Source organism: Panthera onca, chromosome B1 (genome assembly GCF_046562875.1).
Source record: "Panthera onca isolate mPanOnc1 chromosome B1, mPanOnc1 haplotype 2, whole genome shotgun sequence".
In the NCBI taxonomy this organism is placed as follows: domain Eukaryota; kingdom Metazoa; phylum Chordata; class Mammalia; order Carnivora; family Felidae; genus Panthera; species Panthera onca.
Genome location: NC_138342.1, coordinates 102,585,032 through 102,653,463, shown reverse-complemented (window position 1 = coordinate 102,653,463; position 68,432 = coordinate 102,585,032). Strand labels below are relative to the sequence as shown.

General features: G+C 40.8%; 1 protein-coding gene across 1 annotated transcript; it reads left to right on the top strand.

The window, feature by feature from the left end:
* Window positions 1-10,425: 10,425 nt before the first annotated feature.
* Window positions 10,426-40,364, top strand: ANXA5 (annexin A5). The gene is made up of 13 exons (XM_060654264.3): window positions 10,426-10,575; window positions 10,681-10,724; window positions 22,720-22,801; window positions 24,092-24,186; window positions 25,320-25,433; window positions 27,306-27,396; window positions 29,246-29,325; window positions 29,720-29,776; window positions 35,737-35,830; window positions 36,950-37,045; window positions 38,570-38,628; window positions 38,841-38,963; window positions 40,157-40,364. Exons 2-13 carry the CDS (start codon window positions 10,716-10,718, stop codon window positions 40,217-40,219), a joined length of 963 nt encoding a protein of 320 aa, XP_060510247.1. The 5' UTR covers window positions 10,426-10,575; window positions 10,681-10,715; the 3' UTR covers window positions 40,220-40,364.
* The last annotated feature ends 28,068 nt before the right edge of the window (window positions 40,365-68,432 follow it).

The window sequence follows — 68,432 nt, the reverse complement described above, 5'->3', positions numbered from 1 at the left end:
TTTTTTTTTGAGAGAGAGAGAGAGAGAGAGAATCCCAGGAGGGGTGGGGGTAGGGGAGAGGTGGGGAGAGACAGGGCTTGAGCTCACCCATTATGGGACTTGAACTCATGAACCCTGAGATCATGACCTGAGCCACCCAAATGCCCAATTTACAATGGGTTTTGAAGGAGGACTAGCAGTTCATCACCTGAACTAAGAGAATGTGGCATAAGGTAGAGGCAGGCAGGGGAGATAACAAATGCAAAACCAGGACCTTTTCAGTAGTTTGTTAGCAAGAAAGCAGAGGGAGTAAAATTGGAGGAAAAGTTCAGGAAGGTCACTGTTCACATTGCTAAAGAATTCTGACTATTCCACAGCAATTTGGATCTGCTGAAATATTGATTTTAAGCATGGAGTAACACCCTCAGATTTGCATTTAGAAGGTAAATTAGAGGAGAGACTAAGAGGCTAGTAGAAAACTATTGTAAAAGCAAGTGGGGAGAGGGAGCTGATATAAGACAAGGAGAGGTGTTATTAGAATCCTTCTCCTCACATGTGGTGGTGGATGGGAGAGTGAAGGATCTAGAAATACTCCTAGGATTCTGCATGAGTGACTGATTAACACTGATGTCTTTAACCAGGCCAGGGGATGTGAAAGAAAGAGTTGATCTCAGAGGGAAAATGGTGAGTTAGAGTTAGCTAAAGGATGTCCTGGTTGAGATATTATGATAGGGAAAGATAGGATTCAGTAGGCAGAAAAGGAGAGGCTAAGGCTTGAAGGTCCCTGGGTGGGGAAAAATACTTATTTCAACACATTTCTTCTAGGAATGTCTGACCTCAAGCAAACTCCCTCAGGCATAAAGTTCCCTTTAAGAATGCAACAGACACCACCTCCTGCCCCTCAGGTTTCCCTGGGAAATGTGACAAGCAAAAGACCTGACTGAAAATAAGTAGAGCATAAAATATATGACCCACAAGGAACAGTATGGCCATAGACCACCCCTCATACAATGAAAATTAGCCAGTCAAAAAGGAATGACTAGGCATTTCGAGTTACCTAGCCAATAAGGGTAGAACCTGAGAAGGAACAGGGCAAGGAGACGGGCCCACCGAAATCCTATAAAACAAGGACCCTTGCCTATAGTGGCGGGTATTCACTTTCAAAGGTCCCCTCTCTGTAAAGAGAGCTTTCATACTATTCTTACTTTCTGACCTTGTACTCTAATAAAACTTTTTATTCTGTGTCCCCCTCTTCATTCCTCGAAGCAGTGTGACAACGGCACCCCGGGCGTTGAGGTAAAAAAAATCCTGCAATGGTGTGAGTTAGCAGACAGGTAGATAAATGTGTCTAGTATCATTTGATGATTTAGAAGTATAGTTTGCCATGGGCAGGCCTGCTGCAGGCTGGGTGACTTGGTAACAAGTGGAATCCAGAGCTGTGGCTCAGCAAGGAATCCCTTATATAGATCAGTGGTTCTCAAGTAGGGACAATTTTGCCCCGCAGGGGACACTTGCCAATGTTGGGAGATATTTTTGTTTGTCACAATGTGTGTGTGGGAGGTGCTACTGACAAATAGTGGGTAGAGGCTGGAAATGCTGCTAAACATTCTGTATTGCATAGTACAGCTTTCCTTGTCCCCCCAAACAAAAAATGATCCGGCCCCAAATGTCAATAGTGGCATGGTTGAGGGTCACCGGCCTGACTCAATTGGAGGAGCATGAGACTCTTGATATCTGAGTTATGAGTTCAAGCCCCATGTTGGTTGTAGAGATTACTAAAAAAAAAAAAAAAAAAAAAAAAATTAATAAACTTAAAAAAAAAGAAAGAAAGAAAAAAATAGTGCCCTGGTTGAGAAACCATGATTACAAAAATAATCTCTTCTAGGATATTCTCCCACAGATCATGTGATTATAGTGGGGGTTGTGACTAGGATCTGTGACCTTGCTGGTTCAATCAGATTTTTCCAAGTTGAACTCGGGAAAGAAAGCTTTCTTGGAGGTGGAAAAATGTGATCCTGAGATAATTGTAGCCATGTTCCCGCCACAAGGAGAAAGCTGGTCTATGGAGAGAGAAAAAATGAGACAGAGAGCTATGCACATGTCATCCGGCATACTTTCCCTTTATTGGCATTTTTTTTTCCTCCTATGAGCTTAATGGGGGAATGCAGTTTCCTGCTTCCATAAAGTTGAGGGCCTGTGATTAGGTTCTACCACTCAGAACCAACCATGGGAGATTGATTCAGGAGAGGGTAACTTTATCAGGGCTGGGCCAGGCCCGCCATCCTCAGTCCCCCTTGGCTACTAAACACTGTGTATGGTTGCAAGGCAACTGTGTATCTTATAGGAAAATCATGGACCAAGTAGCAGGCTAATGATAGTGGCAGAAAAAAGAAATCATTCAGAGCTTAAAGATTAGAGCCATGTGGTTTGGGAAAGGGAAAGGTAATGTGCTGTGGTGTCACAGTGGTATTGTTGGATCGATCTGGCAGGGTCTCACCCTAAATAGAAAAAATACCATTACCACTAATCCAGGCATGTCTCCCATGAAACCTGGGGAGATTTGAGAAGTCACCCCTGCCCAGACATCCCTCAAATTGATGTCTGCTGGTATGTTTTGCTGATGACATGTCCTTTACATTATTTTACTGTAACTGCCAAACTTATGCAGCAGCATGCCTATTTTTGCTAAGGCTCCAACTCACTGTATCAGTCTGGGTTCAGTTAAGAAAATAAAAACCACTCTGTTTAGTACAGTTGTGAAAATTTTAATATAGGGTATTAGTGGCTTCACCAACTGCTAGAAAAACAGCAGCACAGATCAGGGAAACTACCACTGAATAGCTGAGTCTGAAGTGCCAAAGACAGTAGGGATTCTCAAGAGATGGCCAGGAAGTGACAGCAATCCTCAGAAAGTCCACTAACTGTCCTGTTCTGCAGCTTTCTACTGGGAGCCACTGGTTCACCAGACCTTTTCAGGAACTTGTTGGGAATTTCCTGTCTGGCCCATGCCTCTGAGTGCAACTCTCACCTCTACTGCCTTCCAAATATTGGCAAATGCTTCTCATTGACAAATGATAGCAAGGGATTCTGGGAAATGTAGTTCCAGGTTTCTCATCCACAGTGGATAAGGGGACCTTGTAAAAAGGTGTGGATGGTGCCCCACACTCCAGTAGTGTGTGTGGTGTGACCACTTTAGCAAGGTAAGCATAGAAAACATTCCACAAAATCCACCTTTTAGAGTTCTTGGTAGAATAGGGTGGAGAGATCTAAGCTTTCAGAGGCAATAGATCTGAGCTTCTCACAGGTTTGTCTCATGCATGGAGAGTTTACCAGCGGTAGCTTCTCCACTGGAGAAGTTGGCAGTGTGATTTGGGCATTGTCCAGCCTGCATACCCACCAAGGATCATTTCCTAATCCTGCCAGACATTGTGCCAAGGTACCTAAAATCCTTTAATAATTTTTTTTTTTTTTTTTTTTTTTTTTTGCTGGGGTGCCTGGGTGGCTTAGTTGGTTAAGCATCCAACTCTTGGTTTTGGCAGGTCATGACCTCATGGTTTATGAGATGGAGCCCCATGATGGGCTCTGTGCTGACAGGATGGAGCCTGCTTGGGATTCTCTGTCTCCCTCTCTCTCTCTCATAATAAATAAATAAACTGTAAAAAAAATTATTTTTTCTTGCTCATGATAGTTAGAATGGGTTCTATTGTTTACAGTTAAAAATCCTGCCAGACACCTTAAAAAAAAATTCTCTCTTTTTTACCTAAGCTAGCTTGAGTTGGGTTCTGTCACTTGAAACTAAGAGAGTCCTGATGTAAACAGCTTTGTTAATTTGGGCTGAGAGTAAGAAGCTAGTGGAGGGGAAAAAATTTAAATATAGGTAAGAGTAAGATCCTAATTCTGGAGAATGAACCTTAAGCCTCAGATTGGAAAAAGATCCTCTCACTCTCGGAGCGAGAAAGGAAGTAAGAAAGAGTGTGGACACATGAGTTTGTAGGAGAAGGTTGAGAATTCAGGACAAGTAGGCTTGTTAAGTAGGAATTAAGGCCATCTACTGGGAGAAAGGGGAAGGTTAGGATCTTAAAGAGAACAGTGAAAGACTAAAATCAATATCAGGAGAAAACTGAGCAGGAGCATATTTAAAGAGTTGCTAAGAAATGCTGAGGGTCCTACTGAGACTGATGACCCCAAATTTGCTGCAGGGCCAATCTGTGGTATGATTGGTTGTGTCCAGTGACACTCAGCAGCCCACACATCGGGGCAGGTGATGGTGGGATCAGGTCAGCGCGACACGTGAGGATGGTAGGCTGGACTGAGGAGGGTGGGAATAATGACAAGATGGTGGCTGTTATGATTCCTGATAGGCCAGGGGTTGGGCAGAGAAGACAGTGGAAGCAGGAGGAAGATTGGGAGGCTGGGCGAAAAGAGAGGAACTAGAAGTTTGCATGATGTCAGAGAGTAATAGGAGATGTGGTTGGGGTGGTGAGAGAATGTGGAGGGCAGGAGGAAGCTACCAGCAAGGGGGAATCAGATTGGAAGATTTTAGAGGAGAATGGCAGTGTCCAGAGTGTGAGGGTGACAATTACAGCATCCTTCAGATGGTGAATTCTCTTTATCCTTCAGACGGTGAATTCTCTTTATCCCCTTTCTCAGGCAAAATGCCTCCTCAGTTGTTCTTCCCTGAATATCCTTTCTTATCTTATCCAAGTAGTAAGATTGCATAAAGGGGAAAAAAGGAATACTGTAGTTCCACCCATCACATGTCTCAATCCCCGTTAGGCTGACTTCCGGGATGGACACATACCCACCCCACAAAGGCTTTCCTTGTAAGAGCCTGTTTCTTATTCTCTGACCTCTGCCCGAATGTTAATGGGATTCTGCTCTGTCATCTCATTTATTCTGTTGGATTGAGTGCTCTAACTGGATAGATCCTGTGTATCTGTTTTGTTTTTTTGTTTTTTTTTTTTAAATCACTGTATCCTCACTATGCCAGGGTCTGACACAATAAATCTGTTGAATAAAGAAAAGCCCCAGATAAACCATAAACTGACCCCAGGTGTGGGGAGCACTCTGGGGTGGGGGTGGGGGTCAGTGCTGAGAAATTAGCTTTTGATAGGAAAGGCCTGTAGCAGTGGGACAACGGATTCATAGGGACTTAATTTTGGTTTTTGAGTGGGATGGGTGGGGACTGAATCATCAGCATGGAAGATGAGGGTGGGTTTAGTGGTGAGAGTTTTTGGCAGAATGAGGGATGAGAAATTGAAACCAGTCTTCCTGTTATTTTTAGGCATTAAATAAATGATCTCATCTCATCCTATCCACCACCCCAAATTAGGAAAAATCAAATCGTTTTCCAAGGTCACAAACTAATAAGATCACATAACAAAACCTTACCCGCCCAAGGATGAGTCCTCTCCGGAATTCAGAATCCTTGTCTGAGAATATTATCTATTCTTTTGACAAAATTCTCTTACAAGGTTTCCTTTTAATTTTTTTTCAATCTTCCTCATCATTCTGAATATCAATGGTTTGCAGTTAATAGTAACCATTGTTAAACATAAAAACCCCACACCACAATGGATTGATTCATCCATTTACTCACCCTTTCACAATATTCAATGTTCAGCTACTAAGTGCTGGGCGCTCTGCTAGGCGCTGGGGGTTCAGCAATGAAAGAGAAAAAGAGAGACAGGATACTTGTACTTTTATAAGTAGGCTGAGTATTTTTACTGCTTGTTATTGCTAACAGCTCTGAAGATTTCAATCAAGCTTAAAACATTCTGTCTGAAAGATTCCTACGAGAATCTTTTTTACCTATTTATCCAAGACCTACATTCCCATCTCGTGCTAAGGAAGTTGATTTGCATTTTACTGGGTAAATACAAATATTGTTTTGAATAAATAGAGTGGAAGGACATCTAAAGCTAAGCATCTCCTGAGGAATCTCTGCTTGTATTCTCTGGTGAGCACATGAATCTCAATAAGGGGAGATTAGAGTCCTCTAATAATATAGCACAGTTGGCTCAGGAAAAGGTTCTGAAAGTAAATCTGGACTTATTTTCCCTAAGGATACTACACACACTTTAAATATAAAGGGCAAGGATAAGTGAGGAGCCACTGGAATGCTCTCTGCATTCCAGGATCACAGCTGGAATGCCAAAGTGATGAGGCAAACAGGGCAAAATCTCCAGAGGAGTGTGGCCTCACCTCCACTTCTCACCCAAAGATGCTCATGGATGGATGAGCTGAGGCCAGGTAGGTGGCTTGAACTAAATTCCAAGTGGTGCTTCTGGAGTCCTTGGCACCATCAGATGGGGACTGTGGGGGCTTGCATGTCAAGAGACTAGGTTAGCTGTATGTCAGTGGGGGCCACTGACAGAAGACTCTGGATGAGGAAGAATGGGGGACAGAAGGGAAATGGCACCAGGAATCATCAGGTTGGCCCCCAAAAGTTGGGGCCTGCCAGACCTGATAAGACAGGCCTTGCTGCAGTAGAGCAGTGGCACCAAAGGAGGTTAATTTTGCTTTCATTGGGAGGATGGAGGCTGAATCGTCAGAATAGGAGCTGAGAATTATAAAGTTTTGGGAAGGAGGAAGGAACATGAGGAATGAAACCAATCTTTCAAACCAGTTGTTAGACACCTTCACAAAGTAGTTCATTTAATGCTAACTACCACTTTATTTTTTTTTAAGAGTATTTATTTATTTATTTTGAGAGAGAGAGAGAGAGAGATGGCATGAGTGGGGGAGGGACAGAGAGAGAAAGAGAGAGAGAGAATCCCAAGTAGGCTCCCCACTGCCAGCGTGGAGCTGGAGCTGGGAGCCCAACGTGGGGCTCAAACCCACAAACCATGATATCATGACCTGAGCCAAAATCAAGAGTCAGACACCCAACTGACTGAGTCACCCAGGTGCTCCCCCTAACCAGCACTTTAGATAAGGAAACCTAAGATCACACACCTGCTGCACAGCACAGTGGGGATTTGAACCCAGGTCTCTCTGACCTCAGGGGGTATGTTCTTTCCAGCTCTTGTCTGAGAGGCAGGACATTCCTGCTTTCCCTTTGTATCTATCCCCTACTTTACCCCTCAGGCATTCTCTTGTTTCTTTCTGCCTATTGCAAATTCACATTCCTTTCTTTCTTTCTTCTTTAAATAATTACAGTTTGCAACAGCTATATTTATTAAACAAAATTGATTTTAAAAGTAGAGTAGTTGAAAGTTTTATAGTCTTTAAAACACAAGACTCCCACTCTTCTAAAATTAGGGAAAACTTGTACTTACTTGTGCAAAGCCAATTACCCATTTGTTCTCTCTTTATCAATCCTATATTTAAGAGTAACAGTAGGTCAATGGATATATGATCAAAACACTAGAGTTGAGAGATGCAGAAACTGCAACACACAGAAGCTCAGTGACTTGTTTACAATAAATTGCCTGGTTCCTGAGTGATCCAAATAATTGAGGACAAGAGTGAAAGCGGGAAAATCCCGAGTTTACAAATAAATTGAGTTTCAAACGTTCGTTTGTAAATCAGTTATTTGACATTTGGTATATTTCCCCAATGAAAAGAAAGTTTTAGGTAGGAATGCAACATGATTATCTCATCAGAAAATAGCTGGCATCTATTATTTGTATCCAAGAACAGTACAGCAAACAACCCCAAATTATTATGCAATACTTAAATTTAACACAACATAAAGACAATACACTGAGTGAGAAGGATTTTGATTCTAAATGCATGAAAGAGAAAACTTAGGAAGATGAGAGAGTTAACTGGACCATCTGGTAGAGATTCTGAGGTTGACTTTTGGACACTGACCAGGGACTTTTGGAAATGAATGATAGAGACTTGTTTTTAAGAGATAGTAAAAGAAATTTCCTGAGTGCCCATTATTTATAATACCCAGGAGTTAAAAAAAAAAAATCGGTCATTCAAAATTTGTCAGTTAAATATACCATTCAAAGCAGCATCTAAGTGGCAGTTTCTCTTTATGTACTTTTCACCCCATGCACAAAAAGGTACTTTCCTTCTTTTGGTTTGCTGTACACCTAACCAGATCATCCTTTCTTTCTCAATTCTTCATTGCCTGGTAAAATATACTCCCTCAAAGCCTAATTCAAATGTCACATCCGTTTTTAAAATCCCTTGGGAAAATATTAGCTGTCCCTCCATTGAAACCAGTTGCATTTTGATTGCATTTCTTTCATAATATACAGTGTGTCTCCTGTTTTCGTTTTTGGGTGCTCAGTAAATAGTTGTCAAATACAATTAAATTGTAATAATTCAGATTTCTTCTCAAGAAGTGCCTTCAGACTGCCTTTGCAAAATAGTGTTCCCCACACCCCCGGTCCCTAGCCCTGCTCTATTTTCTTTATAGCATGTATCATACTTGACATAATAGATATTTGTTTATTTTCTGTCTCTTCCACCCAGAGTATGACCTACTTTGTTTCATTTACTACATCATCCTTTGCTCAGCATCAAGACCTGTGCCTGGTCCAGAGCAGGAGTTGAATAAATTGATGTGACTGGAAGTAAAAGGAATATCAACTGGCATATATCAAGACTCTGGATCTAATAATTGATTATTTCTATCACTATTTAGCTGTAGGACACTGGGCAAGTCATTAACCCACGCTGGGCATTTCCCTATAAAATCAATAAGATCTGATGGAATTTCATTACTTTGAGAGTAGGAAGTGAGACAGGGAATGTGGAAGTTGAGTTCAAGGGTCTCCTGGGTGGCTTAGTTGGTTCAGCATCTGACTCTTGGTTTTGGCTCATGTCAGGATCTTGCAGTTTGTGAGTTCGAGCCCTGCATGGGGCTCTGGGCTGATGGTGCTGAGCCTGTTTGGGATTCCCTCTCTCCCTCTCTCTTTGCCCCTCCCCCACTCATGTTCTCTCTCCCTCTTTCTAAATAAATAAATAAATAATTTTATATTAAAAAAAAGAAATGGAGTTCAAGTAGATGTGAATGGGAAAAAGAATGCTGGAGGCAAAAGGCAGAGAGAAAGCAAAGAGTGTGTGAGGAGGGAGAGATGCAGAGAAAGGGCTGCCTTCAGGTGCATGGGCCTGTCAAGAATGCTGTGGGGGAAAAAAAAAAGAATGCTGTGGGGACTGGAGGCCACATAGAGATGTTGGGCTGGTTGAAAAGAGGCTCCCAGAGAAGAGGGAAGGCAAGCTGAAAGGGGACGGACGGTATGTGTATGTTGCAAGCTCCGCACACTTTTCAGTTTTGCCTTTCTATCCAGTAAACAACCAGTCTGCTGGGACTTTGTCAGGGCCTATTAAACATGTGGCTTAACAGGTGAAAGCAAATGAGATGCTCGTTTTGTTTTTTATTAATAATTTTTTTGAAGCTTATTTTTATTTTGAGAGAGAGAGAGAGCACGCGCGCAAGTGAGGGAGGGGCAGAGAGACAGGGAGACATAATCCCAAACAGGCTCTGGTCTATCAGCACAGAGCCCACCCGATGCAGGGCTCGAACTCACAAACCATGAGATCTTGACCTGAGCAGAAATGAGAGTCGGATGCTTAAGTGACCAGGCCACCCAGGGGTGCCAGCTAATGAGATGTTCTATACAAGAATCATATTTGTTCTCCATTTAATTTGACAAGACCTCTTCTTTATTCCCCAAAGCGGACTAGATTCTAATCTCTTATCCTGAATCTCCACAGCACTGCTCTTCTCATCTGAGAATATCTCATGCAGTCTAGTGTTGCAAGGTTGTCCTCTTGCCTCTCCTCCCCCACACCAGGAAGTCTATGAAGGGCACTATCTTTGCTTTTCCTGTACCAGCCTAGTACAATATCTTGGAGTCAGTCTTTGTGTGTCTCTCTCATGTACTTACATATTTTATGTTGAACGAATACAGAGTATAGTTGAAATTTAAGTTTTGGTAAAGTTCTAGGCTGGTTTGTAAAATAGGAACTGATCCAAGCAGAGGTTTTGAAATTTCCTACATAAGCTACCAAAGAGGTATCTACATTCAAGCTATATACATTATCTAGGAAGCAACCACTGACACTTTTTTGTTTGCTTGTTTGTTTACTTAAAAACAAATTTGGGAAAGGGCTCTCAAAACTTTACTCTTATTCTATACCATGGTCAAAGACCCACTGTCCTTGGCCGCAGTGACTTTCTCGCCTTTCAAAAAGTCGACTGGGCCACGCTGTCTGAGCAGCTCTGTGAGGCCACGGAGAGAAGAAAGATCCCAGCGACCCCCAAACCAGAGCCTGGGTCAGAGACCCCAAGCCCTTCCCGCGCGCGAGCACAGGGCGGTCCAGCGGCCCTTGGGGAGCCCGCCTCCTGCCGCTTCCAACGCAGCTGCAGCCCGGCCCCACCCGGCGTGCGAGGACTGGGACCAGTGGCGCCCCACGCAGGCGCAGTGAGGCCGGGGAAGGGGCGGGCCCGGTCCCCGTGGCAGGAGGCGGGCGGGGCAGGGCGGGTGGTGTTTCCGTTGCTTGGAGTTGGGCTGCGAGCAGCTGCTTGGAGCCTACTGCGCTTGCATCCCTGCCCTGCCCTGCGCGCCGCCGCCCCGCGCTCCGCGGCTTTCCCGGAGGTTCGGAGCACTTGGGTCCCTCTGTCACGCTTGGGTGAGTGCTCGCCCAGCCGGAGTGGGGGCTCCGTCCAGAGAGGGGCGCTGCGGGGAGGGCCGGTCTGCGGCTCGCTGAACCCTCCGTGCCTCTCTTCTCTTGCAGGTTTGCATCACCTTTTCCTGACCTGAGCAGTCGCCATGGCACAGGTAGGGCCTTGCGCCCCCGCGCAGCGCTCGCATTTGCCAACTTCGTAAGCTGTGTCAAGGGAGTTGTAGAATTCGTCTGGAAGCCAAAAAAGTTTAGGAGAAAGCGAAATCTGCCTGGGAGAAATCTGGGACACCTTTCCTGTTTCCTCTCTCGTTGCTTCCCCCCGACCCCTTCGCTGTGCCCCGGCTTATTCCGCGGAGTGCCCGCCGGAACCTGCCCGGTAGCCGCCGGTGGGGCGCTGCCGCGGGTGACGTGGCCGGATTTGTGTGCACTCCCTTTTCGTGAGTGAGTGTGTAAAAGTGCGCCCTCCCAAATCCAAAGAACCGCTAAAATTAGAACCAGAGCAGGAACCAGCGCGTAGCGGTCATGTGAGCCCAAGGCCTTTCTTTCCTTGTCTTTCTTTCTTTGCCTGCCTCCCTCCCTTCCCTTCATTTTTTTTCCTTCCTTTCCTTCTTTCCTTTCGTCCCCTTTCCGTTCCCTGCCGTTTCCTGTATTATTTTAATACAGTGAGTGGGCCTTGGTGTTTTTCCAGTAGAACTCTAGTGAGCTTTTTCCAGTTGCTCAACTCAATTTTATTGTTAGTTGTAGGTAGGATTTTTTTTTTTTTTTCATGCAAAAGATTAAACAGAAGAGGTGCTTTTCTTAAGTAAGGAACTCGTGGAACGAGTTCTAAATTGAATTTGCCTTGGGATTGTTTCAGAACTCGATTGCCTAGTATTATTAGCCTTTTTTTTTTTTTTTTTCCTGTTCTTAACATTTATCAAAATTGCAGGGAAGGGGTGGCTAAGACGTTGAGCATCCGACTCCTGCTCAGCTCGGGGTCATGATCTCAGGGGATGGTGACTTGCAGACTCATGTGGGGCTCTCTGCTGTCACTGGGAGCAGGCTTCCTATCCTGTCTCCTCCTCTCTGCCCTTCCCCTGTTCTTGCTCTCTCTCTCTCAAAAATAAATACACATTAAAAAAGTGTAGGAAAGAAAAAAAATAGTTTAATTTATACAGCAGACTTTAAAAGACTGACAATCTTTTGTGAATAAAAATTGACAATTTTTTGTGAATAAAATATCAGTGCTAACAACTCCACCCCAAAACTAATTTTACAGATCTCAACAATCTAACTGGCTTGTCAGAGTCCAGATCCCTTTTTTTTTCCCAAACATTTTTTTAAACAAGTGTTTGCTCAGACAAAGCCCTCTCTTTATACTCTTCATTTATTAAAAAACAAAAACTCTTATCAAAATTGAATAAGGTTTCACGGTTCTTTCCAAGAGAAAAATGGGAGGATTATGATGACTTGGTAACTTTATTAATTTATACAGTGCTTCCATTCTTACTTCCTCTATTACACTTAAGGAATATTACAATAAACTGAGTCTCCTGTTACTTCAAGTGGAAACTTTGGTTTAGGTTCTTCCCCATATAAAGGATACTTTTATGTGGAACTAACTTTCCTTCATTGAGAATTATTTTTCTTATCTTGATATTGTTGGTGTGGTGATGTAAATGGCGATGAAACAAGCATCAAAGAATAATTCCCTTTATACTTGCTCATTCGGCTGTTTGTTGAATCTCTTTTGTAAGTTTACCCCGTGATGTCTGAAGTTTTTCAGTCAATTCCTTTAAAAATTTTTTTTTTTAATGTTTATTTATTTTTGAGAAAGGGACAGTGTGAGCAGGGGAGGGGCAGAGAGAGGGAGATACAGAATCAGAAGCAGGCTCCAGGCTCTGAGCTGTCAGTAGAGCCTGACGTGGAGCTCGAACCCACGGACCAGACCAGGAGATCATGACCCGAGCTGAAGTCGGACTCTCAACTGACTGAGCCATCCAGGCACCCCTCAATCAATTCCTTTTAATTATGTAGATTCCAGGTAGCATAAAGGAACACATTTTTCCAACTGTGGACATTAATAATTTAAAATAATGAAAAGTATAAAAGCTGCTATACATATATAATCTGGGAGAATGGTGGTTTATATTACAAAGTTATGTGCATAATCTCTATCACAGTATAACACCAGGACTGTTTTCTGTCAAAACCACAGTTTTTGGTCATGGTAAAAGTTATAAGTAGTGTTAAGAAAGCTACAGTGTTGAATTTTGCACTTACTTTGTTATTAGTTATCCTTGGAAACCATGGAAGTAAAGCATTTTGTTAAAATGTTTACTACTAGGATAACGTTTTGTTGTCTTTATACTTATATTTGATGGTGTGCAGAATGCCCACAATAAGGAATTGCACTTTTACTGTCAAAAAAAATTCCCTTGGACCCCAGTGTAATTGTAGGAAGGCTGAAGTAGCTTCAGTGTTAGGTTTCAAACGGTTTCTATGGTAGTAGTTTCGTTGCCTTGTGGTTATGGGAGCCAGAGACCTCCACTCCGTGGCCATCTGTAGAGTAGTGAAATGAGATGCCTGAGACATAGAGGTGTACATTTCAGTAATTTAAAATGTATGCTTAAATATTGTTTCTTATTTATTGAGGAATTAAAATGTCGCCTCCAACAGCAGTTATTCTTCATGTTTATAAGCTGTACCTTCCATACTGGTGTTTTTGTCTTTTTATTTGACCTTGGGACCACCTCCTTGCCAATCAGAGTTTACAGAGATCCAGGAAATCAATTATATAGGTAACTTCTGGGTATGACTGTCCTGCTAAGAATTTAATGAGAAAGCATTGATTAATCTTTGATAGATAATTGGAGTTTCTTTTTTTTCTATAAATAAATATTAGGAATACTTTATACTCTTGTGTATATTTATATTAATATTTTTATATCAATGAAAAATTTTAGTTAAATTTTACCCTGATGATGTCAGTCTAGGGGGACAAAGCCATGACAACTATTGTGAACTACATAAAAAGTGATTTAGGGGCACCTGGGTGGCTCAGTGGGTTGGGCGTCTGACTTCGGCTCAGGTCATGATCTCACCGCTCGTGAGTTCGAATCTTGGGTCGGGCTCTGTGCTGATAGCTCAGAGCCTGGAGCCTGCTTCCAATTCTGTGTCTCCCTCTCTCTCTGCTCCTCTCCCACTCACACTCTTGTCTCTTTCTCTCAAAAATAAATAAACATTAAAAAAATTTAAAAAAAGTGATTTATATTGTCTTGTTGGGTGAATACATTCAGAGCTGGTGGTGTTTGTGGGATAACCACCACTTGAGCTCTGCCCTTCTCTCTCTGGTCCTAGTCCTCATCCGCTAGCATTGAAACATGTGGGAGTCTACCAACTGATTGTTACTATGGAGAGAAGGAGTCTAACATGAGGCTTCCCAGGCTTTCTCAAAGGTAACACAATGATTAACTGTATCTTTTCCATGACATACAAGAAAAATCTGAATTACAAATGTACCTGCATGTAAACAGTTCCTGGACTATATATATATATATATATATATATATATATATATATATATATATATATATAATCTTTTAAATCATTCATTTGAATGGCTTTGGATTTATATGGCTTAAAACCACAACTTCCATGTTTAGAATAAACCTTGCTAAATAGTAAATTTTTATGATTATTGGACCACTAACATTTTTCTATGCTAAATTTGGGTATAAGCTAGCTCAAGATATTTACTAAGGAATGGCCAAAGAGCTGTTAATTGCCTGAGTTATTTATATATAGTAAAATATTTTTTGAATCCTTTCATCTTTGCAACGGTCAGCTTGTGATTATATAAATGTGAATTTTTAATTAGATTTTAGGGTTATTTCCTCAATCTGACTTAACCATATCTTGGGGTGGGTTTCTTAAACTGGACGCTGACCTATTTCTTATTGCTTAACTTGCTCATGCAGGTTTTTAAAATATCACTATTTAGCTACAGCCAAATTATTTCACAGATATTCTAATTTATTTTAGGTACTTAAAAGTACATTCTGTACTTCTATATTCTTTGGTTTCAAAAAATCAAGAGTTGGATGTATTTCAAAGATGAATGATCCATTTAATACATTTTAATTCAATTTAAGTCTTTTATATCTCTAATTTTCTTTATGAGAATGCAACTTTAAAAATACAGATTTTGACCAATCTGAACTTAGCTTTATTTATAATGTTAATAAAGAATTAATTTAGAGCAGCAGGCATGTCATGAAGCAAAATCAGGCTACATAATTTTTCACTAGAGACTTCATGAACATCAGAGTTCTCTCTCCTATACATATTTAAATTGTGCAAGGTTTGATTATAATTTTTTTTTTTTTTTTTTTGGTTTGAAATCATTGTACTGTGACAATTTATAAAGAACAGCAGGATCAATGTAAATAAATAGATTTGAGATGAGTTTCATGCTAGAGGGGTCGATCAGATATTGATTGCATCTTTTTCACCATTCATCTTAAAATCAAATCTGTCTGTAGTGATCCCTCTTGGGATCCTAGGTCAGGATTACCTGTTTACTTATGACCTGTACTGCTCTGGGTTAGTGTCTCAGTTCCTGATTCCTTTGTCTGAGAGTGCAATCTTGTTTACATTTTGCATGCTGAGAAAGAACTAGATCCAAAACTGCGTGGCTGCTTTGCAAGCCACTGAGCAATTCATTGGGATTCAGCAAACCTTAATTCCCTTATCTCGATCTGGTACCCCTTGGCTATAGGTGGCAAGCTAGTGACAGGCAATCTGTGGTAGAAATATAAATATAAATATAAATATATATTTATATAAATTTATATAAATTTATATAAATATATATTTATATAAATTTATATAAATATATATTTATATAAATTTATTTATATAAATTTAAATATAAAATGGTAGAAATATAACAATATTGTTACATTATAGATCGATTTCTGAAATAAATTTTATTCAAATAACCTGAATACTATTCTAAAACTTCACAAACACATTAGTTGATCTTTTACAAAAACTTGTGCTCCTAAGGCCTTTGTTTTAAGTGTTTTTTTTTTTTTTTTGGACCCAGCCTTTCAATTCAGTAGTTTATATAATATGTAAACCTATATATAATTGATTTATTGGAAATTAATACATATTGCAGTTGGTATCATTTCTTTGAACACCTGTTCCTAACTGTTCTCTTTACTTCCTATTCATGCATGCATTCATGAACGTATGAAAGTTTTGAGTTCCCACTATGTGCCAGGTATCATTAGACACGGGAATTAAAGAGGAAATGGAATGCAAGTTTAGTGAAATAACAGATGCATTGCCAAGTCCATTGTTTGCATCATTTAGTGCTCATAATACTATTTCAGATACAAGTATTACTATTTCACAGAAGAGAAAAATGAGGTTACCTAGCTAGCATTAGTCAGATGGGACAAGGAGGAAAGACATTATATGTAGAAGCAACAGCAGCAAAAGTAAATGCTCAGGGGTGTAAAGGAGTTTGGCATGGCCAGGAGCAGCAGGCAGTATGGTATTGTTTGAGTGAAGCTGCAGTCAGGTGGGGACATGGAGCCCTGTCTTGGAAACAGATGCCAGAAAGAGCTAAAGAGTAGGAACCATTTGTAGATAAGGAGAGCTGTCAAAAAGTTGTAAGTGGGGGCATGCCATGATTAGATTTACACTTCACAAAAATCACCCTGGTGCCAGTGTGATGTTACATTTGAGGGCTGCAGAGACTGCATGGTGTTTCAGGGGGTGAGGGAGGGAAAGAGAGAGAAGCTGGATGTTGGAAGATCACTTAGGAATCTGTTGCTATGGTCCCAGTGAAATCTTAAAGACTTAAACTAGGCAGTGGCTGGGGCTTTAGATAGGGGACTGATGGAGAGAGTTGGCAGATTGGGTGCATGAGTGGGGTGGTAGTAGGTGGTGAAGGGTTTGGTCAGGTCAAGATGAGTGGCTTGCTTCACTGAGTGGTTTGTCTTTTTCTTTGAGGAAGGAATGCAGGTTTGAGGTGCGGGAAAAGATGGAGTTAGTAGTGAATTTGTTGAATTCGAGTTCTTTATAAAACATTTAGGAGATGCTGTCTAGTAAACAGGATATATATGATCTTTAAATCCTCTTTCATTTCTGTAGGTCTTTTATTTATGTACTATTTCTCTCCTATGACTAAAAATGGTTTGAGTCTAACATTTCCTACCTTTGTGTAGGACCAGCCATGTTTATTAGGTTTCTGCCCCTTGTTTAGATACAAAAGGAAATAAAGTTGTGAATCCATGCATACTCTTCTCTAATATGAAAAATCTATAAGCTTATTTTCTGAAGCATTGGTGAATGAATGGGTTAGTGATACAGCTTTTCAAGTACTGTTCACAGAATTCCCAGTTGAACAGTTAGGTAAAATGGAACCCTACATACCCCAAATCAAACGTATACTCATTGGGAGCTAATGCGTTTGCCCACTTCAGCTACCTCAAGGCATCACCATTATTGACAGACAGTTTAGCTTTCCATTTGTTGGTATTTGCCAAGGGAAGGCATTCTTATCTAGGTGGGAAATAGTCATAGTCATGGGAGCATTAAAGAAACAACAAAAACCTAAATCATACTGAAAACCTTTATTTTGTTATGAAAATTTCTTTTCTACCTCTGTGTGTATAACTTAAACTATTTATAGTGATACTTTTTTCCCTTACACTTGATTTTAAGAAAGGGGTCAAAGGTAATGGTCAAAGGCCAATTTGAATTTAAGTCTTTGAATTTAACTTTAACTTTTTTTTATTGTTAAATGTGTATTTATTTATTGAGAGAGAGAGTGCTTGCACATGTGTACATAGGGGAGGGGAAGAGAGAGGGAGAAAGAGAATCCTAAGCAGGCTCTGTGCCGTCAGTTGGACACTTAACAACTGAGCCACCCAGGCACCCTGAACTTTCACCTTTTTTGATGGAATTGGAGCAAGGCTTAGAATTAGAGCTTGAGATTTTGTTTCTGACCCCTGATTGTGTTTGTACCTCTTGGAGGTTCTAGTTTGTTTTTTGTTTTTTTTTTTTTCTTCTGATATTTACTTTACTTTGCACTTTAGATCCGAATCATGTCTGTCATACTGGTTTTTCCCTTTTTTCTTGCTCATCTCATTTCTTTCTTGGTACGGTGATTTTTAATTTTTTTCTTTGCTCATCAGTGGGACCCATTATCATAGGAAATATTAATGGACCTGTACAGTGTCCATCAGATAAGGCCTGAACTGCTCTGACCGGGGAGTGAAGGCAGAGTTCTGCCATTTGACTTTCCTTTTCCCCAACATTCTTGGCGGCCTTCAGGGGCTTTTCGTGAAACCTGAGCCTCAGAAGAAATATACTTAAAAATTACTATACAGCTGCTTAGCAGTTGCTCGGTTATAGTGGTGTGCTTCATGGTTTCTTGCTTCCTAATTAGTATTAATGTGGAATGTTGGGTAAGGTGTTTGATTAAGTATTGATAACCCTGAACTGGAAGACAGATTTAAAGAGGGCTTTTAAGTTTTCTTCTGTGCCTTCAGAAAAGCTTCAGTTTAAAATGTTCCAGACAGGTGAATGTTTTCTCATCCTTAAGTTTGAAGTTCTTTCTTTCTTTCTTTTTTTTTTTAAACGCTTATTTATTTTGACAGACAGAAAGAGTGTGAGTGGAGGAGGGGCAGAGACAGAAGGAGACACAGAATCTGAAGCAGGCTCCTGGCTCTGAGCTGTCAGCACAGAGCCTAGTGTGGGGCTCGAATCCATGAACCGTGAGATTATGACCTGAGCTGAAATTGGATGCCCAACCGACTAAGTGCCCAGGCGCCCCTAAATTTGAAGTTATTTCTGTGTTGTTTTCCTGTTTCTTTAAATTCTATCTAGAAAAGCAACCCTTCACTTGTGTTTAGGTTTAATTGTATTCATTTTATTTTGGCATGCCTAGTCTTTGAAGGTAAAGAACTTATTCATTTAGAATAAATGCACAAAAAAGCCAACAAAATTATAGAGCTAGAAGAGTGGATAATTTTGAAGGTGAGAGTTAAAAGAGGGAATTATATGTGTTGGCCACGTATCATCTGAGGATATATAATTTCCTTGATCAGGCACTGGTGGCTGGGAGTGAAGGTAATTGAGCACAAGCTGGGGAATGGGTGAAGGGAACAGTACTTACTTATAGTTGGAGTTAACCTGGGTAAGGTATAAATGTTTAACTGGAGGCCAGTGGGTACTAATGGGAAGAAGGAGAAGCCCTCTGATATGAGTCATGGAAAGTCACATTTGCTCAGGATAGACATTTTTGTGTGGGCAGGGATAAAGTTTGGACAGGATGTCCAAGCAGCGTTTCTGCCCTTGTGACTCATGTCTGACTCACATCTGGTCCGTTACTACCACTACGTGGCTTTGGCTAGCTTTGACAATGAGTCGGATCATGTGGAATGTAGCACGTGTTTCCCAATTTCTAGAAAGCTCTCAAAAATACAACCAGCAGTTATTTCTTCATAGTTAGTAGCTGAGATTCTGAGGGTACTCCTCTTCCTTCCATCTTTCACCTCATTTCCTTCAGTCTCAGGGGTCAGATGTATTTTTAAGGCAAATCTCTTTTGTCTCCCCTGTTCTTAACCTATCTACTAGTAACTTCATAGCCTATAAATTGGATAAAATATTATTTAGATGTTTATTTATTTTGAGAGAGAGACAGAGAGACAGAGAGAGAATGAGAATGTGAATGAGGGAGGGGCAGAGAGAAAGGGAGACCAAGAATCCCAAGCAGGCTCCACACCGTCAGCACAGAGCCAGATGTGGGGCTCGAACTCAAACTGTGAGATCATGACCGGAGCTGAAATCAGGAGTCAGATGCTTAAGCAACTGAGCCACCCAGGTGATCAGTATTTTTTTTAAAGTGAGTATTTAAAAGCTTGTTTAACAGTATGGAGATTTCTCCAAAAATTAAAAATAGAAATACCCTATGACCTAGCAATTGCACTACTAGGTATTTATCCAAGGGATACAGGTGTGCTGTTTCGAAGGGGCACATGCACCTCAATGTTTATAACAGCACTATCAACAATAGCCAAAGTATGGAAAGAGCCCAAATGTCCATCGATGGATGAATGGATAAGGAAGATGTGGTATGTATATACAATGGAGTATTACTCAGCAATCAAAAAGAATGAAATCTTGCCATTTGCAACTACATGGATGGAACTAGAGGGTATTATGCTAAGTGAAATTAGTCAGAGAAAGACAAATATCATATGACTTCACTCATATGAGGACTTTAAGATACAAAACAGGTGAACATAAGGGAAGGGAAGCAAAAATAATATAAAAACAGGGATGGGGGAAAAACATAAGAGACTTCTAAATATGGAGAACAAACAGTTACTGGAGAGGTTGTGGGAGGGGGGATGGGCTAAATGAGTAAGGGGCATTAAGGAATCTACTTCTGAAATCATTGTTGCACTATATGCTAACTTGGTTGTAAAATAAAAAAAATAAATAAAACATGAAAAAAATATAAAAGCATGTTTAAAAAAACCCCATCATTTGTAAAATTGGAGTTCATGGAGATGCTTTGCCTTACAATTCACTTTTCAGTGTTCTCCAATCAGGCTCTTACTGCCACCAAAGACCTCCTCATTACTAAGTCCAGGGAACCCTTTTCAGTCGCACCACCCGTTTGACTTCCCTGTGGTATTGGACACTGCCTTTTCTTCCTTTCCTCCTAGTACATTTTTCTCATTTGTCTTCTCCATGCCATCACCCTCTTTGGAGATTTTCTTTTTGTCTTTGGGAGGCTAGGCAGCTTCATGATTAGTAGCCCCCAGTCCCATGGCCTGTATTCAAGTACCAGCTCTGGTACTTGCTTCCTGGTCCCTTGGTTGATTCTTTAAGCCTTTCTAAGGTAAAATGAAGTTTCAGTGAGATGATCCGTGTGAAGCTCTGAGCACTGTGCTTGACCCGTTGCTACACTCAGCAGATACTAGCTGCCATTGTGATTGTAGGTGACCTTCCCTTCTCTGCCAGCCCTCCTTTCCACCCCACTAATATTGCTTCTGTGATAGCCTTCTCACACAGCTCCAGTTACCACCAGTGTGCCCTGGTAACTGACAAAGCCTGTTTCTCTTCCAGTATGCCTACTGGGGAGAAATGTAAAACCAGTGATCCTATTCCCCATCCAAGAAAGGAATCATTGCAATTGGTTCCCTTCAGCCTTGATCCTGTTCTGTGTCCACTGCTCCTTCTCATGTCTTTTTCCTTTACATTTCCACTGCTCCTTACTTCGATCAGGTCTTATCTTCTTCCTGTGTTAGTTGTTTTTAAAATAGTGTCCCTATCTCCACTCTCGCACAGTCCATTCTGTTGTTTCCACTGCGGTCCCAGTAATATTACTGTGCAGAATTGATGTTGTTCTTCCCCATGTAGATGTCCTCTGTGATCCTCTATGACTTCCCCTTGCCTACAGGATGAAGTCTGCACTTATTACAGTGGCTTTCCAGCTCCTCCTCACCCCCCACCAAGACCTTCCCCTCATTTGTTTATCTATGTAAACACTTCTTGTTGCAGTCTGTTCAAACTCAACCCTGTGTCCAAAGCACCAGATTTTTTCATTCTTTCATGTTTTCATGCATGCTGGACTACACCTCCCTGTACTTCTCTACTTTCCTGAACCTGCCTTGGAAAATCACAGGCAACTTTCAAGACATTTTTTGGGAAGTTTTTCTGATTTCTTTGCATCCTTCCCAGCTCAGTCCCTCCTTTATGTGTATATGTACCCTGATGAAACCTGTGTGTGTGTGTGTGTGTGTGTGTGTGTGTGTACTCAACTGCACTTGTTAATTATGTACCTTTCATTTCCTTTTGATTTTAGAGATCATCACTTTTTCCTAGTGATTAGTACAATACTTGGCATGTGGAAAGCATTCAAAGAATGGTTATCGAGTGAATGAATAAACAGACTGGTGAACTAAGTCATCTGTATATCCTAAGTTCTCACCATTGAGAGAACCTGTGGTATTTATTAATTTTTTATGATGATATATTGATGGTGTTTTCATAATCAATTTGAAGTGGTCCCACTAAACAGAGGGAGACTGCAGTTTGACCTGAGAGATATGGCTTTCCCAATCCATGCCAGTTTTGAAGGACCATTTTCTCAAATCTTGATTAATTTCTCTCTCAACCTATTGCTCCTTCTAATTATGTTGAACCATGTGAAATTGTCAGAAATTTTTTTCCTTGTAGGTGATTGTGCTTCCATGCATTCATAATAAAACACGCATGATTATAAACCAGACAAGTATTCTCAACCCCTTCCCCCTTATAACTGATTTTTCCTCAGTTTTAGATAGAACCTTAATAGGAGTTTTGAAGGACTTAAAAAACATTTATTAGTAAAAGTAAATGGTGGCATCCTCCTTTCATCAGAACATAAAAATCTATGACTGAGTATTCATAAAGCCTTCTGATTGTAAAGAACTAGTGCTATTACAAATTTTGAGGGGAAAATACTAAAACATTTTGATGATTAAAAGCACTACACATATGACAAAGTAAGTATAATGGGAAACCTTTTGAAGAATGTCTTCCAGTATACTTTATATATAAAGCTATAAATTTAAAGATTTGGCATATGAATTACCAAACATCTTTTCAGGCTTTACCAGGTTGTCTTAAAATCCCTAAGTAAATATAAAGAAACAGGACTAGGTTTAAAATTATGCAGTAAGAACATTGCTTGGAGTTGAGTGTCTAGGTTAGGACATCAAGTTTTAATGCAGGTTTAGCATGCTTCTCAAACAAAGTGGCAAGAGACTTAACGGAAGGAATCCTGCAAGGAAGTGCCCTCTGAGAATCAAGCGGTATCACTGGGGCTTGATCACTGGGGGCGATGCCCCTGGGAGGAGAGCCTTGGGAGCCAGACTTCCCATTAATGGTATTGCAGGTGGGCTGGGATAGCTCATGTACTGAATTGGTCCTGCTAATCCAAACTGGAAGTGGTCCTCTTCCCATTTCAAATGGGGTTATCAAACGGAAATTTATTTAAAGACTGAGCATGATATAGAGCAATGGCTTGCTCTGTGTGTCATTTGCTTTGTCATATTAGTCATGCCATGAATAATATCACTGTGTTTCCTGTCTCAGGTTAAGGGCACTGTGACTCCCTTCCCTGGATTTGATGAGCGGGCTGATGCAGAAACTCTTCGGAAGGCCATGAAAGGCCTGGGTAAATTCAACCTTTCTTTTGTTCTTAAAAAAAAACATGACATTTGTTTTTCCAAACAAAAAGTCGCTGATTTACAATAAGATTAATTTTAGAATATTTTTATCTGAAATGTGTAGAAAGAGAAAAGATAGGTGAAAGTAACAAAATAGTATGACTGATATACAATATAATCCATCTCTAGAACTGAACAGAAAGTTAAGTCCAGCCCCTTTGTTTTTCAACTTTTCAGGTTTACCTGGAAGGCAGCTGATTGAGTAGATAAACAGATATTCCTGAGAGTGGTCAGCTCCGCAGGTCTTTGTTTGCTTTGCCCAATCAGCTGTCTGGTTCTGCAGGCTTCTTGCATTCAATTGTCTTCTCTTTCCCTGGACCCTTCTCTAGCTACGTGTAATAAACCTCTCATCTCGAGGATTTCTAGACAGAATTCATCCACCGTCCTCAGCCTCCTTCTGCGCTAGTGTCTGTGTGTGGGGATCTGCCTTCTCCACACTTGGCTTTGACCCCATCACTTCCCATGCTGAACATCTTGTGAGATTTCCGGTCGTAGCAGGATTAGCGTTAGTTTTCTGGCTGTGCAAGGCCTTCCTTAGTATCCCAGAGCACTTTGTCGGACTCAGCTCACATTAGCACTCCTTGTATTATCTGCTATTTGTGAAAGCCCTATGTTCCTACTGCTGAGCTTTTCCGTCATCCTAAAAGCCTATCCTCCTTCCTTACATCACTGCCTGACAAAACCCTTCCATCCTTCAAGACTCTTTAGGGGGTCACCTTCTCCATGAAGCTTTTCCCAAACCTTCCACCTGTCGACTATGAGAACCTCCTTTGAAACCCCATTTAACACCTAGACCTCTCCTGAGGCATTTGTTACATTCTGCCTTAGCTCAAGGTTGTCTCTGCGTTTTCTTTTTTCTTTTTACCCTAAATTAGAACTTGAAACCAGGATCTATTTTCCTCCCCTCTTAATCTCCTGTAACACCCAACAATTGTGCCTTGTGAATAGCCATTATTTGAGTAACTATCTGTTGCAAGAAAACTCAATGCACTAAGTTTTTAACAACTCAGGAGTATTTCCTACTTCACAAAAATGCGTCAAGAATAGGGGGTAGTTTATATTGAAAATATAACATGTTATAAATTATACATTTTATAGTTTAATAAATTATTTAATAAAATCTGTTTTTTGAGGTAAGGAAGTGACCGGGGCGGGGGGGGGGGGGGGAGCGGTCACAAAGGTTATTGAGACAGTGGGTGTGTGGGAGCCAAGATATAATTTTTGAACATAAATTGCAGGCACCGATGAGGAGAGCATCTTGACTCTGTTGACATCCCGAAGCAATGCTCAACGTCAGGAAATCGCCACAGCTTTTAAAACTCTGTTTGGCAGGGTAAGACTGCACTTCATCCTAAGTTAGAATGTAGAGCCCCTCTATGATTTTAAGACTAGTTTGAACTCTATTAGTATTCTTTTGTTAACATCATTTTGTTATTCTGACTTTACTATTCCTTTTTTTTTTTTTTTAGTTTCTTAATATCAGCTGTTGGTTTACAGTGCTCACCCAACTTATCCTCATAATTGTTTTTCCTTGCTTGATGCAAGGCAAGTGCCCCACGATCCCAAGGTGATAGCTGCCTCTATCCTTCTCTGCTTCCCCGCTGAGGACTGTCTTATTATCTAGTTTCTAGGTGTGAACCTGTATTACAGTATGTTTTGTTGTGACACGGTCACAGTCTCAGTTCCCTTTTGGAGTGGTATCTTAATAAACGAGCTTCTAATTCATTGATTTAAATGCTCTTATTTGATTAACAATTTAACATAAAAATCACATTTGTTATTTAAATGAATTATTGCCTATTTAAACACAGTTCTGTTATTCTGCAAATTTGTGTTCATCATTTCATTGCAAAATAAATGCAAAGCACACACACAAAAAGTATTCTAAATATAATTTCTAGTTGCTTGTGTGCTGACACTGAAATGGGTAGGGACTACTGCTTTTGTTTTCATCATTATATACACAGTTTCTCCATAGTAGCAGCTGTCTCTCAGTGGTCAGCATAATTGTAAACATAATTCCTTATGTATTAAAATATTATTTGATACTGAGAGAAAAAATTGTTTTGTATAGTTATGATAAGCCAGATTTTGTCATTTGTAAAAATGCATTTATGATTTTATTTTGGGGAAATGGTTTTTAAAGATACACATTTCTCAGAACATTTTAAAAATATCTCTAACCTACTTTTTAAGAGTTTTCATTTTTTAACTATTGATGTTAAGAAAAACATCTCATAAGAACAAATGCCTTGATACAGAAGTGGCTTTGCTTTAGCATAAGCTTTAGGTCAGAGGTCAAAGGTGCATATTCAAAACTATGGGGATTTGTTTAACTCATGCCTTTTTCTACTTGGAGATGGAAATATAAACAATTCATTACAGCAAAGGGCTACGTTTTATATTTAAGAAGAATCTCCTTAAAATTTCTGCCTGTTTAGCACATTTGTATTTTCTGTGACTTAGGATCTTCTGGATGACCTGAAATCAGAACTGACTGGAAAATTTGAAAAATTAATCGTGGCTCTGATGAAACCCTCTCGGCTTTATGATGCCTATGAACTAAAGCATGCTCTTAAGGTAAAACGTTTACTGAGAGGGACATTCCTGTCATGAATAATATTATTTTGTGTTGGTAATTACATTTATAATTTTTTGAGTTATTTCTGTGAGGGTTTCTTGGGGGACAAAATTGTGTAGGAGGCAATAAGAAGAAAAGGAGGGAGAAAATTACAAGTGCATCATTTAATCTTTTTGTATAGTTAACTCAGTAGTAGTGGTTATTTAAAATTTTAATATTTTTGTAGCTTTTTATATTTTCATGCCTGTTTTCTGATTTTGAGATGTGTTTTAAAAATTCCTGATTATGAAATAACAATGTTGTTAATGATTTTAGGTTAAAAAAAATAAAGCTACAGAGCAAATTTTCATATAGGAAAGATTTTCTAATACCCTTTCCTTCTTTCCTGTAGTACTTCTAAATACTAAAATAGGATAATACTAAAATAGTGGCTGGTAAACTTGTTATAATTTCATTGTAGCAAATAACTAAATGTGTATTCCCTTGACTGATGTTTGGAATATTGTATAAATATGATTACATTAAAACCTTTGTTTAGATCTTTGGGGCAGGAAATAGTACAATTGGTAGTAGGTTTTGAATGGGCAAAGTGAGATTTAACAACAAGGAGATAATGTAGCACAGGGATTCTTACTTATGGAGTGGAAGAAAGAGGGGGCTTATGAAGTTAGGAGGCTTTCTGTGCTTTTTCTCTTTGTTTTTCTATAGTACTTCTTTTGGAATAAACAAAATCTCAAGTTATTGAAAAAGGGACTTTTTGCAGAGTACTTCTGAAATCTCAGCAGTAATTGAAATTCTGCCAGAGCATAAACGTAGATTTTTCAGTGCTTGGTTTTTGGGAAAGAAACAGATATAAAGAGAGTAAGACTTAAATATGTTATCTTTTAAAATTAAGTTCAGCTCTATTGTTGCCTGTATCTTCTAATTTAGATATGACTTTTATAATCAGAAAAAGGAAAACCAACTAAAATTAGAGTTGACTTTTGAACAACACAGGTTTGAACTGTGTATACATTGATTTGTTATAGTACAGTATGGCTAATGCATTTTCTCTGCCTTATGCTTTTTCTTAATAACATTTCTTTTCTCTAGCTTACTTTGTTGTAATAATATAATATATAATACATATAGCATACCGAATATGTGCTAATTGACTCTATGTTATCAGCAAGGTTTCCAGTGAACAGTAGGCTACTAAGTTACGTTTTTGGAGAGTCAAAAGTTATACACAGATTTTTGACTTGGGGGTGGGGTCATTGCCCCTAGCCCCCACATTGTTCAAAGGTCAACTGTATTTTCCTAAAATCCAGAAAGCACATTTTAATTCTTTTGTACTGATCTAGTTCCTAATAACTAAGCAATGCTACATTTATTATTTCCTTTGGTACAGAATTTCCCTTTGGAAATTCCACTGAGAATTTAATTTGAGGTAGAGGGTTTATGTTTTGAGGTACAGATTGTTTAAGTATCACTGCTCCTCCTTGTAAATTTACGTAGAGTTTTCATTTTTACTATTTTAGTCTTTTTAATTTCATGTTCATCCGCATGTGCTTTTAAACTATTTGGAGTGAAACTGATACGATTATGAGTTTGTAGAATCTGTTACGTGTCATATATCACACACACACATGCAATAACCATTGTTTTTCATTAGACCAAAAAGGAAAAACATGTCTTTGGAGAAAAAATTAATTTGAAATTTTTTCTTTCTATAACTAATAGAACTTGTATACAGAGAAGTGAATATGATATTGGATAGTTTATATGTTATATTTATGTAATTATGCAATTTGGGTAACATCTATTCTAGAAAATAAATTTCTTTCATCTTATTAACATATTTTCTCTATTAAAAATAAATTTCCAAACAGGGAGCTGGGACAAATGAAAAGGTACTGACAGAAATTATTGCTTCGAGGACACCTGAAGAACTGAGAGCCATAAAACAAGTCTATGAAGAAGGTAAGTGTTTTGAATGTTATTTCCTCTTCATCTCCACTGTCATTGTTTCCCTTTTCTAAAGTGAGCACAGTTCTTCACAATTACAGGAGGCAGGCCATACATGATTGCTAGAGGAATGGGTGCGTGAATGAATGACTGAGCAACAATTCAAGATAGTTTTCTTCTTCAGTGAAGAAAAGACTGCTTTTTACTATACCTGTATTTGTTTTGGTACTTAGGAGAATCTTCTGACGAAGATGGAAGTTTACTTTTACTTTGAACTTGCAACTAGCATAGAGACCTACAGTTTGCTTTTCTTTTACATTAACTTCAGGATGGATGTGGGTTTGCTTCCTGGAGAAAATTAGTTTTAAGTTACTAGAAGTTAAGAGTTCTCTAAAAGGCCCTTTTTGGAATTTTGGAAAAGAAACTGTGTCCAAATTGGAATTGATGAAAATGTTTGAGTAAACGTGTCATTTTAGCTAATGGTAATGCTTGAATACTCTGCATTTTAATTTTTTGCCTTGGTGTACCTTACTTTTTGTGTGTGAAAAAATAATCTGTATTTCAATCTGAATGTGAATGGAACCAAGAAAATGAAATAAAAAGTGAAGGTAGAGTGTTCTTTTCTCATCTCCTCAAAGTTTCTGTATCAGACTCTTTGTCCTGACTGAGCAGGAGCAGACTATCCAGATGGTCAGCCTAGTCAACAGACCAACAAGATGAATGCCTTCAGCTACGAAAATGGGTCCCTATCTTGGAATTAGTTTATTAATCTTGGAAATTATGTTGTAACTCAGCAAGTCAGAACAGTGTGAAATTTATAGCAACTGAGTAGTTACCTATTCAGTGCTGGATATTTCTTTCCTGCTTCTCTTTTTACAGTTGGATAGGTCCCAACCACTAAGGCAGAGGGGATACATGTATCTTAACAGCAGAAAATCACATTTGAGGGTTTTTTTTTTTAATGTTTTATTATTTATTTTTGAGAGAGACAGAGTGAGCAGAGGAGGGGCAGAGAGAGAGGGAGACACAGAATCTGAAGCAGGCTCCAGGCTCTGAGCTGTTGGCACAGAGCTTGTCGCAGGGCTTGAACTCACAGCTGTGAGATCATGACCTGAGCTGAAGTCAGATGCTTAACTGACTGAGCCACCCAAGCACCCCTAGAGCTTTTAGACCTTTAGAAATAGTGCCAAGCTTTTAACGTTTGTCTGCTTTCAGATAATGATTAAGTATTTAAGTGTCTTTGAGCTGCCTTCAATAGCAGCTGTTTGAAAGTTAGTGAAAAGGGCTTGTAGACTTTTGTAGATACCAGTTCTCCTCTTTACTATGGCATTATGTTAAATAACTGGAAATAGAGGCAGGAAGGGGCATGTTTTAAAATATCACTGCTATTAACTTTATTTGTTATAGAGGAAAAATATCTTATTAGGGGAAAGAATGGCCATGCCAGAAGAAAAAAAAAAAAAAACTCAGAATTTTAGATTATAGAAGAGCTTCTTTGGAAACTAATTATGTAAAACATTTGAAAGAAAGCAATACAAAGTTTAAAATTATGATCAGTTGTGTTTTGGAGGCTTTCCTGTACCATCGCTTGTCTACATAACTGCATTGGTTGAGAGCATTTCTAAATGGCTGAGTCATGGATTTCAGCTTGAATCGAGAACTTTTGGGAGACTTTAATTTGTTTTCTACCAGCCACTCCTGAAGCATTTGCCTTTAGTCTTTAGAGCACTCACAGGTGGAGTAGAGAACATTTATACTAATCAAGTATTTCTTTCTTTATGTCTCTTCTATTTGATTAATGGGGCAGGATATCTTTTTTTAGTTGAAAGAAGCTATAAATAAGTATGAAATAATTCTGTTGCAGAATATGGCTCAAGCCTGGAAGATGACGTGGTTGGGGATACATCAGGGTACTACCAGAGGATGTTGGTGGTTCTCCTTCAGGTATTGGGTGGAGAATATTTTACAGTTTGATTAAAAAATCTGAAGCTGGACTGGTCTGAATCTAGTTAAATAGATTTCTAGTACTTGCTTGCCTGTGTTTGTGTTTCAGAATATCTGACCTAAACTTTTAATAGCTAGCTTACAGGTTTGTTTGTTTGTTTGTTTGTTTTTTTAAGTTATCACTATTCTCTTTCATTCATAGGATTTAAAATCAAGAGGGTCAAATTGGTTTTAGACACTGCTGTGTGATGAGTGAAATATTGTAAATTGCTATCTTAAAATCATATTATTCCTAAGAGAAGGAGCTTTGTGTGCACAACCATCAGGTGGAATCAATTTGCCTTTTGAATAAAAATGCTCATGTAATTCAATAATGTGGTATTATCTCTTAAAGGCTAATAGAGACCCTGATGCTAGAATTGATGAAGCACAAGTTGAACAAGATGCTCAGGTGAGATGTGATATGTGGTGACTTTATAATGGCATATAAATGAAAAAAGAATCCATGCTAATGGAAAATCATAATATATATTGTGATAGCATCTAAAATAATCTTATTTATGGGCCCTATATAAATCATAAGACCCATGTAAGTATATTTCTCTGATTTTGATCTGGCCAGTAAAATATTTTGTCTCCAAACTGAAATGAAATAAAATGAATTACATATAGTGAATTTCACCTAGATATGGTATTTTTTGTGTGATTATGGAAATTCACAAAATAGATAATTTTACCAAAAAGCACAGGTATTATTGATTCCACTGCCAGTGAGGCAGTAGGTGTCTTGACAGGAGAGGATAAAAAAGAGAAAATAAGGTGTTTTAGTGATAAATGGTTTCTGAATACATAGATTACAAGTTATTGTAGTACTTGGGAATTCACCCACCTTTCTTTTGATAGAATTCTGAATAGGATTGTTGTCTTGTCAGCTGCTTTTTAGTGACTCCCAAATGAAATTCTATACTCAAATGGCTTTTAAACCCCAGTATAGTCTTACTGTGGTTAATAAGTAATCAAACAAACTGATGGTAACCTGAGGGGAGGTGAATGGGAGGGTGGGAGGATGGGTGAAATAGGTGAAGGGGATTAAAGAGTATACTTATCATGATGAGCACTGAGTAATATATAGGATTATTGAATCACTATATTGTACACCTGAAACTGATATAACACTGCATGATAACTATACTGGAATTAAAATAAAAAACTTTAAAAAAACATAAGTAATTAAATGTAGGAAATAGTGTTAGGAAATTTTTGAAACATGAGACTAGAAAACTGGAAATTGGTAATGAAAGAATTATTTGCATTCCTAGAATCATATACCATAGTCCTGTCTCTCTGGTCACATGTTTCAATATACAATTCTGATTGTTGGTCCTACACCATTGAAAAAGGAAGGGTCATATTCACTCCTCCAGTTGACTTCTCTATGAAACAACCATTGGATGTGTAATCTGACTTTGGTAATGGGAAAGAGAAGGCGTTAGTATTCTTTTGGGTGGGTTGATTTTGTAATGGCTATGGAATGTTAGCATCTTTTTGTCTAGCTGGAAACAGAAGGAAAGCAAATGATCATTTACTGAGGACTGTCTATGCAGTATTTGATGCTTCTCTTACTGTCTGTCCGCCATAAAATGCAAACCTATTGTGTCACAGCCCTATATAAAACATTAAAACTTCAGTGTATCCATTATCTTCAGAGTAAAGTTCAAGCCCTAAATATGGTTTATAAGCCTCTTTGTTATCCCTTGCTTTCTTATGCCTCCAGCCTCTCTTGCTTTCTTTCTCCACCTCCCCCTTCCTCCACCCATTCACCTGACTGTTTCCTCTTCAGGAGTCAGTCTTCAGGTTAGCTACTTTTCAGATCTCCCTGCCTGACCCCTCCAAGTATATATCAGGTGCCCTTAGGAAAGACTGTAGAATCTCCAGCTTCCTGTCACAGTCCACCCAACTTATATTGAAGCTGCCCATTCACTTGTCTGCTTACCCAGGGCACTCTGAGCTGTCAGTTTGGTTTGTATCCTCTGGATCTAGCATTTAGTAGGCATTCAGTATATAACTGGTGAATGGATTAGTACATAATTGTGAAGTAGAGGGGATGATTTTCCTCTTATCCATAAGGAAACCGAGGCTCAGGGATTTGAGAATCAATCCCATGGTTCCCACTGACTAGTGGAGCTGGATTCATACCTTTGCCAGTCTAACCCTCAAGCTCTTTCTCTTTCAACTAGACAACAGTCTGTGTTTTTACCTGTTAGTTCCTCTCCCTTGATTCCTGTACCATGTAAAAGGTTTATTAAATATAGATTTGAAGCACAGGTCTAGCTTAACTCTGCATTCTTGAAGGAAGAAATTTGGCTCCTTGAGGAGAAAGCTCTAGTCATCCCTTCAAACCTGTACTCCTGACTGTTAGGAATGACCTTATTGCTTTCCAAGCATTAATTATTTGTGGGTTTTGTAGGAAACAATGTGATTCTCATACTCCTACTCTCAAGAGTAGGAGTGCTAGATGCTTTTTAGTGGTCACTGTGGAAGAAGCCAACTCTAGTAGTCTCAGATGAATGCAGTGAGTCTTACATTAGCAGTAGGCTGATTTCTCAGCATAGCTGGTGATGTAATGAGAGCATTGCTGCAGTGTGAGGCTAGGGAGTGGAAACAGTGCATTTTTACCTCAATTTCATTGATTTCTCTCCTCAGAGTACTCAGTGTATAGCATTGCTTCTTGAACTTTTAAGTGCATGTGAGTCACCTGGGGATGTCCTTAAAACAGCAGATTCTGATTCAGTAGGTCTGGGTGGAGCCTGGGATTCTGTATTCCTAACAAGCTCTCAGGTGATACCTCTGTGGTTCTGGGACCACATTTTGAGTACCGGGTCTATATAGGTGTCACTTAACTGCTGTGCAGAAGATATGACCATTCAGAACCCTGAAGGGGAAACTTTATACCTCCGAAAACTGTCTTATGAAGTTACTTTAAAATATCCCTGAAATAGAATCCAGGTTTTCTTTACACTTTCGGTGATTAGGAACAACATAGAACATGCTATACGGGCCATCAGTCTTTGATTCTATTTTTTTTTTTTTTTTAATTTATTTATTTTGAGACAGAGAGGGGGTATGAGCAGGGAGGGGCAGAGAGAGAAGAAGCGAGAGACAATCCCAAGCAGGCTCCATGCTGTCAGCACAGAACCTGATAGGGGGCTCAATCTCGTGAACCAGGAAATCATGACCTGAGCGAAAATTAAGGGTCCAATCCTTAACCACCTGACCTACCCAAGCACCCCAGTTTTTGATTCTTTGAAATGTATTATTATTAACTAATTCAGCCTGTTAAAAATAATTATCCTTTCATCCTTAGGAAACAGAACACACCTAATTCTTGTAGCAAGGGCAGCTGGACTGTTCTCACTAATGGGAATTTAAGATTTCTTAATTGAGAGTAAGCTGAGACAAAAAAAGGGCACTTGGCCCTTTTATAAGCTTTTGAATTTTTTCTCTACCGATACCTGGCGCTAAGAGGATTCATTCTGTTTCAGGAATTTGATAAGTCACAGTGAGTCATTCACCTGGGAAATTAACATTTTTGTGGATAATCCACTTTATTCTCTTACATTTTTAATGCTTTAAACTGATTTTACCTCTTCCCCCCAACACCCCCCCCCCCCCCACTCTAAATTCTTGTTTCATGCTCATAGAGAAAAAGCTATGCTCTTAGGGGAAGGAGGGGGAAGAGAGGGGAAGGAGAAGGAATCAATGTTTACCGAGTATCTGCTTTTGATGACCTGATACTATTTGATGTAGTCATTATATAAGTTACATAATCTGCATTAACGCCTCTGTAGAAATATTATTCCTACTCTGTAGGTGAAAACACTGAGACTCAAGAAGAGATTAAGTAACTCATCTAAGATCTCACAGATAAGGACAAGGACCAAATCTTTTTGACTCTAAAACCTTTGCACTGAACCAGGGGTTATCAAACTGAGCTAAACTGTAAAGCCTACTCTGAGGGAAGAGGGGAGGATGAAAAGGTGTGAGGGTCCTTCATCCAGAGCAGCTCCGTGGATATTTGCCATCCTCATTTAGAAGAAAGGACTCTTAACATTCAAACAAGACAAAACCAAAACTTTAAAAAATCATTGTTCCAGGGCGCCTGGGTGGCTCAGTCAGTAGAGCGTCTGACTTCAGCTCAGGTCATGATCTCATGGCTCCTGAGTTCGAGCCCTGCGTTGGGCTCTAATGCTGACAGCTTGGAGCCTGGACCCCGCTTCGGATTCTGTGTCTCCCTCTCTCTCTCTCTGCCCCTTCTCTGCCTGTGCTCTCTCTCTCTCTTTCTCTCTCAAAAATAAATAAACATTAAAAAAACTTTTTTTAAAATCATTATTCCATGTGAAGATTATCATTACTGCATATGATTTACTCAGTAGTTTTAGAATATGTATTGATCTAAAACATAATTCTTTTAAGAAAATTAAGAGATTCTAGTTTTTTTTGTTTTTTTTTTTTTAATGTTACTTATTTTTGAGAGAGAGAGAGACAGAGTGTGAGAAGGGGAGGAGCAGAGAGAGAAGGGCACACAGAATCCGAAACAGGCTCCAGGCTCTGGGTTGTCAGCACAGGGCCTGATGTGAGGCTCAAACTCACAAACTGTGAGATCATGACCTGAGCTGAAGTCGGACACTTTATCAACTGAGCCACCCAGGCACTCCAAGAGATTTTAAATAGCCATTTTGAAATTATTTCCATACTACAGGCCTAACTCTGCCATACCTGCTAGAGAAAATTTCTAGAAATATGGAATAGTTGTTCAGAAAGGAGTACTTCAGTAATGCTTGCAGGATTGTGTAGAATGCACCCCCTCTTTTAGGTGTCAATGTGTATGTATATCTTACCTATGTGTAGAAAATGTAGAGGTAGTAACCGATATCTTTAGGATATTGGCATTCATGGTAATTTTTTTTATTTGTTTTTTTTTTCTTTTGTTATATAAAATTTCTCGGTGAACATGTGTTATTTTTGTAATTAGGTTTAAAAGTTATTTTAAGACAGGTCTATAACACCATGATGTAGTTCTAAAATTTAGATACTTGCACAACTTTCGTTGTAACTCTTTTCAGTTCTGAAGAACATGCTCGCATGACCAGGATTGGTATTATTTATTTTTATCATTAAAATAAATCATTTTCAAAATTGAGTGTAAAGATGTGACTCATTTTTTAAAATTTCCTGGAAATATAACAAAAACTAGATCTATCTCACCATAATTTACATTTTTAAACACACTGATCAAAATTTCTACATCTAAACACGTGCTGTGATCTCATCACCTTCTGTCCTTATGTGGTATGCCACTTGTGAGCATAAAGGCAGCTGAAGGCTCAGCAGATTGCATTTGTCTTGGCTTAATAGGTATACTTACCTGGAAATGAATAAAAGGGTAGTATAGACATTTTAAAGATTGATGCATTGGGTTTTAATAAATTATCCACATCTCAGTAAGTGGGATCAGGTTTAATGATGATGTTTATATATAATTTAATTTTATTTTTTTTAGCAATTATATGAATACTAAAAACCATATAGTCTCCATTTAAGAAGTAAATCTGGACAAACTATTCAACAAGTATATGTTAATTGCCTGCTGTATGCCAAGTGTTGTGATCTACCCCCAACCTTTTAAAAAGTCATTGTGATCTTTTATTTTTGTTTTATTTTTTAAATGTGCATTTGTTTATTTTTGAGAGAGAGAGAGAGAGAGAGAGGCAGAGAATCCCAAGCAGGCCCCATGCTTTCAGTGCAGAGCCCGACCTGGGGCTTGAACCCACGAATGCTGAGATCATGACCTGAGCTGAATTCAAGAGTCGGACACTTAACTGAATGAGCAACCCAGGCTCACCCCCCACCCCCATTGTGATCTTTTAGAAATGTGAAAGCTCTTTGTAGCTAGTTTTGGTTAAACTGCAGTTGAAAAGGGAAAATATGGAGTTTATTTTTTTATCATGTGTTCCTGAATAGCTGCTGAGTAAGCAAAACAGAAAATGTAGACCATTTAGCTTCTAGTTAAATTCTTTCCCAGTCTGTAAGTGGATGTGTCAAGAGTGAAGTGATCAGAAATTTCTGCCAACCACACCATTGCCCCTGAAAGACACAGCATGGTAGACATTTTGAGACCGTTTAACCTTGCCCCATTGTTGTGCTTTATTCCTTTGACTCACTAATCTGTGGCACAGTTCAGTGACAAGCTCCAAAGTAGCTCCATACTCACCTCATTGAGTTTAGGAAACAGAAATGAAAAGTGTAAGATGGTGAATCGGGCACATTAACGGGAATAAAACACAGGTATGATTCAGAACCTGGAAATGAGAGGGAGGGACAATACACTAATTGAGGTTGAAATTTTCACAGGCTTTGTTTCAAGCTGGAGAACTGAAATGGGGGACAGATGAAGAAAAGTTTATCACCATCTTTGGAACACGAAGTGTGTCTCATTTGAGAAGGGGTGAGTGAAAAAAAAAATGTGTATGCTGCTGGTACTTTGGTTAATTTTGAAAGTACAGGAGCCAGTGTGCCAAAATATGTACTGTTTAACAGACACTTACTGAGTGAATCAGTTTTTGTTATTTCTTCCTTTTGGTAGCCATGAGAAATCTCACAATTCTCTTCGTTGCTCTTGTGTTTACAGAACTAGAGATCCTTAGTTCCCCTTTGCAATCAGAGGGTGAGGAGGGAGCTAGGCCTCTAGATTGTCACTCTTATTGTCACAAATCACTGAGCTGTGTGTGGTTCACTTCAGTATTTCCTAAGTAGTGGGATGCATGACCTCATCTCTAGACATTCATCAGTTCTTGTGGTATCAAGTGGGAATGAGTTCAGTGGCCTTAGTAATCGGGGCTTTAAAAATTGGCTTTTCTGTAGGTAGCATTCCTTGGCTGATTTGGCAAGACCTGGGCTCTCTTTGTTTTTCTGCACCACTGTCCTTGGTATTTTGGGGTTTTCTTTCTCATGCTCTGTACCTCATTGTCACAGGATGGCTACTGAAGCTCCAAATTTATCAACCACTTTAATAGCAAGAAGAAAGGGACAAACCAATCATACCTGTTTATCACTTAAAACAAATTTTTTTTTTCAATGTTTATTTTTTAGAGACAGCATGAGCAGAGCACGAGCAGGGGAGGGGCAGAGAGAGAGAGGACTGAGGATCTGAAGTGGGCTCTGCGCTGTCAGCACAGAGCCTGACGTGGGGCTCGAACTCATGAACCATGAGATCATGACCTGAGCCGAAGTTGGATGTTTCACCAACTGAGCCACCCAGGGGCCCCTGTTTATCACTTTTTAATAAGGAAAGAAAAATTTCTCAGAATCCTCTCCAGCAGATTTACCTTTGGGTCTCATTGGTTGTAACTAGTAAGTAGAGGCCAGGAAATCAGTGAACAAAGAACATTTATAATCCATTGTTGAGGGCTTGCCATATTGAGGCTCTACAACAAAGTCCAGGTTCTGTCAGCAAGGAAAAAGGGGAGATTTGTGTTCAGTAGGACAATACATGCTTAGAGTAAATACCTTCTTTCCTTGCAGAATGATCTTTACATGATTAAGAAATTATTTTTCTTTCTTATAGTGTTTGATAAATACATGACTATATCAGGATTCCAAATTGAGGAAACTATTGACCGAGAGACTTCTGGTAATTTGGAGCAACTACTCCTTGCTGTTGGTAGGTAGTTTTACAATGTATATAAAATTTATGGTTTTAAGAGCTAAAGCATTTATTCAATTGAAGGTGTATCTGAAAAGAACCACTTCTTTCTTTATGAAAGGAAGGTCTTATGATATTTGGGTGAAGCAAACTCCTCAATTTCCAATTCAAAGTCTGTTTTGATGTTGGAAATGAATTAATCTGGTTAGTTCATCTAATCCCATGGAAATACTGAAACAATTGTTTGAAAGTCATTTTGAAGCTGCATTAAATATATTACTATTTTATTATGAATCTGAAGTGTGAGCATTATCTGAGGCTTTTAAATATTTCAGATTCTTGTGGAATTTTAGTATTCTTTTGAATACTGTCCTCACAACTTTGAGGCTGACTGAGATATTGGAATCTGAGTTAGAAAAAGTATCTTTTGTATGATGGAAGATATAATAATGGTTATTTTCAAATTAATTTAGAAATTGGTTTCAGCTAAATATTCAGAATGATCTAGAAACATTGAAGAACTGAGTTTGTATATACTGTCTAAATCCAGGGAGAATCTAGTTTGTGAGCTCCCAGTGGCCCTAGTTTTCATATGGGTTTGGAGTGAACCTGTCTGCTGTTTGTTCTGAGTATTTGGCATTGATCTCAAGTTTTGTGCTGTTGTCTGGAGAATAAGCTAATGACGTTCATGAACCACCACTAATAGTAGCCTTTGGTTTGACTTCCGCAGTTAATGAATTTTAAAAGAAAACTTTTAGACAGCCCCTTCATAATTACAATAGATTTGAAATAATGACATTTTTAGTTACTGGTGGCTGTTTTGTTTAAGCGTTGGAAAAGAGAGAATAACTCCACCACCCCCAATTCATGGATTGTTATTTCTGTATATTAAGAAATTTTCATATGGATAGTTTCTGAAGTTGAGCCAACTGAGGTCTGAGCAGCCCTGAAACAGAGTAGATACATATATGTTCAGGGAAGATACTCTTTTTCTCTTATCCGTTAATCTGGGTGTTTCTACTGAATTGGGTAAGTCTCATGCTGCTCTGTGTAAATCATGGATATTAAAGAATATGGAGAGAATACCTAGGTTAAGACTATAGAAAGATAGTCTAAGATTTGTCGAAGATTAGATAGAGTGGTTACCTTGTGTTATTTGCTTGAATGTGTTGGATTTAAAACTTCTAGGATGCCTGTATAATTTATTGAAGATGAAGAAAGTTGTGGGTAATAGCCCAGGCCACCCAAACTGTGATAGCAGAAAGGTACTCATAGAACAAAGGGGGGTTGAAAAATTCACGTGTCCTGCCCTACACACCTTTCTATGTAGAACTCAGAACTTTAAGTAAATCTCAACCCAGTTGCTAAGAAAATACTTGGTGAATAAGGAGATCAGATCAGCTTGCAAATGAGCAGTTTTTTAGCCTATGTTACTTTTATATTTGTAAAGTAGAGCAATAAGCATGAAGCAACTTTTGGTTTTTAATTACTTAATTCTTTTCCTATCAGAATAGCATCTGACCATTGTATTTATTTTCTTAGTGAAATCTATTCGAAGCATACCTGCCTACCTTGCAGAAACCCTCTACTATGCTATGAAGGTAAGTGCATACCTGGAGTCTTCCATCTAATTAATTTATCTTTCTAGTTATCTTTGCATATTATTATGATTTAAATGATAGACTTTGGGTTTTTTTATTCCCCTTAAAACATGCTACCAAATTGTTTTACTTTATTGATTCATCCTAACCCAGGAGAGTTTGATGCCATATTTGACATTTTTAAACAATGTTCCTCTCTTTCCTTATTAAAGGGAGCTGGGACAGATGATCATACCCTCATCAGAGTCGTGGTGTCCAGGAGCGAGATTGATTTGTTTAACATTAGGAAGGAGTTCCGGAAGAATTTTGCCACCTCTCTTTATTCCATGATTAAGGTAGTAGAATCTTTCTTTAAATTATGTTCAGAAATCCAGAGCAGAACAATAGATAGCAGGTAAGACATGGATGAGAGAACCCAGTTCTTGCTTAAAGTTTACAATTTTAGTCGTGTGATTAGAGCTATGACTTATGAAACTTGGCATAATGTTTCCTAAAGTCCGGATGATAGCTCCCAAGTGAAAGATTGGCTCTTGGTAAGGCTTGAGGCTTTTGGTGAGCCTAGCAGCATTATTTAGTAGTGGTGACAGATGACTCAACAAACCCAACCCCTGCCCCTGATGATAAGGTGTTTGTTCTTTCTCTCTTTTATCAGTTCCAACTGTCTTTATTAGTTCCTCCTTCCTCCCATATCAGACTTTCCTTTCTTTATTGTCTGTTATCAGCTTGTCTGTGGTATTGGTTCATAGTTCAGGAAACAACCAACCAGGTTATATCAGAAATAAGTAAAGAGCTTGGGTATTACTATCATTTTTGTCTCTTTAAAAGCAAGGGAGACTGTGGCCTAAATTTAAAGTTGGCTTAAGGCCTTTTGACTTTCTTTCCTTTCTCTCTTTTCACTCTCTCTTCTTTCTTTTAATAAAGGGGAAAGTGGGCCATATGCAAAGCAGAATCTCAACTGAGCAAGCTTTGAACTTTGTGTGTGTGTGCGTGTGTGTGTGTGTGTGTGTGTGTGTGTGTGTATGGTGTGGCTGGGTTGAAGGACACTGGAGAGTTCTTGTATGCACTCTGAGCTTGAAAGATTAATTTATCCTACATATCTGTATATGAGATAAGCAGAGGTAAAGCTTATCCTGCTCCTCTGTCTTTGAAGCAAAGACATAACAGCCACACAGTCCCAGGTTTGCCTCCCTTAGCCAGACACAGAGTATATGATAGAAACTTAGAGGTTTAGAAACCTTGATTTGAATATCATTGTAAAATCTTCCTTGTTCTCTGTATTACTAACTGAAGAAGAGCGTACTTCATTGTCTTAGAGCTGTGCCTTTAAGGGGTGCAATTAGAAATTAAACATATGTTACATTGGTAGGAAACTCCTGGTATAACATTCCTGATGTGAAAGTCACATACACAGAGATTATCCACTTGAGAGAAAAGTCACATGAATAAAACTTTTTGCCAGACATTTAGTTTTTTATTTTCTGAAGCTTCTGTGACTCACAGAGCTTAATGGAGTACATTTGGGTTTCAGGGTGATACGTCTGGGGACTATAAGAAAGCCCTCTTGCTGCTGTGTGGGGGAGAAGATGACTGAGGTACCAGCTGGAAAGAGATTCCTGTGCCGTGCCTACCACCGCCGCCATGACTCCTTCACATCTCGCTGCACTTTCTGTATGCTGGTGCTTGACACATTGCCTTATTCATGCTAGTATGCTAATGACCAAAACATACATGTTGCAGAAGAAAAATAGTGGTGCTTCTTTCTGATATTCAGTTAAGATCTTTCTCTTTGTTTATTATAGTACTGAAGTGTACTTATGTTACTAAAGTCTAAAGTCTGTGTCATTTATACTTTCTTTTAAAAGATGAGACGCTTTTAGCCTTTTTAAAAAACTTCATTTATATTAAATTGATAACCCTATTTCCTTAATCGGAACTCTAGCCTTGAAATTATGAACTCCTGGAAGTGTTACTAATCAAGTTTGCTACTAAATTAAACCTGGTTTCATTCAAAAGATTGCATTCAAAAGATTAATGAAAAATAAACATTTCCTTCCTCCTGAATTATCTGTATGTGTTCAGAAAAATTTTTTAAAAATCATTTTTATTTGAGTATGGTTGGTACAATGTTACATTAGTTTCAGGTGTACAACATGGTGATTCAGCAACTCTACAGGTCATGCTGTGCTCACCACACATGTAGCTACTACTGTTAGCATAGAACGCTACTACAAAACCAATGATTATATTCCCTATGCTGTGCCTTTTATTCCTATGACTTCTTCATTCCATCACTGGAAGTCTGTATCTCCCTCTCCCCTTCACCCATTTTGCCCATCCCTTTGTCCTTCTCCTTTCTGGTAACCATCAGTTTGTTCTCTGTACTTAAGGTCTGGTGCTGCTTTTTGTTTCTTTGTTTATTCATTTGTTTTTTAGATTCCACATATGAGTGAAATGATATGGTATTTGTCTTTCTCTCTCTGACTTGTTTCACTGAGCATAATACCATTAGCAATGATATCTTTTTCCAAGCTAGTCATTGGCAATGGTGTCACCTGACAGCTGAATTTGCAGTTGACTTTTGGGTGATAAATGTGAATTGCAGCTGCATCCCTCTGCATGTGGAACGAGAGAGAGGTTAAGGGGTCTCTGATTGATTTATAGCATATATAGCATCAATTAAGGTGATGCTTAGGATGCTAGTTGCTTAGTAGAAAAGCTATTTTAAAACAGCCTAAAAATTAAAATAAAATAAAACAACCTAAAAATTCAGAGCATACTTTTCTCTTTCCTATTATTAACTTGTTTTTCCTATTTTCATCTGCTACCTTCTTTGAGATAAAAAAGCAGGCAACATCTGTTAGAAAGAAGCAGTTTCTTTCTTTCTTATAATATTTACCTTTCAGTTTTCTGCTTTCAAACTGCTTCTTGAATTGGTGTCAGTTTCCTTTTTTGCACTGACACCCTTAGGTAAGCATTTTTTAAAAGCATGTGATTGCTAATAATAAGACATTTTTATAAGTGGACTGCTCTCCCTTTGGAAATTTTTAAGTAGTAATTTGTTCTTGTTACGACCTTGGCTGCTAATTAGAATAACCATGGAGCCTTAAAAATTATATGTACATATAACATTGCTTTTTTTTTTTTTTTTCCATAAGCAATTCTGATGCAGAGCCAAGTTGAGAATCAATTGCCTACATATTTTTTTTCCAGTTTTATTCGGATATAATCGACATACATCACTGTGTAAGTTTAAAGTATACAGCATAATGAGTTGACTTACATATATATTGCAAAAGGATTACCATAATACATTTAGTTAACATCCATCATCTCATATAAATTAAAAAAAAAGTTTTCTCCTTGATGATAATTCTTAGGATCTCTTAACTTTCAAATATGTGAGATCACACAGTGTTAAGTGTTGTACATTATATCCCCAGTACTTACATATCTTATAACTAGAAGTGTGTACCTTTTGACCACTTTCACCCAATTACCCCGTTCCCCATTCCCCACCTCTGGTAACCACAAATCTGATCTCTTTTTCCATAACTTTGTTTTTTTGTTGTCACTTTTTGGATTCCACATGTCATAGAAGTCATAGAGTATCTTTTCTCTGACTTATTTCACTTAGCATAATGTCCTCAAGTTTCATTTATGTTGTCACCGATGACAAGATTTCCTTCTTTTCTATGGCTGAATAATAGTGTGCTGTCTATATATATCACATTTTCTTTATCCATTCATCCACTGATGGAAATTAGGTTGCTTCCGGGTCTTCGCAATTTGTCAATAATTCTGCAACGAATACGGACTTGTCTCTCAAATCTTTGTAATTGTTCAAGCAGCCTACTTTTATTCTTAGTGGCTCCCAGGAGTTGAAGGTGCACCAAGACCATTTAGGGTCCTAAAGGGTGGTGGGGGTGAATCTCAGTCATTACCTAGATTCAGGCTAATTGGAATCCAGATTCTCAGGCAGAAGCTTTTAAAGCATGTAAAAATCCCCTTTTTAGGGGAAGACTGAGAGATGGGCATTTCTGTTTGCTTTCTCTACACTGAGTCCTAGGGTGACGGCCAGTTAAGAACTATTTCTTAGTTTGGTACACTCTCACTGAACTGGTGAACAGAGCCCTCCAGGCCTCCAGAGCCAGGCTATCAAGGGATGTGTCCTCCGGCAGTAGTCACAAAAGCCAGTGCACCATACATCTACACAAACTCCTTTCTTGGACACCAGGAACATGGAGTGGGGCAAGGGAGGGAATGAAGATGGCACCTGCCAGCCTCCCTGGTTTGTGGAAAGAATTTTAGTCAGCCTCTAGGTATATTTTTTATTAGAATCCTACCCCTTATGGGGCGCCTGCGTGGCTCAGCCAGTTAAGTGGCTCAGGTCATGATCTCACGGCTCGTGAGTTCGAGCCCTGCACGGGACCCAGCATCGGGTGCTGTGCTGACAGCTCGGAGCCTGGAGCCTGCTTGGGATTCTGTGTCTCCCTCTCTCTCTGCCCCTCCCCTGCTCATATTCTGTTTCTCTGTCTCTCAAAAATGAATTAAAAAAAAAAAGGAGAGAATCCTACTTGTTAGGCCCCAGCTATGAAGATAAGCTAATAGGCTTCTTTCACAGAAAGACTGGGCACTATTCACTCTGCTGTCTCTGTGCTATGCCCTGGGGTGGGTGGCTGGGTAAGAACTACTTCACCATTTGTAACAGCCCTTCAGCCATGAGCACAAGCCATGCCGACTACTAGAACCAGGTAATTGGGAGGTGTCCCTTGGGTGGCAGCTGTAAAAATCAGACGAGTGCACAAGCTCCCATCCAGGAGTCCCAGTGAACCACAGCAAGGCAGGGGAGCTGCAATGATAGTGCCCATTGGCCTCTGTCACTGGAGAGCACTTCAGCAGGCCCCTAGGTGTGTGTTAAACCAGAAGCCTGCCCCTCAGGCTGAAGCTCCAAGACCAGCAAATAGGCTTCTTTAACAAAAAGTTTGGGGGTGTGTTTCGGTCTAGTGTCTCCGCGTTTGGGTGTGGTAGCCAGTCGTGCACCATTGCTCCCTTTGTCCCAGTCTCCTGGGACCCACGAATGCAAGCCCTACTGGTCCCTAGAGCCAGGTGACAAAAGGGTGTCTCCTGGGTGGCAGCCTTAAAAGCAGGCACCAGACACGTGTGGAACTCCTCTCTGAGGGACACTGGCGATCTGGGTCACACAAGGGGAGAATGAGAAGACCGGTCTTTGGAGAGGATTACAGTCAGCCTTTAGGATGTGTGTTCATTTGCAAACCTGCTCCTCATGTTACAGAACCAGGCTGGAATGCTGGCAGAAAAACCAAATGGTACTCGGAGATCTTGGTGGATCAGAGATTTATTTAACACCAGCGGGCTCAGAGGAGACTGTTTCTCCAAAGGTCTGAGCGCTGAGTGCAAGTGGGGAGGGTAATTTATAGTCGTCAGCTTCCATATCTGTGGGGGTTTTTGTGCACACAGCAAACAAAAGAAGAAGAACCCGTAGGAGGGGTCTCTACACTAGAGACCAGAGTCTGTTTTAGCCTCGTCGGCCATCTTTGGCGTACTTTATTCACTTCTCCAACATTCCCCCCTTTGATGCCTTTTAAAAAAACTTTTAGAAGGCATCACCTTTCAGTTTTACAGGTTGGTACTCTCGGAAGGCTAACATACATGCAGTAGTTTGGTGAGCAACACCAAAGTGTTATCAATAAAACATACTAGGGCATTCAGTATACAGGGGCTGATGGATACAAGTAAAATTATGGAGAGGAGGGGCCCTGCCAGGACAGGAAGCCAGGATGCCCATTCCGTGAGATCCCATCCTTTCCATTGATTGATACTTTCCTGTTGTCTACGTTGAATTCTTTCCTTGAGTTCCTTAACCTTAGTTGTAACTATTCCTGACTGGTTTACGAAATAGCAACATTCCTACCCCAGAAAGATGCAAGTCCCTCCTTTTTCTGAAGCGAGGAGATGGAGGGACTTGCCTATTTTGGAGGGTCACTGCCGCCCTCCAAAGAGAGTTTATTTGGCTTTGTAAGGTTACCAGAGAATCTGCCACCCATTCCATGTCTTCATTTATCTCTTGAGATAGTCTGTGGTATAGTCCTACAGATGAACCTATGCCTCCTATTGCGGTTCCTATTCCTGTTGCAATTCCTGCTACTATCAGAACGGGTAGCAGGACTGTCTGTTTAGCCTGGGACTTGGGGCTAAAGGCTGTTAGGAGCAGATCTACAGTGTAAAGGGATATCTCTGGAGTTAGGAAGTTGGAATAACATATCTGAGTCCAGTTGGCCTCTAAGCATTGGTAGGCTGAATTAGAACACAGATAGAACACCCCAGGGATTGAACACAGGGCTGCATTCCTCTTTAAGGTTATATTTCTTCTGCATAGAGAGGTACTGTTCATACCTTCAGGGACTGTACAGACTAGATTGTCGGCATTTGTGAGAAAGATCCCAGTGGCCAGGGGTCCAATTAAGACAGAGGTGTTGGTTTTGAGATTTTCAGGAGCTTCCCAGGTCAAAGGGATGGGAATGGCTAAGTAAGCCCTCTGGCTGAGGGGCAAGCACATCCAGCAGGTTTGGGTGTGATTATCTATTTTATGGAGGGCTTATAGAGTAGTGTTGGCCCAATGCTGGAATGGGGAATTGGTAAGCATCTGGTTGACGGCTGAAAGTTTCAAACCTTGGTAGGCTGCCGGGGGAGTGGTCACCTTTATGGCTTGTATTACCCTATCCTGGGTGTCTTTTATAACTTTTTGAAGGGCCCTGTCTTTCACTCCTCCCCATCTGAGATCCCCCATTGAGGAAGGTAAGTGTAGCAAGCTCACTTCCCTCTCTGGAGGCCCTTGTTGTGATATGGGTTCCTGACATTTTGGGTTATCTCTATGGTCCAGTACTTAGTCCTTGGGGCACCGGGTGACTGACAGAGAGTGGGTGTTTTTCCCTTGAAGCAATCTTTGTGGAGGGAGGTGAAGGCGCTGAACGCCCTTGACCCCGTTATTGTCATATAACAATCCTGGGGGCAAAGTAGGTAAGCGGCAGTTGTAAGGGTGAGAGAAGTTATCATAATATACAGGAAATACTTAATAATCCTCCCATCCAGAGGAGGTATGTGAGACCCAGTATGCATCTTTTGTCCCACGTCTAGCTTGTTAGTGTAGTCTCTATCAGCCCAAACAGTAAGAAGTAAGATTAGGGCTATTACACCAGTAAGGGGCAAGGGCTGGCAGAGCTGCATCCAAACCCTTGGGCTAGATTCATGCATTGATTCCTCAAGCTTCTGCCGTGTGCAGGCCAGCCAGCTTCCGGGGTGTGGCTGGAGCAGGGCTGGAGGTCTCAGGGGCCAGTTTCCCTTTTGAGGGTCAGTTTAAGCAGGTTGACTGGATCTGGATCACTTTGCCAGGTTGTGGGTTCTTCTGAGTTGGCCTTCTTAACTCTGGAGCGATGGACCCATGGGATGATACCTGTAGGAGTATCACCTGTACAGCCTGTAGGCTGTAGGAATTGTTAAAATAACAGTATGAGGCCCTGTCCACTGTGGTCTAAGAGGTTCCCTCTTCCAATCTTTAACCCACCCAGAGTCTCCTGGCTGAAAGGGGTGAACAGGGGTCCCTAAGGAAATTGGGGCCCTCTCTATGGTGTATCTCTGTAACTTATTTAGGACCGCCCCCAAGGTCTGGAGCTCTTATTCCCTTTTCTCCAAGCTGGTGTAGGTCTCCTGGGAGTTTTCCTAAACATGGAGGGGGTCACCCATATAATAACTCAAAAGGGGAGAATCTCAGTGCCCCAGGCATGCATCGGACACGCAGGAGGGCCAGCAGTAGTAAATCTGGCCATGGGAGATTAGTCTCTTGGTGGAATTTAGCCAGGGTTTCCTTGAGGGTGCTATTCATCCGCTCTACTTTCCCTGAGCTCTGGGGTCGGTAAGCAGTGTGTAGTTTCCAGGTAATGTTGAGGGACTTTGTCAGGGTTTGTATAATGTCTGCCACAAATGCAGGTCCGTTATCACTGTGTATGGTTAAAGATAGACCAAACCGAGGCATAATCTCCCGTAGAAGGGTTTTGGCCATCTCGTGACTTTGTTCTGTTCTGGTCGGGAATGCTTTGACCCATCCTGAATATGTGCAGATTATTACAAGAAGGTACCTGAACCCTTTATTTGGTTGTATGTCAGTAAAGTCCACCTCTAAGTCTTCGAAAGGGGCAGCCCCCATCTTTTGTGTGCCAGGCGGGGGCTGTGGGGCAGACCAAGCATTGTTTTTGGCACACATTACACATTATTCACTGACAGCTCAGCATAATGCCGGCAGCTGGCTGATACAGTAGTTCTTTTTGAGGAGGGCCTCTAGTGCAGTTTTCCCTAGGTGCGTGAGTTGGTGATATTCCTTCACTATGTGTTTTCCCACATCTTTGGCGGGACAAAGATGTGTCCATTTGGCATGACCCACCATCCCTCTTTGCTTAGTGTGCCCCCTTCTGTTGAGGCCCAACTTCTTTCTTCGTTTATGTACAAGGGAGGGGAGTCTTCCCTCTGGGGCGCAAGAGTCATAGTGTAGGTAGGAGCTTTGCCTGGGTCACCACAGGTGGCTGTTCTGGCTCTTTTGTCAGCCAGGTGATTTCCTTGAGTTATGGGGTCGTCTCCTTTCTGATGTCCCTTACATTGTAGGATAGCTACCTTGTCTGGCAGCCATACGGCCTCAAGAATCTTTAGTATTTCTTCCTTATTTTTGATAGTTTTCCCTGCAGCAGTAAGGAAGCCTCTTTCTTTATAGATGGCCCTGTGTACACGCACAGTAACAAAGGCATACCAGGAATCAGTGTAGATGTTAACTCGTTTACCTTTGCTAAGGATGAGGGCTCGGGTTAAGGCGTACAGTTCAGCTCATTGTGCCGACCATCCTTCTGGCAAGGCCTTGGCTTCCAGAATTTCAGTGGTTGTGGTTACCGCATATCCTGCTCTTTGACTGCCCTCTTGTAAATAGCTGCTCCCATTGCTGAACAGGGTGATCTCCGGGCTTGTTATAGCCTAGTCTTGGAGGTCTGGGCAGATGGTGTAGACTTCATCCACTACTTCGGAACAGTTGTGGTCGGGTTCTCCCTCCTCCATGGGAAGGAAGGTGGCCGGGTTTAGTGTTCTTACTGTTTTGAGAGTGACCCGTGGGTTCTCATAGAGAAGGCCTTGGTATTGTGTCAGCTGAGAATTGGAGAGGAAACGATATCCTTAGGTGCTCACGAGGGACATGACTGCATGTGAGACCTTAACATTAAGCATTTGTCCCAGTGTGAGTTTGTCTGCCTCCTTGATGAGCAGGACTGTGGCTGCCAGCGCTCTGAGGCACAGTGGCCGTCCTTTAGTCACAGGATGAAGGTTTTTTTTGACGGGTAGGCCATTGGCCATTGCCAAGGCCCCATGCTCTGAGTGAGCACTCCAAGGGCTATTTTGTCCTTTTCATGTAAGAAGAGGTTAAAGGGCCTTTCTATGTCAGGCAAACCCAGGGCTGGGGCTCATCCCAGAGCCAACTTTATTTCTGTGAAAGTGGCCCTTGCCTCTGAAGTCCATGCGAGGGGCTCCTGGTCTGGACTCGCTATGGCTGAGAATCTGGGAACCCAAATGCTACAGAACCCTGCAGCCCCTAAAAATTCACGCAAGCCTTGTTTTGTTTGGGGCTGTGGCAGTGTGGTGATAACTTTCTTCCTTTCTGGTCCTAGTTCTCTTTTTCCTTTTGTGAGGAGGAAGCCTAAGTATCAGACCTGCTGCTGACAAATCTGTGCCTTCTTCCAAGAGGTCCGATACCCCGAGTAGGACAGGAGCTGCAGGAGGGCCTTGGTACTTTTCATACAGTCTTCTTGGGTGTTGCTGGCAAGGAGAAGGTCATCTACATATTGGAGGAGGACACACCCTGTGGTTTCCCTTGGGAAGTCGGTGAGGTCTGCAGCTAGTGCTTCCCCAAAAAGAGTGGGTGAGTTCTTGAAACCTTGGGGAAGTCGTGTCCAGGTCAGCTGCATCTGGAGCCTGTAACAGGCTCAGCCCATTCAAAGACAAACAATGGTTGACTTTGAGGAGCCAGGTGGAGGCAGAACAAAGCATCCTTTAGGTCGAGGCATGTAAACCATCTGGCTGACCCTGCTATTTGGCTGAGGAAAGCCAAATGGTTTGGAACCATTGGGTGTAAGGAAACAGTCACTTTGTTAATGGCCCTCAAATCCCGTACTGGTCAGTTCCTCCTCCTGGCTTCTTGACTGGCAAGAGTGGGGTATTCCAAGCTCATTGGCACTCAATTAGAATACCTACTTCTCTGAGTTTGGTCAGGTGCTCTTGTATACCCATTCTAGCCTCTAGTGGAAGGGGGTACTGCCTTTGTCTCTGAGTTTGGGCTCCAGGGATCAGGTCAACAATGATGGGGGCCCGACTCCAAGCTAGTCCAGGTGGGTTATCTTCAGCCCATACAGAGGGGAATGTAAACCTGAATTCTGAATCCCAGGGTAAACCCTGGGTGCAGAATAGTCTCCATTCTTCTTCTCTTGGCAGGGTAATTGCCAAGACCAGGGTTTCCTTCTGCCTTGGGTTTAATTGGAGGCTAGTGTGTCCAGTGGGTTCAAAAGTTACCTGGGCCCCAAGTTTGGAGAGCAGATCCTGGCCCAGGAGAGGAATCGGGGAGTCAGGTAAGTAGAGGAACTCATGCCGGACCTTGTGACCCTCAAGTTCACATTGTCGAGCCTGACATAACGGCTGCTGCATCGCCTGTGTCCCAGTAGCCCCAAGTATGGTTGCTGTCTTTTGGCTTAAGGGCACCACCAGGGAAGTAACAATGGAGTATTCAGCCCCAGTGTCAACCATGAAAATTATTGTTAGGCCCCCTACCTTCATTTCAACCGTGGGCTCATGGGGGCCAAGAGAGAAAAAGCCCAGTCTCCCTCAGTCTGATTCTACCCTGGCCAGACCAACGAGGTTCTCGCCTCGAGGTTCCTCCTGATATTGGCTGGGTTTTGAGGGCCCCTTCTGATTCAGGCATTCATTCTTCCAGTGTCCCTTCTCTTTGCAGTATGCACATTGGTCCCTTGCTAAGGAGGCTCTGGGTTTCCCCCTTTTGGTGGTTGGGACCTTCCTATCTTAGCGGCATCTGTTTGTTTTAGTGCTGCTGCGAGAAGGGTGGCCTTCTTTTTTAGTCTTCTCTCTGCTTCTCTTTTGGCTATGACTTCTCTGTTCATGAAAACTTTATTGGTGACCTCTATCAGCTGAGCGATATTCATCCCGTCAAAGCCCTCCAACTTCTGGTTTTCTTCTGATATCTGGGGCAGCCTGTGCCACAAAAGAGGTATTTACCATCTGTTGACTTTCTGGTGCCTCGGGGTCAAATGGGGTGTATACGCGGTATGCTTCACATAATCTTTCATAGTAGTCTCCGGAAGACTGCCCAGGGTGCTGTGTGACTGACGATATTTTAGTCATGTTCATGGGCTTTTTGGCTCCAGCTTGGACTTCCCGAAGGAGGGCTTCCTGGTATCATCGGATGTGGGCCTGTCCTTCTTCTGTGGTGAAATCCCATGTTGGGCGTTCTTTAGGTGCAGCAGCTCGAACCCAGACAGCAGGGTCATTAATCCCCAGAGGTAAGTGATCTTTTAGGTACTGTTGTGTTTCTCTCATTCTTCTTTCTTCTCTCTTAAACACAGTGTGGAGTAACTGTTGACAATCTTCCCAAGTCGGTCAGTGGGTCTGGAAGAGGGACTCCATCAAGTCGACCATTGCTTGTGGCTTTTCAGAGTATGATAGAGTGTTGTGTTTCCAATTGAGGAGGTCAGTTGTAGAGAAAGGTTGATAATACATCATGGAATGGCTGGGCTGGACTGTTCTGTCCTCATTCTATCTTTCAGGCTCTCTTGTCTCCCTTGCAGGCATTTGGAGAGTGTTAGGTCTGGGTCTGGGGTGCACTCTGGCTGCTGGCCCCTGTGGGGGAGGATTCTCTGGGTCTGAGAGGGGTGGGGAGATGGGCGGCACCGAATGCAGAGGCAGGGGCTCAGGCTGGGCTGCAGCCTGGGCAGAGAGACAGATGGGGGAGGAGTTTCAAGCTCAGGGGGAGCAGGGAGGGAGGTTGGCAAGTCATAAGGAGGTGGAAAGACAATATCTTCCTTTGCATCTCCTTTAAATTTAGAGGAGTGGTGGGTCGCTTCTTTGGCTCCCTGGGTGAGCCTCCAGATAAAGTGGCTAAAACCTTTGCCTGGCTCTGTTTGCTAACGAATCACACCCAAGGCGGGGGATTTCGGGAAATTTCAAGCCAGGAGCTGATGTATGGAAATTGATCAGGGTGGCCTGGGTTCCCAGTGACTATTAGCCAAACCTGCTGCACTATTTGAGAATCTAATGTCCCTTCTGGGGGCCATCCTACATTGAATATGGGCCATTCTAGTTCACAAAAGTTCCTTAACTTCTTGGGTGTCATTTTCATCCTGTAATTGCCTGAAAATCCCTTTTTAAAATTTTTGAGAATGACCTCTAAAATCATAGGCTTACTCTGTTTTTATCCCATTATTAATTTCTTTCTTGTGTTTGGTGTCACAAAGACAGACAAGGGGAGGGTATCCCCTTGGATGAGAAGACTAATCAGATACTCCTCTGGTTGCATTCCCAAGGGAAACTTTAGGTGAGGTTTGGCTGTAGCAGACTCAGCTTTGTGACTTGCATTCGGAATCTGATCTGGTACTGCCCTAGACCTTATACTCTCACCATGACACAAGAGAGCCCATTCAGACTCCATAGACTTTTGGGGACTTTAAGGGTGCCTGTCCGTGGAGCCACTGGCAAGCCTGGCTGAGCCACACATTCACACACACACACACACACACACACACCCCAGAGTCTTCCCTCCTGCAAAATTTTCTACCTGTGAGACCTATTAAGTCCTCTGGGAATTGATCAGGTCCCCCTTCTACCCTTTTGATTGGACCTGACTTCTTTGGGGCCCCGGCCTTACTGGTTCTGACGTCGGGTCCAGGTCCTCACCTACCAGGTCTCTTTGAGTCCGGCAGGAACAATGGAGCAGAGCTGGCCCAAGGCAACCAAGAAGGAGACTGCCGAAATTCAGGCAGGCTCGCCTTCGCCCTTGCGATCCCTCTCTCCATCACCACCTCGCCGTTCTCCCAAACCGGTGGCAAGAATGGGCCAGCACGGTTGGGTTTCCCGGTCAGGGAACCAAGTACCTTACAGAACGAGGCTGGAACACTGGCGAAAAAACCAAGCGGCACTCGGAGATCTTGGTGGATCAGAGATTTATTTAACACTGGTGGGCTCAGAGGAGACTGTTTCTCCAAAGTTCTGAGTGCTGAATGCAAGTGGGGAGGGTAACTTATAGTCGTCAGCTTCCATATCTGTGGGGGTTTTTGTGCACACAGCAAACATAGGAAGAAGAAACCGGAGGAGGGGTCTCTACGCTAGAGACCAGAGTCTGTTTTAGCCTCGTCAGCCATCTTTGGCGTACTTTATTCACATCTCCAACACTCAGCCTGAAGCTGTGATGATAAGCTAATAGGCCTCTTCAGCAGAGTCTAGGCTCCCCAGTCTGTTGTCTCTCTACTGTACCCTGGGGGTGGTCCCCAGTAAGAATTCCTTCTCTGTTGATTATAGACCTTGAGGACCTGTGAGCATAAGCCCTGCTATCCACCAGAGCTAGGTGAACTAAGGGTGTCCCCTGGGTGACAAAGCAAAAATCGGGGCTCCACGCGAGTGTACAAGTGACTTTCTGGGATTACTGGTGACCTGGAGTGAGGCAGAAGGAGAGCATAGACCTCCATATTTGGAGATTACTTCCGTAGTTCCCTAGGTGTGTGTTCAGTTAGATCTCTGCCCCTCCATGCCTATGCTTTAAGATCAACAAATAGGCCTCTTTCACAGAAAGTCTGGGTGCCTTTCCATTGGCTGCCTCCACTCTGGGCCCTGGAATGGGTGAGTCCACATGAGCCCTTGAAGAAGTGTTTCTCAGTTCGCTGTAGCCTTGTGGGTCTTGGGGATGCAACCCTGTTGGCTTTCACAGCTAGACGTCCTGGGGGCACATCTCTCAAGCACAGGTCTTAAAAGTTGGGGTGCCAAATGTGGGGTTCAAATCCTTTACTGGGGCTCAAATCTAGGGAGCAGTGCTGAAGGTTTGTTTGATGTTGAGATTGTTTTTTGGAGGAAATTGTTCCATACATAGTTGTAGATTGGTGTGTCTGTGGAAGGAGGTGAGTTTTCTTCTTTTTTCTATTGATAAGGTGAATTATATCCATTGATTTTCCAATGTTAAGCAATCTCGCATTCTCAGGATAAATTCCACTTTGCTATGATGTATTATCATTTAAAAATATTGGTGGGCTTGTTTTGCTAATATATTTTTGAAATTTTTTTGCTGTATTCACGGGGCAACTGGCTTGCAGTTTTGATTTTTGAAATGTTTTTGTCCAGTTTTGGTATCAGAGTAATGCTAACCTCATAAGATGAGTTGGGAAGTGTTCGTTCCTGTTCTGAATTGTGTAAGAGTTTGTGTAGAATTGGCATGAAAATTTTATGTTTGGTAGATTTTCCAGTGAAGTCATTTGGGTCTTAGTTTTTTTGGGAAGTTTTAAACTGAAAGATCAAATGTATATAATTTTTAATATGTATACATCAAACATATATCTATATAGGTCACAAAGTTAGTGGCTTAAAATAACACAATTATAGTTCTAGAGGTCATATGTCTAAAATCAGTCTCATTGGGTTAAAATAAGGGTGTTAGAAAAAGAATAAAATAAAGGTGTTGGCAGGGCTATATTCCCTTCTGAAAACTCTAGGGGAGAATCCATTTCCTTTTCTATTTCAGTTTCTAGAGGACACCTGCATTCCTTAGCTCTGGGGCCCTTCCTCCAGCTTCAAAGCCCACAATCAATTCATTCTCTAATTTCTGCTTTCTGTCCTCACATCTCCTTCTCCAACTCTAACTCCTTCCCTTTTAAAGGACCCTTGTTGATTATATTGGGCTTATCTGGATAATCCAGGGTAATCTCCCCATCTCAGGATCATATCTGTAAATTCCCTTTTGTCAATAGGAGTTCACATATTCAGATTCTGAGGATTAAGGCATGGAGCCACATATATATAAGCCATGGAGCCACATATATATAAGCCAATATATATATATTGGGTGGGGGACATTTTAGTGCCTTCCACAGATAGTTTCAGAAAATGATTTTGTAATCTACACAGTCTCTGTTAGAGTAGTAATGCTGCCCTACATTCTAGGTATAAGCAGAACTGCCATTTAGTGTACTATTGCTAATTCTGCTAACATAAGTAAGGAAAAGCATTTCTCTACTTTATTTTTTACTTGTACTTCATTTCAATCATCAAAACCCTCCGGGGACAAGTTTTTCCTTCCTCATATACCTGTGTGTGTGGGGGCAGGGGGCGGTGTGGGTGTTTGCGCGCGCTCTGAAGAATCTGCCAAACCAGCAGCAGTCTCTCTTATGCCCAGTGGGTGGTGCTGTTGGCATAAACTTAACTTCCATCACATTCAAACCACTTCCATTTAATAGCAGCAAACTTTAAAATTTTTCAGTGTCACATGGTATTCCTATACAGTCTTCCTCACGCTACCACTCAGACAAAAACTCAATCTAAAATTTAATCCCGTATTTGATTTATCATCTGTTGCTTGTGGTTTAGTATCATCCTATTTTCTCTGGTTTAGAGCATTCTCCCCGCCCCAAAGCACTGGTTTGTCCTTTTCCCCAAGATATTTTGAAATCTCATTCCCACCTTCTTTCCTGCTCCCAACCTTTCAATGGAGCACAGAGCACATTTCCTCCTCTTGTAAAAACTTTGGATATTTTTAATGGATGATGTATTTTTCTCAATTTTTGCTACCTATCAATTCTAGACAACCAGAGGTGCACATAGGGGAAAAAGTATCCGCTTTTGAAGAATGAATTTGCTTGTTGGGTTTTGATATTCAAAATGAAGGAATGTTTTTGAGGAGTCTGAGTGACTCAGTCGGTTAAGAGTCCAACTTCGTTTCAGGTCATGATCTCAGGTCATGATCTCATGGTGGTCCGGGAGTTTGAGCCCTCCATCGGGCTCTGTGCTGACAGCACAGAGACTGGAACCTGCTTCGGATTGTGTCTACCTTGCTCTCTGCCCCTCCCCTGCTCACACTCTGTCTCTCTCTCTCTTCCTCAAAAATAAACATTAAAAATTTTTCAAAATGAAGGAATATTTTAAAATTTTAAGTTCACCTTTTTTAAAACATTGTTATCTTCTCATACACAGATGTCTCAAACTATACTCATCGTATCACCTGCAGAACAGTTTGCCCTTCCAAATTCCCCAGTTTTGGTAGTAGCTCTAAAATTCTGCTCATTCAGTCTCAAAACTTTGGGAGCATTTTATATTCACTCTTTCTTTGTCCTTCATGTTAAATTAATTATCAATTCTAGACAATTCTTCCTTCATTATGTCTATTACATCTGCTTTTCCATTCCTGCTGCTCCCCTATTTCTGGAACAAATTACCTTATTTGAACTACATGAATGACTTTTTTTTTTGAAAAATTTTATTTTTATCAGAGCAATAAACACACCAGTTTTAAAAGCCAGTTAGCATAGAAGCACAAGGAAAAGGGGAAGTCCATATGTTTTTACTTCCTCATCCCCATTCCATTACCCACTCAGGGGAGGAGGGAAGTGTCAAAAGTTTAAACATTTTTATCTATTTCCATTTTAATTTTCTTCCAGGTGGTTCTACCTATATTTCCATGTTATATATAGAAATGACGATTTCCTTCTTCATTCAAGTTTCATCCAATTCAAGTTGGTTTCCTGCTATAATAGATCTTGATTAATTTCCTGTACTCACCTTTCATCTTCTCTTCTACCTCCTCTCAGCACACTTATTCTTCTTAGTTCCTCTCGTGGTTATCTGTGTACCTTTAAGCAATATGTTTGCAATTTTATTTCTTGTTCCAACAATTATGGAAAGAATCTTTCGACTCCTCATTTTGAAAGGCTATGGTACTAGAGACTCTACCCTTCCTATCTCCTCTCCCCTTTCCATCTTCCAACTTTGGTCAACTGTAATTTTGCTTTTTAAATTGTCAGCGTTGATTCTGTTTATATTCTGTTCTATAATCTCAATTAAGTCAGTATAGTTATTTGTCAATATGTTGATTCTACAATTTGGAATTAGAAAAGTTCAGATTATCAACTCATAGCTAACTTATAATTTCATTTCTCTTCTTTTGTCCTTGTATTTCCCACACTCATGATATGAGTCTTCATTGTTCCTTAAGTGTTTGTAATACACTGTAATATATAAGCATTTTGTGAAGTCTATGGCACCTTTGCCAAATTTCTCCTCCTGGGATTTCTTTCCTGTAGTTCAATCCTTTGATTTGACTGTTTTCTTTCTAGGCCTCCTGCCTGCCTATCTCCCTCCCTCCCTCCCCTTCCCTTCCTTTCCCTCACCTCCCTTCACCCCTTGCCTCCCTTCTTCCTTCCTTTCCTTTCCTCCTTCCCTCCCTTCCTTCCTTCTTTCCTTCCATCCATCTTTCTCTTTCTTTCTTTCTTTCTTTCTTTCTTTCTTTCTTTTCTTTCTTTCTGGCTGAGGGCAGGGGTAGAAGGTTGACAAGAGAGGTTGTAAGCTCCAAGGTATAGTGTGTATGTATATAAACCTTGTTTCACATATGGATTTTCAGTTAATTCTTCTGTTTTAGGTCCTGCGTGTCATTCTTACCTCTATGCTACTTAATATCTATGTCACAATATTTTCTGGAGAGCCACACTTACAACCTTCACTTGTAACCTCCTTTATGTGTGTTTTCAGTTAGGGCTTCATCAGACATCACTTTTCCTTCAGTTTTCCATTTCCCAGAAATCTGATGACATTTCTTTTGTGCTGGTGGTTTCCCTGTCATTCTTTTTATTGTCAGACTTTCAATGCATTCATCCTCATTTTACTTCTTTTATTTATTTATTTATTTATTTATTTATTTATTTATTTATTTTTTAATATATGAAATTTACTGTCAAATTGGTTTCCATACAACACCCAGTGCTTATCCCAAAAGGTGCCCTCCTCAATACCCATCACCCACCCTACCCTCCCTCCCACCCCCCATCAACCCTCAGTTTGTTCTCAGTTTTTAACAGTCTCTTATGCTTTGGCTCTCTCCCATTCTAACCTCTTTTTTTTTCCTTCCCCTCCCCCATGGGTTTCTGTTAAGTTTCTCAGGATCCACATAAGAGTGAAACCATATGGTATCTGTCTTTCTCTGTATGGCTTATTTCACTTAGCATCACACTCTCCAGTTCCATCCACGTTGCTACAAAAGACCATATTTCATTTTTTCTCATTGCCACGTAGTATTCCATTGTGTATATAAACCACAATTTCTTTATCCATTCATCAGTTGATGGACATTTAGGCTCTTTCCATAATTTGGCTATTGTTGAGAGTGCTGCTATAAACATTGGGGTACAAGTGCCCCTATGCATCAGTACTCCTGTATCCCTTGGGTAAATTCCTAGCAGTGCTATTGCTGGATCATAGCGTAGGTCTATTTTAATTTTCTGAGGAACCTCCACACTGCTTTCCAGAGCGGCTGCACCAGTTTGTATTCCCACCAACAGTGCAAGAGGGTTCCCGTTTCTCCACATCCTCTCCAGCATCTATAGTCTCCTGATTTGCTCATTTTGGCCACTCTGACTGGCGTGAGGTGATATCTGAGTGTGGTTTTGTTTTGTATTTCCCTGATAAGGAGCGACGTTGAACATCTTTTCATGTGCCTGTTGGCCATCCGGATGTCTTCTTTAGAGAAGTGTCTATTCATGTTTTCTGCCCATTTCTTCACTGGGTTATTTGTTTTTCGGGTGTGGAGTTTGGTGAGCTCTTTATAGATTTTGGATACTAGCCCTTTGTCCGATATGTCGTTTGCAAATACCTTTTCCCATTCCGTTGGTTGCCTTTTAGTTTTGTTGGTTGTTTCATTTGCTGTGCAGAAGCTTTTTATCTTCATAAGGTCCCAGTAATTCACTTTTGCTTTTAATTCCCTTGCCTTTGGGGATGTGTCGAGTAAGAGATTGCTATGGCTGAGGTCAGAGAGGTCTTTTCCTGCTTTCTCCTCTAAGGTTTTGATGGTTTCCTGTCTCACATTCAGGTCCTTTATCCATTTTGAGTTTATTTTTGTGAATGGTGTGAGAAAGTGGTCTAGTTTCAACCTTCTGCATGTTGCTGTCCAGTTCTCCCAGCACCATTTGTTAAAGAGACTGTCTTTTTTCCATTGGATGTTCTTTCCTGCTTTGTCAAAGATGAGTTGGCCATACATTTGTGGGTCTAGTTCTGGGGTTTCTATTCTATTCCATTGGTCTATGTGTCTGTTTTTATGCCAATACCATGCTGTCTTGATGATTACAGCTTTGTAGTAGAGGCTAAAGTCTGGGATTGTGATGCCTCCTGCTTTGGTCTTCTTCAAAATTACTTTGGCTATTCGGGGCCTTTTGTGGTTCCATATGAATTTTAGGATTGCTTGTTCTAGTTTCGAGAAGAATGCTGGTGCAATTTTGATTGGGATTGCATCGAATGTGTAGATAGCTTTGGGTAGTATTGACATTTTGACAATATTTATTCTTCCAATCCATGAGCAGGGAATGTCTTTCCATTTCTTTATATCTTCTTCAATTTCCTTCATAAGCTTTCTATAGTTTTCAGCATACAGATCTTTTACATCTTTGGTTAGATTTATTCCTAGGTATTTTATGCTTCTTGGTGCAATTGTGAATGGGATCAGTTTCTTTATTTGTCTTTCTGTTGCTTCATTGTTAGTGTATAAGAATGCAACTGATTTCTGCACATTGATTTTGTATCCTGCAACTTTGCTGAATTCATGTATCAGTTCTAGCAGACTTTTGGTGGAGTCTATCGGATTTTCCGTGTATAATATCATGTCATCTGCAAAAAGCGAAAGCTTGACTTCATCTTTGCCAGTTTTGATGCCTTTGATTTCCTTTTGTTGTCTGATTGCTGAAGCTAGAACTTCCAGCACTATGTTAAACAACAGCGGTGAGAGTGGGCATCCCTGTCGTGTTCCTGATCTCAGGGAAAAAGCTCTCAGTTTTTCCCCGTTGAGGATGATGTTAGCTGTGGGCTTTTCATAAATGGTTTTTATGATCTTTAAGTATGTTCCTTCTATCCCGACTTTCTCAAGGGTTTTTATTAAGAAATGGTGCTGGATTTTGTCAAAGGCCTTTTCTGCATCGATTGACAGGATCATATGGTTCTTCTCTTTTTTTTTTGTCAATATGATGTATCACGATTGATTTGCGAATGTTGAACCAGCCCTGCATCCCAGGAATGAATCCCACTTGATCATGGTGAATAATTCTTTTTATATGCTGTTGAATTCAATTTGTTAGTATCTTATTGAGAATTTTTGCATCCATATTCATCAGGGATATTGGCCTGTAGTTCTCTTTTTTTATTGGGTCTCTGTCTGGTTTAGGAATCAAAGGAATACTGGCTTCATAGAATGAGTCTGGAAGTTTTCCTTCCCTTTCTATTTCTTAGAATAGCTTGAGAAGGATAGGTATTATCTCTGCTTTAAACATCTGGTAGAACTCCCCTGGGAAGCCATCTGGCGCTGGACTCTTATTTGTTGGGAGATTTTTGATAACTGATTCAATTTCTTCGCTGGTTATGGGTCTGTTCAAGCTTTCTATTTCCTCCTGATTGAGTTTTGGAAGAGTGTGGGTGTTTAGGAATTTGTCCATTTCTTCCAGGTTGTCCAATTTGTTGGCATATAATTTTTCATAGTATTCCCTGATAATTGTTTGTATCTCTGAGGGATTGGTTGTAATAATTCCATTTTCATTCATGATTTTATCTATTTGGGTCATCTCCCTTTTCTTTTTGAGAAGCCTGGCTAGAGGTTTGTCAATTTTGTTTATTTTTTCAAAAAACCAACTCTTGGTTTCGTTAATCTGCTCTACAGTTTTTTTAGATTCTATATTGTTTATTTCTGCTCTGATCTTTATTATTTCTCTTCTTCTGCTGGGTTTAGGCTGCCTTTGCTGTTCTGCTTCTATTTCCTTTAGGTGTGCTGTTAGATTTTGTATTTGGGATTTTTCTTGTTTCTTGAGATAGGCCTGGATTGCAATGTATTTTCCTCTCAGGACTGCCTTCGCTGCATCCCAAAGCATTTGGATTGTTGTATTTTCATTTTCGTTTGTTTCCATATATTCTTTAATTTCTTCTCTAATTGCCTGGTTGACCCACTCATTCGTTAGTAGGGTGTTCTTTAACCTCCATGCTTTTGGAGGTTTTCCAGACTTTTTCCTGTGGTTGATTTCAAGCTTCATAGCATTGTGGTCTGAAAGTATGCATGGTATAATTTCAATTCTTGTAAACTTATGAAGGGCTGTTTTGTGACCCAGTATATGATCTATCTTGGAGAATGTTCCATGTGCACTCAAGAAGAAAGTATATTCTGTTGCTTTGGGATGCAGAGTTCTAAATATATCTGTCAAGTCCATCTGATCCAGTGTATCATTCAGGGCCCTTGTTTCTTTATTGACTGTGTGTCTAGATGATCTATCCATTTCTGTAAGTGGGGTGTTAAAGTCCCCTGCAATTACCACATTGTTATTAATAAGGTTGCTTATGTTTATGAGTAATTGTTTTATATATCTGGGGGCTCCGGTATTTGGCGCATAGACATTTATAATTGTTAGCTCTTCCTGATGGATAGACCCTGTGATTATTATATAATGCCCTTCTTCATCTCTTGTTACAGCCTTTAATTTAAAGTCTAGTTTGTCTGATATAAGTATGGCTACTCCAGCTTTCTTTTGGCTTCCAGGAGCATGATAAATAGCTCTCCATCCCCTCACTCTCAATCTAAAGGTGTCCTCAGGTCTAAAATGAGTCTCTTGTAGACAGCAAATAGATGGGCCTTGTTTTTTTAATCCATTTTGATACCCTATGTCTTTTGGTTGGCGCATTTAATCCATTTACATTCAGTGTTATTATAGAAAGATACGGGTTTAGAGTCATTGTGATGTCTGTATGTTTTATGCTTGTAGTAATGTCTCTGGTACTTTGTCTCACAGGGTCCCCCTTAGGATCTCTTGTAGGGCTGGTTTCGTGGTGACAAATTCCTTCAGTTTTTGTTTGTTTGGGAAGACCTTTATCTCTCCTTCTATTCTAAATGACAGACTTGCTGGATAAAGGATTCTCGGCTGCATATTTTTTTCTGTTCAATACATTGAAGATCTCGTGCCAATCCTTTCTGGCCTGCCAAGTTTCAAAAGAGAGATCAGTCATGAGTCTTATAGGTCTCCCTTTATATGTGAGGGCACGTTTATCCCTTGCTGCTTTCAGAATTTTCTCTTTATCCTTGTATTTTGACAGTTTCACTATGATATGTCGTGCAGAAGATCGATTCAAGTTACGTCTGAAGGGAGTTCTCTGTGCCTCTTGGATTTCAATGCCTTTTTCCTTCCCCAGTTCAGGGAAGTTCTCAGCTATAATTTGTTCAAGTACCCCTTCAGCACCTTTCCCTCTCTCTTCCTCCTCTGGGATACCAATTATGCGTATATTATTTCTTTTTAGTGTATCACTTAGTTCTCTAATTTTTCCCTCATACTCCTGGATTTTTTTATCTCTCTTTCTCTCAGCTTCCTCTTTTTCCATAACTTTATCTTCTAGTTCACCTATTCTCTCCTCTGCCTCTTCAAGCCGAGCCGTCGTCGTTTCCATTTTGTTTTGCATTTCATTTAAAGCGTTTTTCAGCTCCTCGTGACTGTTCCTTAGTCCCTTGATCTCTGTGGCAAGAGATTCTCTGCTGTCCTCTATACTGTTTTCAAGCCCAGCGATTAATTTTATGACTATTATTCTAAATTCACTTTCTGTTATATTATTTAAATCCTTTTTGATCAGTTCATTAGCTGTTGTTATTTCCTGGAGATTCTTCTGAGGGGAATTCTTCCGTTTGGTCATTTTGGAGAGTCCCTGGAGTGGTGAGGACCTGCAGGGCACTTCCCCTGTGCTGTGGTGTATAACTGGAGTTGGTGGGCGGGCCACAGTCTGACCTGATGTCTGCCCCCAGCCCGCTGCTGGGGCCACAGTCAGACTGGTGTGTGCCTTCTCTTCCCCTCTCCTAGGGGCGGGATTCACTGTGGGGTGGCGTGGCCTGTCTGGGCTACTTGCACACTGCCAGGCTTGTGGTGCTGGGGATCTGGCATATTAGCTGGGGTGGGTAGGCAAGGTGCACGGGGACAGGAGGGGCAGGCTTAGCTCGCTTCTCCTTAGGTGATCCACTTCAGGAGGGGCCCTGTGGCAACGGGAGGGAGTCAGATCCACTGCCGGAGGTTTGGCTCCACAGAAGCACAGAGTTGGGTGTTTGTGGGGAGCAAGCAAGTTCCCTGGCAGGAACTGGTTCCCTTTGGGATTTTGGCTGGGGGATGGGCGAGGGAGATGGCGCTGGCGAGCACCTTTGTTCCCCACCAAACTGAGCTCTGTCTTCCGGGGGCTCAGCAGCTCTCCCTCCCTTTGTCCTCCAGCCTTCCCGCTTTCTGAGCAGAGCTGTTAACTTATGACCTCCCAGACGCTAAGTCGCGCTTGCTGTCGGAACACAGTCCGTCTGGCCCCTCCGCTTTTGCCTGCCAGACTCGGGGGCTCTGCTTGGCCGGCGAGCCGCCCCTCCGCCCCGGCTCCCTCCCGCCAGTCCGTGGAGCACGCACCGCCTCGCCGCCTTTCCTACCCTCTTCCCTGGGCCTCTCGTCTGGGCTTGGCTCCGGAGACTCCGTTCTGTTAATCCTCTAGCGGTTTTCTGGGTTCTTTAGGCAGGTGTAGGTGGAATCTAAGTGATCGGCAGGACGCGCGGTGAGCCCAGCGTCCTCCTACGCCACCATCTTCCCTCCCCCTCCCAAATCTTCTTTCCATCCTCATTTTAATAGTGTCCCAGGCTTATAATTGCTCAGACTGCCATCTTGAACTGAATGTCCTAAAATGACTTCTTAAGTGCCCATGCTGTTTATAGTGTCTTCTACTAGTCCTGCCTAATTTCCCATCCCCTTGTCAACCTTATTTCCCTTTGTGTGACTGGTGTGACTTCCTTCCAGAATCCTCAGTCCTATTCCTATTATCATGCCAATGAGGTTGACCAAAAGAAGGTACAATTCACCCTTGAACAACATGGGTATGAACTGTGTGGATCCACTTATATGTTTATTTTTTTTTCTATAAATACAGTGCAGTACCGTATATTTATTTTCTCTTGCTTATGATCTTCTGAATAACATTTTCTTTTATCCAGCTTACTTTATTGTAAGAATACAACATACAATTCATAAAACTTATACAATATGTGTTAATCGACTGTTAGGAGTAAGTCTTCTGGGTTTTTGAGAAGTCAAAAGTTAATACACAGTTAATACACTGTTAATACACAGTTTTGACTGCACAGGGATCAGCACCATTAACCCCCACATTGCTCAAGGGACAACTGTAGTATTTAAACCACCTTTGTACCTCCCTCACTGAGGATGATCATAGTTGTCCTGCTGGGCTGTGGACAGGAGTCCTAGTTCTGATCTCTGGATCCCAGATTTGTCTAGAGGATATAACTTCTCCTGGGACTCCTGGGACTTCACATCTGCTTTCTTTGTCTCTAGCAACTTTGTATTGGCCTCTTCTCTTTGCCCATTGGTGGTCTTGTGAGTCATTTTGGCAGTAATCAGGGCTATCAGGCTCCAATCACCATTGCAGATTCCTTGATACTGTATACTATCTGTGTTACTGGGCCCTCAATATCTTCTCCTGGAAATCTATCTACAAACTGTTGTTTGCATGTCCCCTGAGGTGGCCACCTCTTTGAATGCTTCCTTATCCTCCTGGTTGCCCTTCCTGCTGTTAGTTCAATCTGCCACCAACTGTGCTCTGACATAGCATATTTTCTTTCATTAGGCACCAACTTCTCCACCTCTTGCTTGCTTGGACTGCTATGAGGAAAACAGATTTTTTGTACTTTCATCTGTTCATATATCACTCTCCAATTCTACCTATTCTACAATCTATATGTCCTGAGTGGGGACACTAACACCCTTAAGAGGGTAGAAATTGGTTTTTGGGAGCCAAAAAAATTTACTCTTTTTAAATATACAGCACAGATATATACATATAGTACATGAATAGATAAACAGCATATCTGCAGTATTAAAATTTCACAGGTGGCCATGAGGAAAAAAATGTCTATGAAAGCTCCTTGTGTGTTAGGAGGCAATAATTTTTTAAAAAGGTTAAGAAACACTGCTATGGGGGCACATAGGTGGCTTAGTTGGTTAAGCATTTGACTCTTGGTCTCAGCTCAGGTCTTAATCTCAGGGTCATGAGTTCAAACCTCAAGTTGGGCTCTGCATTGGATTCCACACTGAGCGTGAGGCTTACTTAAAAAAAAAAAAAGAAACACTGCTATAATTTTTAAAAAATTTTTTATTTACTTTTTGAGAGAGAGAGAGAGAGAGAGCATGAGCATTAGTGGAGGAGGGGCAGAGAGAGAGGGAGACACAGAATCCGAAGCAGGCTCCAGGCTCTGAGCTGTCAGCACAGAGCCTGATGTGGGGCTTGAACTCAAGGACTGTGAGATCATGACCTGAGCTGAAGTTGGACGCTCAACCGACTGAGCCACCCAGGTGCCACAAACACTGCTATAATTTTTAAGTTTACTACTCGGCTACCATTTTCATTATGTGTGCACGTGTCCAGAAACCTTTAGTAGTTCTCATGATCAAGTCTATAAAGCCTGAATTCCTTATTCTGTTGTTTGCAGCTATTCATATTTTGCTCCCAACTATCTTTCCAGTCCTAGCTCCCACTTCTGTCCTTACATAAATCATCCTCTCTAGTTAAATTGCTATTTCTAACTCCAAACCACAGCCCCTGCTTTCTTACTTTGTTGTTACCAGTCTATTACCCTACTGCCTTTCCCTCATCTCTTCCCTATGAAAATCCATTCAGCTTTCAAGACCCAGGTAAACCCCAGCTCTGTATTTAAATATTTCCTAACCACTTCAGCCAAAAGGAACCTCCCTTTCTTCTATGTTTCAATAGTATATCTTACCTATATCATGAAGTAGATGGGTATTTATTGCTTTTTGATTTTAATCTACTTAGATCTTTTCCCCAATAGACTGTCCTCCAAGAGCATTTCTTTTTTTTTAAATTTTATTTTTTGAATTTCATCCAAATTAGTTAGCATATAGTACAACTATGATTTCAGGAGTAGATTCCCTAATGTCCCTTACCCATTTAGCCTATCCCCCTTCCCACAACCTCTCTAGTAACCCTCTGTTTGTTCACCATATTTGAGTCTCTTATGTTTTGTCCCCTTCCCTGTTTTTATATTATTTTTGCTTCCCTTCCCTTATTTTGATCTGTTCTGTGTCTTAAAGTCCTCATATGAGTGAAGTCATATGATATTTGTCCTTCTCTGACTAATTTCGCTTAGCATAATACCCTCTAGTTCCATCCATGTGGTTGCAAATGGCAAGATTTCATTCTTTTCGATTGCCAAGTAATACTCCATTGTATGTATATACCACATCTTCTTTATGCATTCATCTGTTGATGGACATTTGGGCTCTTTCCATACTTTGGCTATTGTTGATAGTGCTGCTATAAGCATTGCATGTGCCCCTCACATGCCACATGGGTTTGCTAATATTGAACCCCAGAATTAGGCAGGCAAACCAGTCGTACTGGATGGAGAAGTCCTTCTCAGGAAGGGGCAGAGTCCCTGGTACATCAGAGGAGCATCATTGCCCTGGAGCCAGGACAGTACCAAGGGTGGTGCAAGCCAAGCACACCCAGTTATTCTTCCTAAATCAAGCAATCACATAACTCACTCTACCTCTTTAGGACCAGTGTTGAGTAAAGGGAAAAGGGGAAGTTAATGGGAGCTTAGAGAAAAATCCTTCTTATGGAAAACGGGAGTAGAAAAAGTGTTTTATTTTTACAAGTTTAAAAAAAGAGGATTATAGTATTTCAAAACTCAAACAGAACAATTCACTGTTTTGATGGAGCTGGTTATTGTTGTATCAAGACACATGCACAGAAAAAGAGTTAACATAGCAGCACTGAGACTACTCTCCTAAAAAGGGCTGCTTGCAAGGTTGGCTTCTGACTACCATCTGATAACTTGGGTTTGGGAGTTCCCATCATGCCTACAGCTGATAAGAATTGTTCACTCTGCCTAAACTATGCAAACAATGTGGTTTATGTTGAACACTCGCTTTCCTTCTGGCAGTGTGAAATTTTGGTACATGCTAGGCAGAGAGTGCTACATGAGCAGCCCCCAGTAAGCACCCTGGTCAGTGAGCTTCTAATAAGCTTCCCTGGCACACAATACTTCACATGTATTGATACAACTAATTGCTGGGATAATTAAATGCATCCTGTGGGACTCCACTGGAACTGAAAGAAGACTCTTGGAAGTTTGTGCCTGTTTTTTTCCACATGTTTTCCCATACTTTTCTTTTGCTGATTTTACTTTGTATCCTTTCACTGCACTTAATCCTAGTTGTGAGTATGACCTGTGAATCCTCCCTAGAGAATCACTGAAAGTGGGGGTGGTGCCAGGGACCAGGAAATAACATAGCTAGTGGTTTCAACTGCCCCTTTGATTCTCAGCCATTCCTTCATTAAACGAGAGTGATAAGAGTCTTGTTGCCTGAAGAAGGACAGTGAGACTTAACAGACCTGGACAGAAGGTAACATGGAGGCCATTTGTCAATAGACTCTGGTAGATTGTATTAACTAGTCTGAAATTGTGTTTTTTAGAATTCCCTTTCCTGTATGTTTTAGGTTAGCACGAGTCAGGAGAACTAGTTTGTACAAGGTTTGGAAGGCAAAAGTGGAACAGCAGTTATCTTGATTTTTTCTGCTGTAAAGTTTAGTGAGGTGCTGTTGTAGATCAAGCATGTTATCACTTATCCCTTGGTTCATCTGCTTAGCATAGGTCAGCAGTGGGGCTTGCTTAACTGTAGCTCCTGCCTCACCCTCCTCAACTCCTGGGCCAAATATTTGGTTACCTTCATGATGAAACACACCAGTGTCTTCTTCAGGACACATTCACCAACAAAATTGAAGACCCAGAGGTAGTGAAAGACCAAGGCATGTTCCAGCCCATCTATATGGGTTCTAGCTAAGCCTTAAAAATATTGGAAGAGGCAATCCACAATGGGCTTGGGTGTCCCTTGATGTTCTTGCTGAGTATTCCGAGAATACAAGTCTCCTCCTACCTGGCTATTTCTCAGGGTTGTGTTTATTTACTGTGAGCAACCTTGATGATTAGACAATATTTTACTCTGGGATGAAGAATAGACTTGCTTACTGCTTATTATATGTGCTTTGGTGAATTCTCCACATTCAATGTTTCTCACCTGTGAAGCAAATTCACTGCCTGTGCAGTATCCATCTGAGTACCTTTGTGTTGCACCCATTGGAATTGGGGGGCAGCGAGAGGAACTGAGACAAGCATGATGTTTCTGCTACTTGCTGTACTGTGAGTAACAAGTATTTTATCTCTGACCCTGGAGTATAGGTTCTTCTACTATAATCCATGGAACAATAAGCTATTAGTTGAAAGTGGGTTAAAATCCTAGACTCTGGCAGCAGGTTCTAGTTTGCCCTTACTTCTCCCACTTCATGTCCATCTTCCCTTCCCAACTGCCCACCCTGTGGACTTCAGGAACCACAGAAACAACAGACTCACAGATTTTTTTTAACACTTATTTATTTTTTGAGAGAGAGAAAGAGAGCATGAGCGGGTGAGGGACAGATAGAGAGAGGGAGACACAGAATCCAAAGCAGGCTCCAGGCTCTGAGCTGTTAGCTCAGAACCTGACCAAGGGCTCGAACCCATGAACTGTGAGATCATGACCTGAACTGAAGTTGGATGCTTAAACCGACCTAGCCACCCAGGCACCCCTCACATAGATTGTTTAACCAGATCCCACAATTGTGTAGGGATAAACCCTCCAAATAAAAGCCTTTTATATATTTGTACTAGTGGGTCTTCCTCTCCAATCAAACCCTCATTATTACAGTTCCCCTCACACTTAGGTCAATTGTTTGTATAAATATGTTTAATGGAAGCAAAATATTTTGCATTGGGCATGTTCGACATAATTTATAGACCTGAATTTTTGACACAAAAAGTATTTGGGCAGTCTAATTATTTTAAAAGGAAAAGAGATTTGTGAAGTTGAATTTAACTTTGAAAATAACCCTTATCTCTCTGCAATATTAATTTTATGTTAAGTGTTGGGACACTCTGTTATGTACAATTCTGGTATTTCTATTTCATTTGTTTAGATCTGGACTACTAGCACTACAAGCATGGGAGAGAGGAAGAAAATTGCATTGAAATATTCCAGGCCTTGGTACCAAGCTCTTGTTGGGAAAAAGATACTGAAATGAGAGGGCAATGAGGCCAAGTTCAGTTAAGACCCTCCATAAATTCCATGAATATTTTCATGTATTTACTTGCTCTAAGAGTTAATTTTAAAGTATGATCAACAAAGAAACAGCCCTGAGTTTTGGATGTAAGGCAATATGAAATGCACTTGGTAACAAATAATACCTGCATTTTTTCCAATTAAGAAATCCAAATGACTCTTTTCATTAAATATAATTTTTAAAGAGGTAGAAAATCATTTGAGTTTCTTGGCAATGAAAATGGCTATTAATTTGTTCTGTGCAATTCTGCCTTTGTGGGGAGGAGGGACAAAAGATCTTCTGTA

What these genes read in the sequence shown, in the direction of transcription:
- ANXA5 (XM_060654264.3), top strand. An exon ending in GAAGGCCATGAAAGGCCTGG is followed by an intron (nt 22,802 to 24,091) that starts GTAAATTCAACC and finishes CATAAATTGCAG; the next exon opens with GCACCGATGAGGAGAGCATC. An exon ending in TGTTGGTGGTTCTCCTTCAG is followed by an intron (nt 29,326 to 29,719) that starts GTATTGGGTGGA and finishes TATCTCTTAAAG; the next exon opens with GCTAATAGAGACCCTGATGC.